The following is a 70,105-nucleotide window of genomic DNA, read 5'->3' as shown; positions in this document are numbered from 1 at the left end:
ATCACAGCACCACTCCCATAGCTTAGGGGAGGAATGAGAGAACACAGGGACACTCAGCTAGCCTCCATGCACACACACCCACACACACCCACACACAGTCTCAGCCAAGAGGGGAGGTTCTGAAAGCTGTTAACACCTGAGTGAGCCAAAGACCGTCCCAGCAGTCAGCAGACACATGTTGATCAAGCCAAACCAAGGCCCTTAGTTAGTTCCTGTACTACAACAGCCCCTCTCCACCACTGTTTACGTCTGGAGTCAGGACTTCCAGGGTGGCCGGTCAGTTGAAAACAAGCTTTCCAGTAGACAGTAGACAGTAACCAAGGCCCCTTATTTCTCCTGCTATTACAGCCATTCACCACTCTTTGTTTATGTCTGTCTTCAGACATCCATGGTGGCCAGTCTGTTCAAAACAAGTTTTTGACTAGACGAGGTTGAAAACAGGGCCAAGCTGGGGATACTAAGCTTAGGAGTAGATTTATATTACAGTAGCTCTTACAGCCACTCTCCATCGCTGTGTTTATGTCTGGGCTAAGGCCTCAAACCTTCCACGGTGGCCAGTCTGTTCAGAACAAGTTTTCGACTAGACGAGGTTGAAATAGTCTGGGGTAGGCCTACATGTGCCAAGCTGAAGATGAGTTCGGAAGTTGACTTCTATTCCAGTCATTTTCTGAGGGGAACTAGCTAACCTGAATGGTGTTGTTTTAGACACTGGGTGAGAGGAGCGTACAGGGGAGGATGTAGAGTTACAGTCTGAGGGTGTTTGACATTGGCACTGACTGGAGAGATGCCACTTTTGGGGTATACAGTTCCATAATAGGCTTACAGTATCATCACTACACAGTATATCAACAACTTGTAACCAGAAGTGTGAAAGCCTATACCATAGCATTAGAACTTAAGAATTATATTATAGGGTATGACATACGTCTCTATGAATAGCAACTATTGTAATGAGTGGTCGTTGGTGGGGAGAAGAAAGACACTATAGACACAAATGGAACTGAGCTGTCAATTCTGCTAACAGCTGAGAAGCTGTGCTGTGGGAGAGAGACACAGAAAAAGACTCGGCACTGCTGTAAGGGGTTGAGAGGTGAAAGGCTAATGGGGTGAACTCCGAGTCCTTACCCCGCTTCCTCCCCCACTCCTTGTCCCATCAGGGCTGAGTGACGGGATGGGGGGTGACAGTAGCGACTGTCTCCTATCTCCTCTCCCTGCCCCCATCCCCCTCCGCCCCCAACAGCAACCCTCGTAGGGATGTAGGGTGACCTCCCATTGGGGCATGAAGGCGGCAAGCAGCCCGCAGCCTCCCTGGCTGTCAAAAGCACATCCAGCATCAAGCAGCATGTCACCTGTCACCCTCCGGAGAAGACTATTAGGTTACATCCCAAATGGCAGCCTATTCCCTACATAGTGCACTACTTTTGACAAGAACCCTATGGGCCCTGGTCAAAAGTAGTGCACTATATAGGGAATAGGGTGTCATTTGGGAAGTAATCTTAGTCTGGTGAATTAATGTTGGCAGCTTGACAGCTGGTGCGTTTTGTGGCACTTAAATCTCTATAGGTTACTGGAGGAAACATGGGAGTTAGAACTACTCTCTCGTGACAGGTCTTGATTACGGGTGCCGAGATTACAACTACTGTCTACGGAGATTGGAGAACAATTCCCTTCCTGTGACTAGACTAGACTTGACGATACATTTCTAGAAAAAAGTATAGTCAAAGCCAACATATCTGCTGCATCACTTACATTTAGAGCCAATTAGTTAGAGCCAATTAGTTAGAGTTATCTACCCAATATCTAGTCCCCATAATTCAGTAACAGTAACTTCATAGATAGGCTACATGTTAAAGATTCTCATAAACGCATTCCAACATTTTATTAATAAAACAGTCCTACAAATTGCACTGTATTGCGCCCAGGGTGGAAGTACCAGGATATGTCAATCAAATTCTTTAAAGAATGGATGGAAGGGTGTGGCATTGTTCATTACAACACAGTCTGTACACACACACACACACACACACACACACACACACACACACACACACACACACACACACACACACACACACACACACACACACACACACACACACACACACACACACACACACACACACCTTCCTTCACAGTGATATTGCTCAATAAACAGGTCCCCAGTGTGGGTGGGTGTATGAACCTGCTGAACTAAATATAATGACAGTAATTAGCATGGCTGTTGCACACTTTGGTTCATCTGGAACAATACACTCACTCACTCACTCACTCACTTACTCCCTCACTCACTCACTCACTCACTCATTCACTCACTCAGACACTCACACACACACACATTCACTCACTCAGACATTCAGACACTCAGACACTCACTCACACACACACTCTCTCTCTCACTCACATATGCAAACACACACTCTGGTATGCACATACACTCACTCACTCAGACGCTCACTCACTCAGACGCTCACTCACACACTCACTCAGACACTCACTCAGACACTCACTCACTCACACACACACACACACACACACACACACACACACACACACACACACACACACACACACACACACACACACACACACACACACACACACACACACACACAGAAACACTCATTCAAACATTAACCCCCCAAAACATAAATCCACACACACACACTCACGTACGCACACACATAAACATGCTTGCAAGCACATGCACCGTATGCACTTTCATAAACATACACCCTTATGAACATATGCACCCCCTTATCTTTTTCATAAACACACTCTACCCAGCTCTCATAATGGCATAATGAACACACACACATGTCTGTTTTACTGTCCTTGTGGGGACAAAACAATTGATTCCCAATCAAAATGCTATTTTCCCTAACCCCTAACCATAACCCTTAACCCTTAACCTAACCCTAACCTAACCCCTAAACCTAACACTGACCCTAATTCTAAACCTAACCCTTAGCCTAACCCCTAAACCCTAACCCCAACACTGACCCTAATTCTAAACCTAACCCTAAGCCTAACCCCAAGCCTAACCCCTAAACCCTAACCCCAACACTGACCCTAATCCTAACCCTAACTCCTAAGCCTAACATCCTTTTGAAGGAGACTGACAAAATGCCCCACATGTCTGAATTCTTCTTGTGTTATTATCCTTCTGAAGACTTCTGGTCCCCACAAGGATAGTAAAACCAAACAGACACTCAGTCAACTACAGGAGTGTAACGCCCAGTCAACTACAGGAGGGTAACACCCAGTCAACTACAGGAGTGTAACACACAGTCAACTACAGGAGAGTAACACACAGTCAACTACAGGAGTGTAACACCCAGTCAACTACAGGAGTGTAACACACAGTCAACTACAGGAGTGTAACACCCAGTCAACTACAGGAGAGTAACACACAGTCAACTACAGGAGTGTAACACACAGTCAACTACAGTAGAGTAACACACAGTCAACTAGAGTAGAGTAACATCCAGTCAACTACAGGAGAGTAACACCCAGTCAACTACAGTAGAGTAACACACAGTCAACTACAGGAGAGTAACACACAGTCAACTACAGGAGTGTAACACCCAGTCAACTACAGGAGAGTAACACCCAGTCAACTACAGGAGAGTAACACACAGTCAACTACAGGAGTGTAACACACAGTCAACTACAGGAGAGTAACACCCAGTCAACTACAGTAGAGTAACACCCAGTCAACTACAGGAGAGTAACACCCAGTCAACTACAGTAGAGTAACACCCAGTCAACTACAGTAGAGTAACACCCAGTCAACTACAGTAGAGTAACACCCAGTCAACTACAGGAGAGTAACACCCAGTCAACTACAGTAGAGTAACACCCAGTCAACTACAGTAGAGTAACACCCAGTCAACTACAGGAGAGTAACACCCAGTCAACTACAGTAGAGTAACACCCAGTCAACTACAGTAGAGTAACACCCAGTCAACTACAGTAGAGTAACACCCAGTCAACTACAGGAGTGTAACACCCAGTCAACTACAGGAGAGTAACACCCAGTCAACTACAGGAGTGTAACACCCAGTCAACTACAGTAGAGTAACACCCAGTCAACTACAGGAGTGTAACACCCAGTCAACTACAGGAGAGTAACACACAGTCAACTACAGGAGTGTAACACCCAGTCAACTACAGGAGAGTAACACCCAGTCAACTACAGGAGAGTAACACACAGTCAACTACAGGAGAGTAACACACAGTCAACTACAGGAGTGTAACACCCAGTCAACTACAGGAGAGTAACACCCAGTCAACTACAGGAGAGTAACACACAGTCAACTACAGGAGAGTAACACACAGTCAACTACAGTAGAGTAACACCCAGTCAACTACAGTAGAGTAACACCCAGTCAACTACAGGAGAGTAACACCCAGTCAACTACAGGAGTGTAACACCCAGTCAACTACAGGAGTGTAACACACAGTCAACTACAGGAGAGTAACACCCAGTCAACTACAGGAGTGTAACACACAGTCAACTACAGTAGAGTAACACCCAGTCATGTAAGTAACAGAGCCCGTCATATAAATCAACAGCCATGATGACCTCATTCCAACCCCCCTTACTGAGGTCCAGATGCAAGAGGGCTTCACTCTTCACTCCCCCTGTAACAAAACACATGAATGCGTACATGCACACACATTCACTTACGGAGTCAAATACACACAGACCCACGCACACATACACACACACTTAAACAATGGCCTGCTGTGAGCAGCTGTTGTTGTCTGAGACAGAGAGGCCATGCAGGTGGTGTATACCTGTATGCCAAGCCCCACTAGCAACACACCTGGCAAGACATCACACCGCAGACCACCACATGACAATTTCTCTCTCTCTCTCTCTCTCTCTCTCTCTCTCTCTCTCTCTCTCTCTCTCTCTCAATAGCAGACAACCACAGCTCATAATTACCTATCCCATTCCTACTCGCAGAACCCTAAAACACAGAGTCATGCATGCACGTACGCATCAACAAAATCCCATCCACAAGAACTGAAGCCAAACATATCATGACCTCACAGTCACACACACAGTCAGATGGAAATCCATTGGATTAGGATCTAGGTAGAGCTAGAGATCTATGTGGTCCTTGTGTTCCCACATACAGTCAACAAACCTTAACACAGAACAAGCTGGTTTGTGTGTGTGTGTGTGTGTGTGTGTGTGTGTGTGTGTGTGTGTGTGTGTGTGTGTGTGTGTGTGTGTGTGTGTGTGTGTGTGTGTGTGTGTGTGTGTGTGTGTGTGTGTGTGTGTACTGCATACGTGCCTGCGTGTGACTAACTACAGCCTATAGTTTTGGTCTGTGGTACGCCTTATAACAGACAGTACAGCTATAAGACATGTTCCACTAACCAACCCTTTCCACTGTTCTAGTCTAGGCCATTGTTCTAGCCAATGACTGTCCCAACCCCAGAGTGTTTGGACCGGTTCCTGCCAGGTTCCTTGCCCCAGGTCAGGCTGGCAGTCTAGTTCTGGGGTGGTTGGATGGGAACATGCCTTATTTTTCCATGCCTATTTTATTTTTCCACAGGTTCACCCCATGTTGGTTCTTGTCTTGTCTTGCTGCTAGCTGTTGTTTTCGGGCTGGATCTGCTGCTGTGTGTGTGTGTGTGTGTGTGTGTGTGTGTGTGTGTGTGTGTGTGTGTGTGTGTGTGTGTCCTCAGGAGGAGCTAAGAGGTGATCTCATCTGAATCACCCCTCTCCACAACATTGTATTTATCTGACCAAAATAACCACCTCGTGTTGGAAAAACCCCACTCAAGACTACAGCCAAGAGTTTCCAAAGCAGGAAGCTAGCAACTGTCTGTCTGTCTGTCTGACTGTCTGTCTGTCTGTCTGTCTGACTGACCGACTGTCTGGGTGTGTTGAGGTGGTAGTAAAGCTAGCTGGTTGAGTCGGAGTTATGAGACAACAGCTACAGGGCACTAGAACTTTATTTATTGATAAGGTTCCAAACTCTTGACAAAGGCTTCATCATATCCTTCATGCTTGGATTGATTAGTAATGCGCCAATGGTGAGTACTGACAATCTAGTTCAGGAATTCTCCTGAATTGAAATCTGCTCGAGCCTCAGTTCAATATTGTCAACTAAATGTATCATCATCATCATCATCATCAATACGCTTCTATCACCCAGAGCCAGGTCTTCCTTCAATACCACCACCCTCATCAACATTGAGCTTCATGTTTTGGCTATGGACAGGAGGGAAACAGTGCTTTCTTACATTGCTGTCTGACTTTGCTTTGCCAACTCTCAGTCGACTTGAGGCGATAATTACGCCTATGCACCCTGAGGGAGTCAACACACACTCACACAAACATTAACCCTCCCCATCTCCTCTACAACTCTACCGTGGAGGAGAAAAAAATAAACGAGCTAAAAAAACACATTCCATTTCCCGTAAAACCGGGAAAGGGGGCCGTGAGTCACCGTGCAGCAGTCTTAAACGGCCCTGTTCTCATCAGGCAGCCGCTTTGAATGTCTCTGCGCGGTGCTTTTAACTTCAGACGCTCTACTGACTCCAGTCAAGTGTAGTCGCTGGCCCTCTCTCGCCATCCGTCCGCTTCCCATCCCGCGAATTGTACAACTCCCACTATGTCTCCGACTATAGCGCTGCACTGTGGAGTTTTGAATTTTCTGTCGTTTTTGTCAACGATCCAATGAAATCCCTTGTTTTGTTGGCCCGCTCTGAAGTGCGCTCCCAAGATAAGTGTCAACTTCACTAGGCAACATCATATATCATTTACAAAGGAGACGTACGTTTGAAGCGCCCATCGTGTAAGGATATGCAAACAAAGTGTACCACTACATGCCATGGAACATGAGGGATTACCACTTGCAATAGGCAAGTTCAGCAATTGATCAGAAAATATCAATAGAGCAATGCACTCTCACAAACATCATTGCCAGCATAATCTGATCCTAGTAGGCAACTCACACAGACGACAGTAAACACATCAACCAGCCCACACTGAGCTCCAGCAGATTTGCTATTGTCTGTCACTTAGAGTTCCAGACCTTGACCCTTTCTTTTCTTACTCTGTTTCCCCACAGTTTAATGGTGCCAGGAAAAGCATTACGGTAAACGGAACCTGAAAGGAACTGCCAAAGAAAGACACTCTTATGAGAATACGCTTCAGTAGGCTAACACACACACACACACACACACACACACACACACACACACACACACACACACACACACACACACACACACACACACACACACACACACACACAGTCTTTCTCTCTCTCCTGGAAGTGCCCATGACTAGTATAACTGGAACCCCAAAACAGATCCAAACCCCCAAACAATCATGTATTATTTTTTTTCCATCCAACTCGCACGCACTTCCCTGAATCACTGATTAGTCAAGTCCCGCTGATATACCCACTTCATACATTCACAACATAGGGAACCCGTTAAGGAACCCAGTCAGGGTTCTGGCGAGGTGTCAACGGAACCTGGGTTCTATTAGACAACTGCAGCTGCATATGACTGATTCAGCAGAGGGTCTGTCTGTCTGTCTGTCTGTCTGTCTGTCTGTCTGTCTGTCTGTCTGTCTGTCTGTCTGTCTGTCTGTCTGTCTGTCTGTCTGTCTGTCTGTCTGTCTGTGTGCATGTGTTCCTGCCTGTCTAAAATACAATTTATGACTTGCCAAAGGAAATATGTACCCCTCCTTCCATCCATCTGTAGCTCCCCTGCTCAATGTTTCCCCATGATCATCCCCCTCTATATCTTTTTCCACTCTCTCATTCCTTTTCAGAGGATTTTATAGGCAGATTTATGTTCTTCCCCCATGTCTCGCCCATTGGGTTTTAATGATCACATGTCAAGCTCCCTCATCTGGCCAATGTCCTCCAGCTGATACCTTTAGGTTCACTTGGGGCCAGATTCTCACACACAGATTACGTTTAATCCTGGACTGGAGTAAAAAAACACACTCAATGGAGAATCTCAATTAAAAGTGTTTTTTAGTCCAGGAACAACTTTGATCTGGGTCAGGAAAACTTACAAACATACAGTAGGTCCTTAGAGTTCATAGTTACATACAGTAGATCCTTAGAGTTCATAGTTACATACAGTAGGTTATTAGAGTTCATAGTTACATACAGTCGATCCTTAGAGTTCATAGTTACATACAGTAGGTTATTAGAGTTCATAGTTACATACAGTCGATCCTTAGAGTTCATAGTTACATACAGTAGGTCCTTAGAGTTCATAGTTACATACAGTAGATCCTTAGAGTTCATAGTTACATACAGTAGGTTATTAGAGTTCATAGTTACATACAGTAGGTTATTAGAGTTCATAGTTACATACAGTAGGTTATTAGAGTTCATAGTTACATACAGTAGATCCTTAGAGTTCATAGTTACATACAGTAGGTCCTTAGAGTTCATAGTTACATACAGTAGGTCCTTAGAGTTCATAGTTACATACAGTAGGTCTATTAGAGTTCATAGTTACATACAGTAGGTTATTAGAGTTCATAGTTACATACAGTAGGTCCTTAGAGTTCATAGTTACATACAGTAGGTCCTTAGAGTTCATAGTTACATACAGTAGGTTATTAGAGTTCATAGTTACATACAGTAGGTTATTAGAGTTCGTAGTTACATACAGTAGGTTATTAGAGTTCATAGTTACATACAGTAGGTCATTAGAGTTCATAGTTACTTACAGTAGATCCTTAGAGTTCATAGTTACATACAGTAGGTCCTTAGAGTTCATAGTTACATACAGTAGATCCTTAGAGTTCATAGTTACATACAGTAGGTTATTAGAGTTCATAGTTACATACAGTAGGTTATTAGAGTTCATAGTTACATACAGTAGGTCCTTAGAGTTCATAGTTACATACAGTAGGTCCTTAGAGTTCATAGTTACATACAGTAGGTCCTTAGAGTTCATAGTTACATACAGTAGATCCTTAGAGTTCATAGTTACATACAGTAGGTCCTTAGAGTTCATAGTTACATACAGTAGGTCCTTAGAGTTCATAGTTACATACAGTAGGTCCTTAGAGTTCATAGTTACATACAGTAGGTTATTAGAGTTCATAGTTACATACAGTCGATCCTTAGAGTTCATAGTTACATACAGTAGGTTATTAGAGTTCATAGTTACATACAGTAGGTCCTTAGAGTTCATAGTTACATACAGTAGATCCTTAGAGTTCATAGTTACATACAGTAGATCCTTAGAGTTCATAGTTACATACAGTAGGTTATTAGAGTTCATAGTTACATACAGTAGGTTATTAGAGTTCATAGTTACATACAGTAGGTTATTAGAGTTCATAGTTACATACAGTAGATCCTTAGAGTTCATAGTTACATACAGTAGGTTATTAGAGTTCATAGTTACATACAGTAGGTTATTAGAGTTCATAGTTACATACAGTAGATCCTTAGAGTTCATAGTTACATACAGTAGGTTATTAGAGTTCATAGTTACATACAGTAGGTCCTTAGAGTTCATAGTTACATACAGTAGGTTATTAGAGTTCATAGTTACATACAGTAGGTTATTAGAGTTCATAGTTACATACAGTAGGTTATTAGAGTTCATAGTTACATACAGTAGGTTATTAGAGTTCATAGTTACATACAGTAGATCCTTAGAGTTCATAGTTACATACAGTAGGTCCTTAGAGTTCATAGTTACATACAGTAGATCCTTAGAGTTCATAGTTACATACAGTAGGTTATTAGAGTTCATAGTTACATACAGTAGGTTATTAGAGTTCATAGTTACATACAGTAGATCCTTAGAGTTCATAGTTACATACAGTAGGTCCTTAGAGTTCATAGTTACATACAGTAGGTTATTAGAGTTCATAGTTACATACAGTCGATCCTTAGAGTTCATAGTTACATACAGTAGGTTATTAGAGTTCATAGTTACATACAGTAGGTCCTTAGAGTTCATAGTTACATACAGTAGATCCTTAGAGTTCATAGTTACATACAGTAGATCCTTAGAGTTCATAGTTACATACAGTAGGTTATTAGAGTTCATAGTTACATACAGTAGGTTATTAGAGTTCATAGTTACATACAGTAGGTTATTAGAGTTCATAGTTACATACAGTCGGTCCTTAGAGTTCATAGTTACATACAGTAGGTTATTAGAGTTCATAGTTACATACAGTAGGTTATTAGAGTTCATAGTTACATACAGTAGATCCTTAGAGTTCATAGTTACATACAGTAGGTTATTAGAGTTCATAGTTACATACAGTAGATCCTTAGAGTTCATAGTTACATACAGTAGGTTATTAGAGTTCATAGTTACATACAGTAGGTTATTAGAGTTCATAGTTACATACAGTAGGTTATTAGAGTTCATAGTTACATACAGTAGGTTATTAGAGTTCATAGTTACATACAGTAGATCCTTAGAGTTCATAGTTACATACAGTAGGTCCTTAGAGTTCATAGTTACATACAGTAGATCCTTAGAGTTCATAGTTACATACAGTAGGTTATTAGAGTTCATAGTTACATACAGTAGGTTATTAGAGTTCATAGTTACATACAGTAGATCCTTAGAGTTCATAGTTACATACAGTAGGTCCTTAGAGTTCATAGTTACATACAGTAGGTTATTAGAGTTCATAGTTACATACAGTCGATCCTTAGAGTTCATAGTTACATACAGTAGGTTATTAGAGTTCATAGTTACATACAGTAGGTCCTTAGAGTTAATAGTTACATACAGTAGATCCTTAGAGTTCATAGTTACATACAGTAGGTCCTTAGAGTTCATAGTTACATACAGTAGGTCCTTAGAGTTCATAGTTACATACAGTAGGTTATTAGAGTTCATAGTTACATACAGTAGGTTATTAGAGTTCATAGTTACATACAGTAGATCCTTAGAGTTCATAGTTACATACAGTAGGTCCTTAGAGTTCATAGTTACATACAGTAGATCCTTAGAGTTCATAGTTACATACAGTAGGTTATTAGAGTTCATAGTTACATACAGTCGATCTTTAGAGTTCATAGTTACATACAGTAGGTTATTAGAGTTCATAGTTACATACAGTAGATCCTTAGAGTTCATAGTTACATACAGTACATCCTTATAGTTCATAGCTACATACAGTAGGTTATTAGACTTCATAGTTACATACAGTGGGTCTTAGAGTTCGTAGTTACATACAGTAGATCTTTAGAGTTCATAGTTACATACAGTAGGTTATTAGAGTTCATAGTTACTTACAGTAGATCCTTAGAGTTCATAGTTACATACAGTAGGTCCTTAGAGTTCATAGTTACATACAGTAGATCCTTAGAGTTCATAGTTACATACAGTAGGTTATTAGAGTTCATAGTTACATACAGTAGGTTATTAGAGTTCATAGTTACATACAGTAGGTTATTATAGTTCATGGTTACATACAGTAGATCCTTAGAGTTCATAGTTACATACAGTAGGTCCTTAGAGTTCATAGTTACATACAGTAGATCCTTAGAGTTCATAGTTACATACAGTAGATCCTTAGAGTTCATAGTTACATACAGTAGATCCTTAGAGTTCATAGTTACATACAGTCGATCCTTAGAGTTCATAGTTACATACAGTAGGTTATTAGAGTTCATAGTTACATACAGTCGATCCTTAGAGTTCATAGTTACATACAGTAGGTTATTAGAGTTCATAGTTACATACAGTAGGTCCTTAGAGTTAATAGTTACATACAGTAGATCCTTAGAGTTCATAGTTACATACAGTAGATCCTTAGAGTTCATAGTTACATACAGTAGGTTATTAGAGTTCATAGTTACATACAGTAGGTTATTAGAGTTCATAGTTACATACAGTAGGTTATTAGAGTTCATTGTTACATACAGTCGATCCTTAGAGTTCATAGTTACATACAGTAGGTTATTAGAGTTCATAGTTACATACAGTAGGTTATTAGAGTTCATAGTTACATACAGTCGATCCTTAGAGTTCATAGTTACATACAGTAGGTTATTAGAGTTCATAGTTACATACAGTAGATCCTTAGAGTTCATAGTTACATACAGTAGGTTATTAGAGTTCATAGTTACATACAGTAGGTTATTAGAGTTCATAGTTACATACAGTAGGTTATTAGAGTTCATAGTTACATACAGTAGATCCTTAGAGTTCATAGTTACATACAGTAGCTCCTTAGAGTTCATAGTTACATACAGTAGATCCTTAGAGTTCATAGTTACATACAGTAGGTTATTAGAGTTCATAGTTACATACAGTAGGTTATTAGAGTTCATAGTTACATACAGTAGATCCTTAGAGTTCATAGTTACATACAGTAGGTCCTTAGAGTTCATAGTTACATACAGTAGATCCTTAGAGTTCATAGTTACATACAGTAGGTTATTAGAGTTCATAGTTACATACAGTAGGTTATTAGAGTTCATAGTTACATGCAGTAGGTTATTAGAGTTCATAGTTACATACAGTAGATCCTTAGAGTTCATAGTTACATACAGTAGATCCTTATAGTTCATAGCTACATACAGTAGTTTATTAGACTTCATAGTTACATACAGTGGGTCTTAGAGTTCATAGTTACATACAGTAGATCTTTAGAGTTCATAGTTAAATACAGTAGGTTATTTAGAGTTCATAGTTACATACAGTAGGTCCTTAGAGTTCATAGTTACATACAGTAGATCCTTAGAGTTCATAGCTACATACAGTAGGTTATTAGAGTTCATAGTTACATACAGTAGGTTATTATAGTTCATGGTTACATACAGTAGGTCCTTAGAGTTCATAGTTACATACAGTAGATCCTTAGAGTTCATAGTTACATACAGTAGATCCTTAGAGTTCATAGTTACATACAGTAGGTCCTTAGAGTTCATAGTTACATACAGTAGGTCCTTAGAGTTAATAGTTACATACAGTAGGTTAGTAGAGTTCATAGTTACATACAGTAGATCCTTAGAGTTCATAGTTACATACAGTAGATCCTTAGAGTTCATAGTTACATACAGTCGGTTATTAGAGTTCATAGTTACATACAGTAGGTTATTAGAGTTCATAGTTACATACAGTCGATCCTTAGAGTTCATAGTTACATACAGTAGGTTATTAGAGTTCATAGTTACATACAGTAGGTCCTTAGAGTTCATAGTTACATACAGTAGGTCCTTAGAGTTCATAGTTACATACAGTAGGTCATTAGAGTTCATAGTTACATACAGTAGGTCCTTAGAGTTCATAGTTACATACAGTAGGTTATTAGAGTTCATAGTTACATACAGTAGGTTATTAGAGTTCATAGTTACATACAGTAGGTCCTTAGAGTTCATAGTTACATACAGTAGGTTATTAGAGGTCATAGTTACATACAGTAGGTCCTTAGAGTTCATAGTTACATACAGTAGGTCCTTAGAGTTCATAGTTACATACAGTCGATCCTTAGAGTTCATAGTTACATACAGTAGGTTATAAGAGTTCATAGTTACATACAGTCGATCCTTAGAGTTCATAGTTACATACAGTAGGTTATTAGAGGTCATAGTTACATACAGTAGGTCCTTAGAGTTCATAGTTACATACAGTAGGTCCTTAGAGTTCATAGTTACATACAGTAGGTCCTTAGAGTTCATAGTTACATACAGTAGGTTATTAGAGTTCATAGTTACATACAGTAGGTTATTAGAGTTCATAGTTACATACAGTAGGTCCTTAGAGTTCATAGTTACATACAGTAGATCCTTAGAGTTCATAGTTACATACAGTAGATCCTTAGAGTTCATAGTTACATACAGTAGGTCATTAGAGTTCATAGTTACATACAGTAGGTTATTAGAGTTCATAGTTACATACAGTAGGTTATTAGAGTTCATAGTTACATACAGTAGATCCTTAGAGTTCATAGTTACATACAGTAGGTCCTTAGAGTTCATAGTTACATACAGTAGATCCTTAGAGTTCATAGTTACATACAGTAGGTTATTAGAGTTCATAGTTACATACAGTAGGTTATTAGAGTTCATAGTTACATGCAGTAGGTTATTAGAGTTCATAGTTACATACAGTAGATCCTTAGAGTTCATAGTTACATACAGTAGATCCTTATAGTTCATAGCTACATACAGTAGGTTATTAGACTTCATAGTTACATACAGTGGGTCTTAGAGTTCATAGTTACATACAGTAGATCTTTAGAGTTCATAGTTAAATACAGTAGGTTATTAGAGTTCATAGTTACATACAGTAGGTCCTTAGAGTTCATAGTTACATACAGTAGATCCTTAGAGTTCATAGTTACATACAGTAGGTTATTAGAGTTCATAGTTACATACAGTAGGTTATTATAGTTCATGGTTACATACAGTAGGTCCTTAGAGTTCATAGTTACATACAGTAGATCCTTAGAGTTCATAGTTACATACAGTAGATCCTTAGAGTTCATAGTTACATACAGTAGGTCCTTAGAGTTCATAGTTACATACAGTAGGTCCTTAGAGTTCATAGTTACATACAGTAGGTTAGTAGAGTTCATAGTTACATACAGTAGATCCTTAGAGTTCATAGTTACATACAGTAGATCCTTAGAGTTCATAGTTACATACAGTCGATCCTTAGAGTTCATAGTTACATACAGTAGGTTATTAGAGTTCATAGTTACATACAGTCGATCCTTAGAGTTCATAGTTACATACAGTAGGTTATTAGAGTTCATAGTTACATACAGTAGGTCCTTAGAGTTCATAGTTACATACAGTAGATCCTTAGAGTTCATAGTTACATACAGTAGATCCTTAGAGTTCATAGTTACATACAGTAGATCCTTAGAGTTCATAGTTACATACAGTAGGCTATTAGAGTTCATAGTTACATACAGTAGGTTATTAGAGTTCATAGTTACATACAGTCGATCCTTAGAGTTCATAGTTACATACAGTAGGTTATTAGAGGTCATAGTTACATACAGTAGGTCCTTAGAGTTCATAGTTACATACAGTAGATCCTTAGAGTTCATAGTTACATACAGTCGATCCTTAGAGTTCATAGTTACATACAGTAGGTTATAAGAGTTCATAGTTACATACAGTCGATCCTTAGAGTTCATAGTTACATACAGTAGGTTATTAGAGGTCATAGTTACATACAGTAGGTCCTTAGAGTTCATAGTTACATACAGTAGGTCCTTAGAGTTCATAGTTACATACAGTAGATCCTTAGAGTTCATAGTTACATACAGTAGGTTATTAGAGTTCATAGTTACATACAGTAGGTTATTAGAGTTCATAGTTACATACAGTAGGTCCTTAGAGTTCATAGTTACATACAGTAGATCCTTAGAGTTCATAGTTACATACAGTAGATCCTTAGAGTTCATAGTTACATACAGTAGGTTATTAGAGTTCATAGTTACATACAGTAGGTTATTAGAGTTCATAGTTACATACAGTAGATCCTTAGAGTTCATAGTTACATACAGTAGGTCCTTAGAGTTCATAGTTACATACAGTAGATCCTTAGAGTTCATAGTTACATACAGTAGGTTATTAGAGTTCATAGTTACATACAGTAGGTTATTAGAGTTCATAGTTACATACAGTAGATCCTTAGAGTTCATAGTTACATACAGTACATCCTTATAGTTCATAGCTACATACAGTAGGTTATTAGACTTCATAGTTACATACAGTGGGTCTTAGAGTTCATAGTTACATACAGTAGATCTTTAGAGTTCATAGTTACATACAGTAGGTTATTAGAGTTCATAGTTACTTACAGTAGATCCTTAGAGTTCATAGTTACATACAGTAGGTCCTTAGAGTTCATAGTTACATACAGTAGATCCTTAGAGTTCATAGCTACATACAGTAGGTTATTAGACTTCATAGTTACATACAGTGGGTCTTAGAGTTCATAGTTACATACAGTAGATCTTTAGAGTTCATAGTTAAATACAGTAGGTTATTAGAGTTCATAGTTACATACAGTAGGTCCTTAGAGTTCATAGTTACATACAGTAGATCCTTAGAGTTCATAGTTACATACAGTAGGTTATTAGAGTTCATAGTTACATACAGTAGGTTATTATAGTTCATGGTTACATACAGTAGGTCCTTAGAGTTCATAGTTACATACAGTAGGTCCTTAGAGTTCATAGTTACATACAGTAGATCCTTAGAGTTCATAGTTACATACAGTAGGTCCTTAGAGTTCATAGTTACATACAGTAGGTCCTTAGAGTTCATAGTTACATACAGTAGGTCCTTAGAGTTCATAGTTACATACAGTAGGTTAGTAGAGTTCATAGTTACATACAGTCGATCCTTAGAGTTCATAGTTACATACAGTAGGTTATTAGAGTTCATAGTTACATACAGTCGATCCTTAGAGTTCATAGTTACATACATTAGGTTATTAGAGTTCATAGTTACATACAGTAGGTCCTTAGAGTTCATAGTTACATACAGTAGATCCTTAGAGTTCATAGTTACATACAGTAGGTCCTTAGAGTTCATAGTTACATACAGTAGGTTATTAGAGTTCATAGTTACATACAGTAGGTTATTAGAGTTCATAGTTACATACAGTAGGTTATTAGAGTTCATAGTTACATACAGTAGATCCTTAGACTTCATAGTTACATACAGTAATATCCTTAGAGTTCATAGTTACATACAGTAGGTTATTAGAGTTCATAGTTACATACAGTAGGTTATTAGAGTTCATAGTTACATACAGTAGGTTATTAGAGTTCATAGTTACATACAGTAGGTCATTAGAGTTCATAGTTACATACAGTAGGTCCTTAGAGTTCATAGTTACATACAGTAGGTCCTTAGAGTTCATAGTTACATACAGTAGGTTATTAGACTTCATAGTTACATACAGTAGGTTATTAGACTTCATAGCAACATACAGTAGGTTATTAGACTTCATAGCAACATACAGTAGGTTGTGTCTCTATCCAGACAGAGATGCTGTTCTAAACCCAGACAGACCCAGACTGAGACACATTCCCCTCCTATGATGGAGATATCCCACAGGTCTGTACAACTCCCTGCCTGGACCTTAGTGCCTGCCTGCACACCCACACACACCCACACACAGCACTTCCAGACCCCGTACCATGCACCCAAAGGGGACAATTGTGACTCAGTGCAACTCACGCATAGGTCTAGTAAGAGGTGCAAACAAACACACACACACACACTCATACACAGCTATGTCTTACTATACTTGTGAGGACTTTTTGGGGACCAGCAATTGATTCCCATTCAAAATCCTATTTTCCCTAAGCGCTAACCCTAACCTTAACGTTAACCCTAACCTTAACTTTAACACTAATCTGAACTTTAACCCTAACTCCTAACTCTTAACCTAACCCTAATTCTAACCCTAAACCTAAAATAGCCCTTTTACAAGTGAGGACCGAAAAAATGCCCTCACTTCTCTGAATTTTCATTGGTTTGCTATTCTTGTGAGGACTTCTGGTACTTGCAAGTATAGTAAAACGTGTACACACACACACACACACACACACACACACACACACACACACACACACACACACACACACACACACACACACACACACACACACACACACACACACACACACACACACACACACACACACTGCTTCCAAAATGCCAAACAGCCAGCCTCTTACAGAAAACAAGCTGTATTATTAGTTGCAGCCCTCCATCCCCCTCCCTGAAGTTATCACATTGTTATGATGGTGACCACTTGGGAATTTGAGGGGCTTTGCATTAGATACCCTCCTACGCTTTCTGAGCAGAGGAGGGGGAGGCGAGGGGGGTCAAAGAGAGGAGATGAGGGGGAAAAACTGATTTTGGCTGGAAGTTCCACTCCAGGTGCCAGAGAAGACACCCCTCCCCCTTACTCACCCCACCTTCCCCTTTCTTCATGTGGTGGAATGCTGCGTAACTATTAATCGTTTAACTATTAAACAACACAGTGATGTCATTGCCCCCACATCTTATTTTGTAGCCTTAGAAAGAAAAAAAACTCACGTGGACCATTAAAGTGGCGTTGCTACCAGTAATAACACAAACAAACGTTCTAACTATGGATGTCTAGAGTGAGCTCTTGGGGCAAGTAAAACTTATGAATCACAATGATGTTGTTTCCTATAGAAGACCCATAATGTAATTAACAGCAACGCTTTCGCCATTCGTCCTTCATATTATGAAAGCACCTATTTTCCAAATCTGTATCATGAAGCCAGTGATGATAATAGTGATCATTTTGTAGTATGTAGATGAGGTATTGAATATTGAACAGTAGTTACAAAGAGGGGGGGGGGGTGAATTGACTCATGTTCACATTTTCCAAGCAATAGAAGGAGAGAATGTTCTCTGGGCCCATATGCACAAGGCAAGCTGAGGCAAGGAGAACGAGTGGAGAGATAGAAAAAGAGAAGAGAGAGAAGGTGAGTTGAGAGAGAGAGAGATTTAAAGCGATTTAAAGACAAGGAAGGCTAGAAAGAGAGAGAAAGATAAATAGAGATAGATAGAGGAAATATATTGAGAAGAAGAACGAGAGAGAGAGATGGTGAGAGAGGGAGAGAGGACAGATTGATGTCGTAACACAGAGAGGGTGAAGTGAGAGAGAGAGGGAGCTACAGTGCGATAGTGTTTCAGCTGGTCTGTGTGTGTGTATGGCGAACATCCACGCGTCAGAATGAAGCTATTCCCAGACTCACACACACTCACAAAAGCATTTACATATGAGTGTCTGTAGCCCTCCATTTCTACTCGCACAATGTCATTCCAGGAGAGAAACTGCATGTCGTGATCTTTCTTTTTTTTTGGTCTTCGCTCTTTTGATGTATTCGTTGCCATTTCTCCACACACCGCTTTGATTGGCTTTTGGTTGTTTCCTTGACAACAGATCTATATTGGTCGTATCCCCGTTGGCGTAGGGGGGTACACAGTCTAGGGATGCATCACTACTACAAGCAGACCCATGAAGGCTCATGGCTGTAGAGATACACACCTTACACGGCATGGGTGTGGCAAATCCCAGAACATCAGGACACTTGCATTGTTTTTATATCACTATAATGAGTTGAACTTAATCCATATAGTAATATCATCACTTTCTTTTTCTCATTTGACATGAAGAGGCTTAAGAGTGCTAGCCGCCACTCTGCAACACCATAGCCAAGGTGAGCTGTGGTACCAGAAAGTGAGAGGGGTGTGAGTGTGGCCCTTGAGGCCCCAAATACTGGTAACAAGGTTCCAATATCCATAATAGCCACTTATTTAGTTAGAATCCATGGCCATTACATTGCTTCATTCTAAGTAGTACGCTAGTATAGACACTGGAAAGAAGCCACAGCGTATAAGAGGCCCCTAGGAAGTGAGCGTGGCCCCTGAGGACCCCAGACACTGGGAACAGGAGACATCAGACTGGGTTTATCTACAGTACAAGGTGATAATCACGCAGAGAATTCTGAAGGCGCCGGTGTTGAGTGAATGTGTCAATTTGATTTTCGGATTGCTTAACACATTGTGTTGTCTTGACGTCATTTCGAGGATCTGGCAAGACACACACCCTAATGACTAACCACCTTGCTGCTGTGTCCGTTGACATTATGGAAACAGACACGATATTCAAATAATTCTATCAAATGGTTTCCTACCTCTCTTGCAACATTTGTGACTTGAACTCCCTTTTGACTTTCTACTGTTTATTAACACGCATGCTTGGCCCTCTAATGCTTCATTCATTTTAAGGGGTAATGATTTAAAATAGTTCATGATTAATGAGCTTAGAAGCATTGTCCTTACTGTTATTGTATGACATGTGTCCATGTTAATGTTACACGTACATAGCTGAACACACACACACAAAGACATGTACGTACGCATACGCATACGCACACCGACACACACACACACACACACACACACACACACACACACACACACACACACACATACACACACACACACACACACACACACACACACACACACACACACACACACACACACTCACACACCAACCCCCCACGTCACTAACATGCTCACTCTACTACAGGAAATAAAGCATTTCCTGCTGCATTTCACACAGGAAGTGAGGTTTGTGGCGAACTGTGTTTTTGGTGAATTATGAATGAGAGGCGTAGTGTCATTCAGCCCTGATGAAGGAACTGTTCTAGGGATTTTTATTGATAATAAACCGGAAATCAAATCCATCTGGGTTGTGTGTCTATGAGGCTGAGTGTGACCAATGTCTTACCTATTCAACTTGATGTTAAGTTGTTTATACACGTGTAATATCATTCTGCTCATCCAACCAACCCCAAATCCTTCCCTCTGTATCCCCATTCTGGACACACAACCCTGGAGTCAAAGCATTTGCCCCCCTCCCACTGGCTCCCAGTATAAAAACAGAAAGTGTGCTGCTCCCTCTCTGGCCTGTGGAGAGAAAGGAGAAGGTGAGGGGAGGAGGCGGTGTGTGTGTGTGTAGAGGAGGGGGGGATCTCCGCTTAGAGCCACGCCATTAGACTGATTATAATTGGTGAATTACACAGGTGCTCGTTAGGCCTCGTTAGAGCTTGGCGCTCTGATGTGGCTTGTCGACACAGGCACTTACAGATACAGAACAAAGAGGGATGGAGGAGGGGGAGTCTGTTGTCTTTTCTCTTTATGGCAGGGGTGTGTGTGTGTGTGTGTGTGTGTGTGTGTGTGTGTGTGTGTGTGTGTGTGTGTGTGTGTGTGTGTGTGTGTGTGTGTGTGTGGACAACTATGGGTATGTTTATATGGACACAGTAATACAATTACTGAAATCAGGCTACTGGTGGGATTTGATAAATGCAGAAAAATCGGCAATCAAAATAAACATTTTATCAAAGTGACCATGTTATTTTTGGGAAGCCAATTTAATTCTGAGTTTGGGCATCTAAAGTTTGTATGTGAAAACTATTTCTAACATGCATAATTTTCGATTCGCTGAACCCACTTCACTGGCGCGAAAGAGGGAGGCTCTCGGCTGGTGCTAGCACATGCGCAGATCAAACACACCGCTGGAACGCCGATTAAGGTGTTTACACGTCCTAACAATTAGTATAGAAGGTGTTTTAATCAGCGTATGCTTACTTCGATTATGACCTTACATCAATTAAGATAATCAGTTCAATATCAAATGATGAATGTGCATGTAAATGTAGTCATTGATGTAGCAAGGTGGAGTGGGGCGAGGAAAACAAGTATTTCATTAGTGTTGTACACCTGTGTCTATTCTCATTGGTCTGTTTTTTTTTCTTCATCCAGGTCAGTTCCTACCCCTGGTCATAGAAGCTAGTGGAGGCTACTGAGGGGAGGACGACTCATAATAATGGCTGGAATGGAGTCAATGGAAAGTTATCAAACAGATCAAAGACGAGGTTTCCATGTGGTTGATGCCGCTCCACTGACTTCGTTCCAGCCATTATTATGAGCTGTCCTCCCCTCAGCAGCCTTCACTGGTAGAAGCACCTTTCTTTAATGGAGATACAGTCAAAACAGTGTTAGGATCATCACCTTTCTTTAATGGAGATACAGTCAAAACAGTGTTAGGATCATCACCTTTCTTTAATGGAGATACAGTCAAAATAAAGTTAGGATCGTCACCTTTCTTTAATGGAGATACAGTCAAAACAGTGTTAGGATCATCACCTTTCTTTAATGGAGATACAGTCAAAACAGTGTTAGGATCATCACCTTTCTTTAATGGAGATACAGTCAAAACAGTGTTAGGATCATCACCTTTCTTTAATGGAGATACAGTCAAAACAATGTTAGGATCGTCACCTTTCTTTAATGGAGATACAGTCAAAACAATGTTAGGATCGTCACCTTTCCACTTAATGGAGATACAGTCAAAACAGTGTTAGGATCATCACCTTTCCACTTAATGGAGATAATGTCAAGAACAATAATTAAAACATTTCCACCATAACAGGTGAAGACAAGCCTTAGGAAGCAAAGATATTTCACATACAACCACTCTCCTGATTGAATGATAAGACAACCTAATTTCTCGGCCTCAGCCACCAGGACTACCAAGTCAGCTGCACAGCTGGGGGAGATTTCAAAAAAGTATATAACTCAGTTTAACCGTTTTGCTGCCGGACAGAATTCAAGTTTAACCGTTTCACTGCCGAGCAGAATTGAGTCGTCTGTGGTCTAGGCTGAGCTCCCTGACTAAAAGCATGCAGCCTTTCCCTCTCTGTCTTACTGGCTGAGAAGTTTCAGTCACACCAGTAGTGGTGTTGTTGAGGTCCGTTGCTCGGCCTCTCCCAGTCTGCTGGTGGTTGGTAACTAGGCTACGCCTGTCTCGGCTACCACTACCTGACAATTAGCATTGTCACTACTGCTAGTTTGTGCTGATGACCCAGAAAACACCTAGAGTACAACAGACTGATAAAGTATAAATGTAATATCACGGCACGAACAATACTGTCAAATACAACAGTGAAAATATCCTTCAGAATTATTTGGCTTTTTTCTCTAAATTCATCACTGCTAGTCTAGTTCTGAGAATGAGTGTTTATGACTGTTCAGGTACATCATCGTGTGTGTTGCACAAAGTGTTGCTTAGAAAAAAACAAGTGTAAGTAAGCTTTCTCTTTCAGTGAAAAGTAAGGGGGTAAAAGAAGAGCGAGAAAGAGTGAGGGTGACAAATCTGCTGCCAATCTTCTGAAACAGGAAAGTCACACATGCTTCACCATGCCTAGCAGTGACTGTGTGTTTTCTCCCCTCTGTTCGTCAGGGGATTCAGGGGAAAGTAGGCCGAGCTCAGGGGTCTGCACAGCCAGGCACAGAGCATTTGATGCGTGACCGAAAAGTGTGTGTCATGTTTATTTGGGTGCGTGTGAATCGTTGAGTCACTGGGGTGCACAGAGGGCCTTTATGAGTGGAAGTGTCTGTGTGTATATGTACTACGGTCCCATGTTTCCATGGGACTGAAATGTTTACCATTGTGGGTTTTTTTAAAGTATGTTATCCATCCTGCATATAACAGTTGCAAGTGTGACTTTCTTTTCTGGCATTGCAGATTTCAACTGACTGGTAGTCCGCTCTCTATTTCTGATAGGTAGCAATCAATGCTTATGAACACAGACTATGTATATTGTGGGTACAAGCTAGTGAACCACTTCTGGTAAATAAACTGGAAGGAAGAGAAATCTGTGTTAGTTGGCATTAGTGTGGCATAGTGGTTAGAGTAGGTAGCCTAGTGGTTCGAGCATTGGACTTGTCACCGAAAGGTTGCAAGATTGAATCCCCGAGCTGACAAGGTAAAGATCTGTCGTTCTGCCCATGAACAAGACAGTTAACCCACTGTTCCTAGGCCGTCATTGAAAATAAGAATTTGTTCTTAACTGACTTGCCGAGTTAAATAAAGGTAAAAAAAATATATATATATCAACAGCAGTCGCTGATAGTAGAGGAAGAGAAAGTTGATTGTTTTTCATACTAGCACTGACTTTGCGGATAAGTACTTTGAGGGAAAATTGACTTGCTACAACTGTGATGTGGTTGTCTCACCCAGCTATCTTAAGATGAATGCACTAATTGTAAGTGTTTCTGGATAAGAATGTCTGCTAAAATGACTCAAATGTCAAATGTTAATCTGTTGGTGCTGATTTCGGGAAGTGTTTTCAATTGATGCAAAATATAATTGAATGGTAAAAACATGCTGAATGTAACCAGTCATTCAATGGACCAGGGAAGTGAATTCACTTAACTCTGCCCTGAGGAAACTTCATTAAATCTCCATCCCAAGAATGTGAATCAAGCTAGAGTGAAGTGAAGTGAATTTGATGTTTGTCTAGCAGCATATACCATATCATCATGTCAATCATCACACACACACACACTTCTCTTCATGGCTTTATTTCCTGGAAGCATCAGGGGCAGTTGCTGATTCTAAATGATCAGCCCTGCATCTGAATGCAGCATGCCACCCACACAGTTTCGGCTAAACTCACACCATCGCACACACAGACAGTGTGTCCTCTCTCTCTTTTTAAAAGCCCTCCCTCTTACTTTCTAAGATAAATGTTTGTGCATTTCCTATGCAATTATGTATGTTTTCAATGTCAAACAAATGACAAAGTCTCTTTATAAACACACTCTCATCGACACAGAGCATTTCTTTGAAATGGGACTGCCTGGGGATGTGGAGTTGTTTGGGTTGCCAGACTCGAGAGCGCTACTGGAAATGACTGCTTTCACTTTTTGATTCTGATCACTGGAGTATTCTAAGTAGTATTACTTGAAGAGTATATATAGCCTCTGTGAATGCACACAATGAGGTACATGTTTAACATTTCACCATCTATCATTCAAATCACTTGCTGGGAAATACTGTCTGTGTCTGTGTGTGACTGACCTCCAAACAAAAGTACAAGTCCTCGCATGCCAGACGTATGCTACCGTAAATATGCTAAGTAATTGTACTGCAATGGTTAACAGCATTTTTTTTTTAAACACTATTTCCAAATTGTCATTTTTTCGCATTTAAAAGTAATCCTTAAAGCTAGAATAATACACTTAAACAATAACAAATCGTTCTCCCTGGCCTTGTTTTGCTGATAGGCTAAGGGACAGGGCTGGAGAAATGTAACCAGTCGAAAATTCATAGGCAAAGCTATGGATGCAAGGACTGACCCTCCATGATATCAACATTATAGTTATAACCATGTTTTGAGGCTATACAGTGTTTGTTTACATTTAGGTTGTTTACAAACATTGGAGTAAAACACGCTTATATTTTGGGTTCTGATGGGGTATGACAGCTGAACTGAGCTCAAGAGGCATTTCTAAGTTATATACTTCAAGAATCAATGGGTATTATCATTAATGTAATTCTATTTATTTAAAGATGCAAGAATATGACAGTAGTAAAATAATATCAATACTTTTAATTAGGCCATAACTGTTTGTGAGAGTGAGTTTTGCCAGATTATTTTTGTATGCTGGTGTTGAGATGTTTTTCTGCCTTCTTGCCACACAGGTCAACTCCACCATTCTGGGAAATGAAGATGTGGTGTACTATAGCTCCATCCATCCAGCCTCACCCAGACCAGTACCGCCCACCTCACATTCACTTCTGCTATTTCTCTAAAAAGGAACCGTCTCTAGTACTAAGACCAAATACACAAGTAAACATGGAAAACATTTACATTGCCTTCAGAAAGTATTTATACCCCTTGACTTATTTCACATTTTGTGTTACAGCCTGATTTCAAATTGGATGAAATAGATGTTTTTCACACCCATCTACACACAATATCCCATAATGACAAAGTGAAAACATGTTTTATTTTATTTTTGCACAGAAATATCTCATTTACTTAAGTATTCACACCCCTTTGCTATGACACTCCAAATTGAGCTCATGTGCATCCAATATCCAAACAAGTCTCTCACCGTTCTGCCCCCAGTGTCACGTCCTGACCATAGTAAGATGTGCTTTTCTAGAGTAGGTAGAGTAGGTCGGGGCGTGTTTTTCAGGGTGTATTGTGTTTTTCTATGTTTTCTATTTCTATGTTTAAGTTCTAATTTTTCTATTTCTATGTTGTTGTTTTTTGGGTTGATATCCAATTGGAGGCAGCTGGTCCTCGTTGCCTCTGATTGGAGATCATATTTAAGTAGGGTTTTTTTTCCACCTGTGTTTGTGGGTAGTTATTTTCTGTTTAGTCTTTGTACCTGACAGAACTGTATTTCTGATCGTTTGCCTTTTGTTATTTTGTCTTTAGTATTTTTGAGTTAATAAATATCATAATGAGCACTCAACACGCTGCGTTTTGGTCCCCTCTATACGACGCCAGTTACACCCAGCTGTGCCCTGGACACCATATGTGAATTGATTGCCCCCACCATCTATCTTCAGAGCTCATGCTCTTAGGTGACCTAAACTGGGACATGCTTAACACCCCAGCCATCCTACAATCTAAACTTGATGCCCTCAATCTCACCTACCAGGTACAACCCCAAATCCGTAAACACAGGCACCCTCATAGATATCATCCTAACCAACCTGCCCTCCAAATACACCTCTGCTGTCTTCAACCAGGATCTCAGCAATTACTGCCTCATTGCTTGCGTCCGTAATGGGTCTATGGTCAAACGACCACCCCTCATCACTGTCAAACGTTCCCTAAAACACTTCAGCGAGCAGGCCTTTCTAATCAACCTGGCCCGGGTATCCTGGAAGGATATTGACCTCATTCCGTCAGTAGAAGATGCCTGGTTATTCTTTAAAAGTGCTTTCCTCACAATCTTAAATAAGCATACCGCATTCAAAAAATGTAGGACCAAGAACAAATATAGCCCGTGGTTCACTCCAGACCTGACTGCCCTTGACCAGCACAAAAACATCCTGTGTCGTACTGCATTAGCATCGAATAGCCCCCGCGATATGCAACTTTTCAGGGAAGTTAGGAACCAATATACACAGGCAGTTAGGAAAGCAAAGGCTCGTTTTTTCAAACAGAAATTTGCATCCTGCAGCACAAACTCCAAAAACTTCTGGGACACTGTGAAGTCCATGGAGAATAAGAGCACCTCCTCCCAGCTGCCCACTGCACTGAGGCTAGGAAACACTGTCACCACCGATAAATCCACGATAATTGAGAATTTCAATAAGCATTTTTCTACGGCTGGCCATGCTTTCCACCTGGCCACCCCTACCCTGGTCAACAGCCCTGCACCCACCACAGCAACTTGCCCAAGCCTCCCCATTTCTCCTTCACCCAAATCCAGATAGCTGATGTTCTGAAAGAGCTGCAAAATCTGGACCCATACAAATCAGCCGGGCTAGACAATCTGGACCCTCTCTTTCTAAAATGATCAGTCGAAATTGTTGCAACCCCTATTACTAGTCCGTTCAACCTCTCTTTCGTATCGTCTGAGGTCCCCAAAGATTGGAAAGCTGCCGCGGTCATCCCCCTCTTCAAAGGGGGAGACACTCTAGACCAAAACTGCTACAAACCTATATCTATCCTACCCTACCTTTCTAAGTTCTTCGAAAGCCAAGTCAACAAACAGATCACCGACCATTTCGAATCCGACCACACCTTCTCCGCTATGCAATCTGGTTTCCGAGCTGGTCATGGGTGCACCTCAGCCACGCTCAAGGTCCTAAACGATATCATAAACTCCATTGATAAGAGACAATACCGTGCAGCTGTTTTCATAGACCTGGCCAAGACTCTGTCAATCACCACATTCTTATCGGCAGACTCAACAGCCTTGGTTTCTCATATGACTGCCTCGCTTGGTTCACCAACTACTTCTCAGACAGAGTTCAGCGTGTCAAATCGGAGGGCCTGTTGTCCGGACCTCTGGCAGTCTCTATGGGGGTGCCACAGGGTTCAATTCTTGGGCTGACTCTTTTCTCTGTATACATCAAGGATGTCGCTCTTGCTGCTGGTGATTCTCTGATCCACCTCTACGCAGACGATACCATTCTGTATACTTCTGGCCCTTCTTTGGACACTGTGTTAACTAACCTCCAGACGAACTTCAACGCCATACAACTCTCCTTCCGTGGCCTCCAACTGCTCTTAAATGCAAGTAAAACTAAATGCATGCTCTTCAACCGATCGCTACCAACACCTGCCCGCCCATCCAGCATCACTACTCTAGACGGTTCTGACTTAGAATATGTGGACAACTACAAATACCTAGGTGTCTGGCTAGACTGTAAACTCTCCTTCCAGACTCACATTAAGCATCTCCTATCCAAAATTAAATCTAGAATCGGCTTCCTATTTTGCAATAAAGCATCCTTCACTCATGTTGCCAAACATACGCTCGTAAAACTGACTATCCTACCGATCCTTGACTTCGGCGATGTCATTTACAAAATTGCCTCCAACACCCTACTCAGCAAATTGGATGCAGTCTATCACAGTGCCATCCGTTTTGTCACCAAAGCCCCATATACTACCCACCACTGCGACCTGTATGCTCTCGTTGGCTGGCCCTCGCTTCATATTTGTTGCCAAACCCACTGGCTCAAGGTAATCTATAAGTCTTTGCTAGGTAAAGCCCCACCTTATCTCAGCTCACTGGTCACCATAGCAGCACCCACCCGTAGCACGCGCTCCAGCAGGTATATTTCACTGGTCACCCGCAAAGCCAATTCCTCCTTTGGCCGCCGTTCCTTCCAGTTCTCTGCTGCCAATGACTGGAACGAATCGCAAAAATCACTAAAGCTGGAGACTCATATCTCCCTCACTAACTTTCAGCACCAGCTGTCAGAGCAGCTCACAGATCACTGCACCTGTACATAGCCCATCTATAAATAGCCCATCCAACTACCTCATCCCCATACTGTTATTTTTTTGGTGATGCTCCTTTGCACCCCAGTATCTCGACTTGCACACTCATCTTCTGCACATCTACCACTCCAGTGTTTAATTGCTAAATTGTAATTATTTCGCCACTATGGCCTATTTATTGCCTTACCTCCCTTACCTTACCTCATTTGCACACACTGAATATAGACTTTTTTTCTATTGTGTTATTGACTGTATGTTTGTTTATTCCATGTGTAACTCTGTGTTGTTGTTTGTGTCGCACTGCTTTGCTTTATCTTGGTGTCACGTTCGTCCGAAGGATGAGACCAAGGTGCAGCGTGCATAGATTTCCACATTCTCTTTAATAGTGAAACTTACAACCAAAACAACAAAGAATATAAGAAACGTGCAGTAATGCAGTGCACAAGGCAACTATACAAAAACAAGATCCCACAAAAACCCAGTAGGAAAAGGCTGCCTAAATATGATCCCCAATCAGAGACAACGAAAGACAGCTGCCTCTGATTGGGAACCATATCAGGCCAACATAGAAATACAAACATAGATATACATCATCTAGAATGCCCACCCAAATCACACCCTGACCTATCCAAATAGAGAAATAAAAAGGCTCTCTACGGTCAGGGCGTGACAGTACCCCCCCCCCAAAGGTGCGGACTGACTCAATAGGGGAGGGTCCGGGTGGGCATCTAGACTCGGTGGCGGCTCCGGTGCGGGACTTAGACCCCGCTCTGCTCGCGGATCCGCCATCCTCGGTGGCGACTCTCTTTCCGGGGTCGTCGCTGAACGCTCCGGACCGTGGATCGTCGCTGGAGGACCCGGACCGCGGATCGCCGCCGGAAGCTCCGGACCGCGGACCGTCGCCGGAGGCTCCGGACCGGGGACCGTCGCCGGAGGTTCCGCGCCATGGATCGTCACTACAGGTTCCGCGCCATGGATCATCACTGGAGGCATCTTGCCATGGATCATCACTGGAAGCTCTGGCCATGGATCATCACTGGAGGCTTCGTGGCATGGATTATCACTGGAGACTCCGGGCCATGGATTATCACTGGAGGCTTCGTGCCATGGATCATCACTGGAGGCTTCGTACGTGGAGCCGGAACGGGTCTTACCGGACTGAGGAGATGTACTGGCAGCCTGGTGCGTGGAGCTGCCACAGGGCGTACCAGGCTGGAGAGACGCACTGGAGACTGGGTGCATGGAGCAGGCACAGGGCTTACCAGGCTGGAGAAACTCACTGGAGGCCGGGTGCGTGGAGCAGGCACAGGATATACTGGGCCGTGGAGGCGCACTGGAGGTCTCGAGCGTAGAGCTGGCACAACCCGTCCTGACTGGATGCTTACTTTCGCCCAGCAAATGCGTGGCGCTGGCACAGGACGCACTTGGCTGTGAAGGCACACCAGAGACACCATGCACAGAGCCGGCACAGGATAACCTGGACCGAGGAGGCGTACTGGAGACCAGGAGCGCTGAGCCGGCACCACCCTTCCTGGCTGAATGCCCAACCTAGCCCGGAAAATGCGGGGAGCCGGCAATGAGCGCACAGGGCTGTGAATGCGCACTGGAGACAGTGCACATCACCGCATAACACGGTGCCTGACCGGTCACACGCTCCCCACGGTAAGCACGGGGAGTTGGCTAAGGTCTAAACCCTGACTCTGCCGATCTCCCCGTGTGCCCCCCCAAATACAATTTTGGAGCTGCCTCTCGGGCTTCGTCGTTGCCATGACTCCCGATCTCGTTGCCGTTCCTCTCTCGCTGCCTCCACCTGCTTCCCCGGTAGGCTTTCATATCTCTACTATACTTCCTCCCTAGTCCAGTCTATTCTCTCCTCAACCTCCTCCAAAGACCAGGATGCCATCTCCTCCCGGGCACGCTGCTTGGTCCAGTTGAGGTGGGATCTTCTGTCAAGTTCGTCCGAAGGATGAGACCAAGGCGCAGCGTGTGTAGAGTCCCACATTCTCTTTAATAGTGAAACTTACAACCAAAACAACAAAGAATATAACAAACAAAGGCAACTATACAAAAACAAGATCCCACAAAAACCCAGTGGGAAAAGGCTGCCTAAATATGATCCCCAATCAGAGACAACAAAAGACATTTGCCTCTGATTGGGAACCATATCAGGCCAACATAGAAATACAAACATAGATATACATAATCTAGAATGCCCACCCAAATCACACCCTGACCTAACCAAATAGAGAAATAAAAAGGCTCTCTACGGTCAGGGCGTGACACTTGGCCAGGTCGCAGTTGTAAATGAGAACTTGTTTTCAACTAGCCTACCTGGTTAAATAATGGTGAAATTATATATACATTTTTTTATCCTTTGATCATCCTTGAAACATCACTACAACTTGATTGGAGTCCACCTGTGGCCAATTCAATTGTTTGGACATGATTTAGAAAGAAACACACCTGTCTATATAAGGTTCCAGTGTTGACAGTGCATGTAAGAGCAGAAACTATATCATGAAGTCCAAGGAACTATCTGTAGATCTCCAAGATAGAATTGTAATGAAGCACATATCTGAGGAAGGGTATAAAACTATTTCTAGAGTGTTGAAAGTTTTCGAGAGCACAATGGTCTCCGTCAGTGAGAAATGGAAAAAGTCTCTACAGCACTTCACCAATCTGGGCTTTATGGGAGAGAGGACAGACAGAAGCCACTCCTGACAAAAAGGAACATGAAAGCATTCCTGGAGTTTGCTAAAAGGCAAGTGAAAGACTGAGATCATAAGGAAAAAGATTCTGTGGTCTGATGAGACAAATATGGAACTCTTTGGCCTGAATGCAAAGTGCTGTCTGGAGTAAACCAGGCACAGGTCATCACCTGCCAAACACCATCCCTACCGTGAAGCATGGTGGTGGCAGCATCGTGCTATCAGGATGCTTTTCAGCAGTAGGGATTGGGAGACTGGTAAGGATAGAGGGAACAATGAATGGAGTCAAATACAAGCAAATCCTTGATGAGAACTTGCTTCAGAGTGCTAACGACAGACTGGGGCTAAGATTTGCATTCCAACAGGACAATGACAATGAGCATACAGCCAAAGCAACATTGGAATGGCTTCAGAACAAGAATGTGAAAGTCCTTGAGTGGCCCAGCTAAAGCTCAGACTTGAATCCCATTGAAAATCTGTGGAAAGACATGAAGATTGCTGTTCACCGCCAAGAGAATCTGCAAGGAAGAATAGGAGAAAATCCCCAAATACAGATGTGAAAAGATGATACAGACATACGCAAGATGACTCAAAGCTATAAATTGCTGCCAAAGGTGCTTCTACAAAGTATTGACTCGGGTGGGAATACTTCTAAACGACAGATTTCTGTATTTCATTTTCAATAAATTAGCGAAAATTTCTAAAAACATATTTTCACTTTGTCATTATGGGGTATTGTGTGTAGATGGGTGAGGAAAAAATATGTTTAATCCATTTTGAATTCAGGCAGTAACAACAAAATGTGTAATAAGTCAAGGGGTATGAATACTTTCTGAAAGCACACACTAGTGTAACACACTAGGGTACTACAACAACAAAAAAACGAACAAACTAAAAGCAGTTCCTAACTTCCTATACAACTTGAAACAAATGCATCCAGAATGATGTACCTGTAAATACAGTTGTAAGCCTACATGCATAAATTGATACTAGGCTACCATTACTCTATGACTGGCAGTTGGCCAAGAACATCATGTGGACCAACATTCCATGAGTCACTCTACAACACTTTAAAACAGTAGATGTTTAAGGTAGCATGACTGTGATGAGCATTGTTTTGGTGTGTTTGGAGTGGAGTGGGAGTTACCACTTACTCACATCTCTCCATCATTCACTCTCTCTGCTCTGAGTTAGGTATGACATCACCTCCCCTGACCCGGCCATGACCCCTTCATAATGTACCCCCCCTTATCCTTGAGGTCACGGACATCTCCATGGCAACCCGTGACCTCTATAACCCTCTGTAGATACCACCTTGACATTGTGCCCTAGCAGACCAATGATAAACCCTGTTTAACTGTTAGAATGGAAGAGTTGAGAAATTCATGGTGCTTTTCACCTTACAGCAGGGGTCTCAAACAAATGGTGCTCACAAACCAATTTAATGCAGGATGAGTTGTTTGAACTCTGGAATAACCTGTTTTAGACCTTTGTAAAGGTCAGGGTTAAAACATGTAATGAAAGGTAATTCTAAATGTGCGAGAAAAAAACATTCCAGTCTCCACTCTCCCTCGATATTCCTTACACAGCAATCGAAAACGCCTCATCTCTTTATGAAAAACACAATGGCAACTCAATTAAATGAAATTAGCATGAATTAAATCAAATGATAAATCCTGTACTTATACGAACATACTACCGTTCGCCTTTTTACAGACTGGCAGAGCGACAGTTAAGGAGATGGAAGAGGAAGGACAGCTCCATATGTATCGCGTCAGCCCCTGGGCCTGAGGGGACAGTTTGGGTAGACCGTCTTTTCCCTGCTGCGCTCTGCGCTGCTCATTTGGCCTCCTCCTGTCTTGTGCTAAAGGTCTCTCACTGCTACAAGGCTCCTTAGCACTTCTCTGGGAGCTATGGAACGAGGATATGCAGATTCAACCGCAACGCTGCATTCCCTTCATTAAAACGATTACATACACTAAATCTAATGTTCCCACGGGCGGACAGATAACGACGACAGATGGAAAAGGGGGATTGACAAAAGGAAGAGGGAGGGGTCGAATGGGGTGTGGTAAATAATACAAAATAAAAAAAGTATCTAATTATAGTTAGTGACCCCCACGCACAAGGCTGACTGAATAGCCCCTTGACTAACCACTGTCCTCTGCCTTCATTTGCTGGGTCAGGGAAGTGAGCGAGTTTTCCGCTGTTGTCCTCGCGGGGAAAGTGCCATACCTGACTCACCGTACCTTCCAGGCCGTTTCTGGTTCACTGCGCATGGAGCAGAGAAGACCTTGCCTGAGAAAAAGACATGTAGTGGGGAGTAGATGAGATTTGTTCTGGTTCATTTAACTGCGATGGCCAGTGTTAAGTGTTCGGTAAGGGCCTGACTCAGAGGGTGAACCGGGGGCAAAAGAGGAGGGAGGAAGAGAAAGAGGAAGTATAAATAGTCATTGTGAAGGGGGAAGTTCGGAACTAGGGGCATAGGAGGAAGGAGAGATGGAGGGATGGAGGAACTGGCGGCATAAGAGAAGGGAGGGATGGAGGGAAGTAAAAAAAAAACAGTCATCGTTGTGAAGGCCAAATAGACATCATGTTCCTTCGGGCAGCTTTATTGTTTTGTCCTTTACTAACTGAGGACTCAACTTTGGAGTAAGCGAACTAATGACATACAACGGACAGAGAACACAAACACGTAGATTTGGTTTACAGTACATGATGGCAGAATGGAGACGATACTGTTAGTGATGGCACGCATAGGATACACCTCCGTGCAGAGCTCTTACTGAAAAAGAAAGGCCAAGCGGGATTTCAGATGAGTTTCTTTCACCCACAAATTCTGTGACTCACAATCAAATTGATCTTAACATACATGCCTCTTTCTATTGCCATGCCATTTACCGTGAGAGAATGATTAACACTTAACCATCAATCTCTCTGTCTTGTCATCAAGGTAGTGCTGAGTGATTAGTGTGCTTTGAGGTCGGTTCCGATAAAAAAAAAAAGAACATCAAATGCATTATTAAATTACTCAAAAATTATTTTAGAGCTTTTTAATGGACATTCCAAAGCCAAGAATGGTGAACATGCAATTGCCAAAACATGTAAAATATTCCATTGTCTCTGTCAGGTCCACATTGGGTAAGATATCAATAGTAAACAACTAAATGATTATTAAATAATACAATATTTCTGTTGTTTATTTACAATACTTCGTTTTTATTTGATGACTTTATTATTTGTCATTCCTTAAAAGTCATCACCTCATCTCTGCTCAGGCAATGGGCAGCCAAACAAACGTTATCTCTGCCCCCCATACTGTACTGTCTGTACTGTCTATAGTCATCCCATTTAGGGTGTGTTCGTAATTTAATTCTGGAGTGCCAGAGTGCGCTCTGGGCGTTCATAAATGTAGAGCGATGTCAGATACTCCGTTCGTAAATTCAGAGCGTTTCGCTCTCGGAGCGTACACTGGATGCTTTGGCCGAGGAGTAGGGTTGATCCGAGCGTTCTGACCTCACAACGGCAGTCAAGTACCCAAGCTGACTAACTACTTCCTGACACAATGAGAGAACACCTCACTCTGACCATTTTACTCACCCTAGCAGAGCTGGTTATGCTGTTTTCATCATGTTATCCAGAGCGTTGGTGACTGTAACTGTGCTGCTGGCAACAATTTAATTAAGCTTCTTTTTGCCGACATTTACTGACACCGGCCATATTAACGGGTGTTGAGCGTTCTTAAATTCGTCAGTTATTCTGCACTCTGGCACACTCAGACGACAGTGCTCTGAAATCGGAGTAGATAGCCAGAGCGAATTAACGAACACACCCTTAGCTAGGCTAGCCTGCCTAAGCATGCTGCATCCTTTCCTCATTCTGTTTCAAAGCCTTGCCTGACCTTACCACTCTCCTTCCATTCTCATACAATATCCTTCCCTCACTCCATCTCTCTCTCTCCCCTCTCCAGCCCTTCCGCCCAGCCCAGGGCAGAGCGCTTCAGTAACACCCATGGCAGGGCAGTGATGTTTGGGCCCTGTGATGTTTGGGCCCAGTGATGTTTGGGCCCAATAGTGAGTGACCAGGTTTAAGTGCCCCTCTTTTCCTACAGCTCTGCCACAGGCCTCATGCATGCTCACACACACGCCTGCATCATGCTCACCACCGTGAGTGATTAACACCACGGGGCTCTATGGTTTTACTGTCTTTTTCTCCCGCATTTTGCTTCCCATCTTTCACCTTCCTCAGAAAGCAAATGAAATCTGTCATCCTAAATTACCCTCACTCAACAAAAATGACGAAATTGCCTGTATGAGCTGTGAACTGTGTGTGTGTGTTTGGGCATGCATGTGATGTGTGTATGTCTGTGTGAGAGAGAGAGAGAGTATGGGCTCAAGTGAGCCTGTGTGCTTATGCATGTGATGAGTGTGAGAGAAAGAGAGAGAAAGGGGGAAAGAAGGGTATTCTATTTGTGTTCAGGAGAAATCTTGTCTCGAAATAAAGTGCTGAAAATACCTGTTTTCTGATGAAATATTGAATACATTTTTGAGTCAACGGAAGCAAAACAAGTATCCATGTCTATCTTAATAAACCGGAAACAGTGCACTTCTGTGATCACTCCACAACTCACTCTGTCATTATTAGGCCTATAACTAGAGTGAGTAATTACTTCGTAATAACCACTCACTAAGTAGGACCCCCCCAAAATGGCACACCATGTCACAGATCATAGGCCCACAATGAACAAGATCCCTATTGATTTTTGACAATCTTCTTGACCTTTTAATGAATGAGGTCAGACTGGTCAGTGACCTCTCTCAAGTCAAGTGTAGACCACTGCTGTGGTGACTGGCTCTTTCTCAATTCATATTTTCTTCATTCCTTACATTCTCGTCTCCTTCTCGATCCAAGTTCACTCCCCTCTAACCTTCTACCCCAATGCATATTGAGAAGGGGATGTGGAGAAAAGGACAAGAAGTCAAAGAAGGAGTCGCTATGCATCATGCTGTTCCTCTGAAGTTATTCACTGACAGGGGAGAAGAAGGGCAGATGTAAATAAGGTCGATGTTTCATGTGTAGGGGTAGGTGTGTAGGGGTGACCTCTAATTGACATGTCCTAGGGGCTGGACCCATGGGCTGACAACCACTAAGGCCGAGTATTAGTTCCCATAAAGAAAAACATTAAGAGTCAGCATTGGCTTGAGAAAGATAATCAATGGAGATATTTATGAAAACATTTCTCATGGTGAAAAGCTTTTTTCTTTCTTTCTAATTACTCATCACTTTATGGCCATAATAAATTCATAATATCTTAGAGGACGCACTGAACCAATCATAATACAAGTAAGTCATCGATTATGGGCTCTAAGTATTTTCTACTTAAGCTATATTATCTATACATTGCAAGGTCTGTGGTCAAATTGTTGTCAGGAAATTTGTCAGTGCGTAATTGACATATGTCATATTTCTTGGCATATGAGAAATTGTCATACCAAAACTGAGTACACAGAAAGAGGGAAATTATATTAAAACATTCGTACTGAGCACATTTGGTTGTTGCTGTCTGCCAAAAATCTGATTGTAAAAAAGAAATAAAATAATAAAAAACAGTATTTACGGCTTGAAGGAAATTACAATGGAAGTGTTTTAAGAGTTACTGCCAGAAAACGTTCTGTTCCCCTGATGGGCATACAGGTATAGACAACATGGTAGACTGCTACTCCACCTGAGGATATGGGTGGAAGGTTGGGACGAGTCGAACATGGAGATAGAACTTGGAGAACTAGGGGCGCGTGGGCGGATGCCAGCATCTTTCGATTCGACCGTTCTTCTATTCTGGATGAGAGAATGATTCAGACCTCATTACCATACTCAGGAGACAGAGACGTCTTTCTCCTCGAACCAAAAACAGGTGTTCGGATAGAGGGGTCTCCTGCTCTGTTATTTTGTTGCTACCATGGTTTCTCAAGGTAAAACTCTACCTGAGGCCAAATAATAGCTGTTTGTCAGCTAATATTATAATACATTTAAAAGTCTGGCGTGGCCTTTCCATGCGTAAAATACCAAAGGTATATGAATACAAAAAAAAAATGCCTAAACCACACAAAGTGTCATCGTGATACTTACAGCAATTAATACAAAATAAAATAAATCTGCTTGGCCTCTGTCTCTGTGTAAAAGGGAAAAATAAAGACTCAAAAAGGTTGATTGTAAGAATAAAAAGCATCCCAAACCACTTTTTTTTCAGGTTTCATCGTTATGGTGTCAGCAATTCTTCTGATTTGAATATTCTGGACATAACTACGTTTCCACTCCATAATAAATTCATAACCATTTGGCTGGCGTCACCATGCGTAAAATGAAAAGGAAAGACTCCAATACTTGAGAAATAATAGGCCTACTGGCCTATGTGGGCCACAACCAGTTTTTCACATGTGATCGTGATGGTGCCAGTCTTATTCTTGTTTTGAATAAACTATTCTGGACATATCGCACTACCTTGCCACTCTAGCCTCTGCTCTCCTCCACATCCCACCCTCCCTCTGCTCTACTCGGAGTATAGTACCGCTACTCCGCCTCTTCTCGCCCGGAGGCCTGCTCCTGGAAGCGGTCCAACCTGGGAGTGGCTTCCCGCTTTTCACACCGAGCAGGAACTGATGCGCCAGGACAACCAAATATGGACTTGCTATCAATTTCGTTGCCATGACTCAGCCTTGCGCCTTATCAATCGAACACTATTGAACACTGTGTGGATACAAGGCGATGGGAAGGGGAATTTGGCTACTGTTCAACAAGTTTTCAAGACCTATAGTTTTCTTAGGTAAATGACCCAAGCTGATGTAATTGTAAGGCAATCTTCAATCAGCTAAATGTGTCAGTGATATTTTCTGATATGGACCCTAATAGGCACAAAATACATGTAGCCTATCAATACATGGAGAGTACTCAAATGTATAAATATAATATTATATCCAACTGGCAATGTCCCCTTCATAACGGTGTTATAAAGATATCCACATCAATATATGAAGTCAAAATGAGTCCGAAAGTGGAGGTTCGACGCAAATAACACTACCATTTAACCCAGATAGATGTATAAAATCATTATCACTTTCCTCTCTCTCTCTCTCTCTCTCTCTCAAGTCTTGTTTATCTCAGCAGTTCCTGGCAACAACGTCATCGAGCATCTGACGTTTCAGGGCGTGGAACAAGGGCTGGCCAATCGGTGCCTTTCTTGCACTATAAAGTGTATAAATTGCCTGTATCGCATGAACACTGGTAGAACACGAGTTTAAACCAGCGAGAAAACAACTAACGTTCCAGTTCGCAAAGAAATATCAACGGGACGAAAGACTGTGTGGAATCCAATAATTAGTCACCGGACATCAGTTTGAATACAACTGTCAAGAAAAAAAACCCGACGACTATTGACTCGGTACAGTACAGTTCCACTATTTTGGAAGTTTTGCTCTGTTCTACATTGATAACTTTGGGCTTGATTATAATATACCTTCTGCGGAAACGTTTGGTTGCTGAAAAGACACTCGAGAGGGCTTGCCCTTTTTTGGACTTATAAATTCAGCTACTACACTGAAGAATTCCAGCAATATTTGAATAATGTCCACAATAATGGAACAGCCTTTCTATCATGACGACTCGTTTCTTTCTGCTTATGGTCATTCAGGCGCTGCCCTGCACGACTACAAGCTCCTCAAGCAGAACATGAACTTGAACTTCGCCGAGAACTATCGGAACCAAAGCCTCAAGGCTCAGCTGCGCAACGAGAGTGAATTCTATCCGACCGGGGGCGCATCAGAAGTCGGCTCGCTGAAGCTCGCCTCTCCTGAACTGGAGCGATTGATCATCCAGAACAGCAACGGTGTCATCACTACCACACCGACACCTGGGCAGTACTTCTACAGTAGGGGAATCACAGAGGAACAAGAGGGCTTCGCGGACGGGTTCGTTAAAGCTCTGGACGACCTCCACAAGATGAACCAGATGCCGCCACCGAACGTGTCCATCGGAACCGGTGGAGTCTCCACGTGCACTGTGGCCTCCACCGTGTTTGGTTCCTCCATGCAGCCGGAGCACCTGGAGTACACCACCCTGAACAGCTGTGGCCCTCACACTAACCTCACACCTGCAACCAGCAGCTACCCCTCCACCACCATCAGCTACCTGCCTCACCACCAGTACCAGCACCACCAACCCGCGGCGCACCCATCCCACCACTTCCAGCACTCGCTAGCAGGAGCAGGCCTACACGCACAGCGATATTCGGGGCTGAAAGAGGAGCCCCAGACCGTTCCAGACATGCAGAGCAGCGACGACGAGTCAGCTTGCGGCATGTCCCCAATCGACATGGAAAACCAGGAGCGCATCAAGGCCGAGCGCAAGAGGCTAAGGAACCGCCTGGCAGCCACCAAGTGCCGGAAGCGCAAACTGGAGCGCATCTCGCGCTTGGAGGACAAGGTGAAGATTCTGAAGACAGACAACGCCGGGCTCTCCAGCACAGCTTCCGTCCTGCGCGAGCAGGTAGCTCAACTCAAACAGAAAGTTATGACACACGTCAGTTCTGGCTGTCAACTCATGTTGACATCCAAGATCAAGTCGTTTTGAAAACAATAAAACGATGGACTATAAAATAAACACTGGACAATAATAGGGAATACATTTGTTTTCCTTTGTTAAAGCAATCAGAACTTACTGCACTGTTGGGACAGCAATTGAGTGAACTACCATTTATGTGTTTTCATGTTGAAAATATTCAAAAGTTGGTTGTTTTTTTGCATTGTTTATTGGTTTCCAGGCTATGATGAACATGGGAAACCGCGTGCACAATAATAAGACTAATAACACTCGGGGCATACTGAACAAGTTATATAAAGTGTCCCCTAGTTATGGCTTTGCCTGTTTACATTTGTTTTTTTTATTCATTTGAACTGTCATTTGTGAAATGCATTCCATTTATAAGTTATTGTTTTAAGTCAGGTTGATCCTCACTGTCTTTTTTTACTTGTACAGTATATATTTAAGTAAAATCTTAAAATTGACCCTCGTCTATTTTACATTGTATTCTTTCTACACAACTACATTGACATTTCTCAAACCAACGAACGCTGTAGGCCTATGAATTAGATATAGCCTAGGCCTATATATTACATGTCAGCTATAGTGTTCATGACAAGCTTTAGTGTTAACATTATATAAGTAGGTGTGTTGTTTACATGGATACATAATTACATACATTTCCCACGCTAACCAGTAAATTATCAGGAACGGTTTTTAATCAACCAACACAGAAACGGGGCTTGACGTACGAGACGTGCCCGCGTTGTGTTGTTTGCCCTCTCTGACGTACATACGTATTGCCAAATATGGTACTTTTTGGAATTACACGTCACAGCAGGGGGAAGATTTCCGTGAACCCCCACCTACATTGCCCGTCAGTAGAGCGGCGCGTTTTCGAGAGACCTTACTACTAAACCAAGATGATACGTTTGTCAATGGCATGCTTTTAAATATGGTGGGGTGGGGGGGGGGAGTTTCCCTAGTCAGCCACCGCAGCGTTCAAGTTCCCAAAACAACCCTATGCGAAACTAATGTCGAGATTAAAATACATGGGTCAATTTTCCAACAACGCAAACGATGTTCTTTGCTGATGTGCGAAGGGAAACTAAACATTGGTAGGCTACGTGGGAGTAATCTTGTACAGGTCTCTGAACATTCAAAGTGTAATGTAAACTAAGCAAATAGCCTTGAATAAGTTATAAACAGGAAACGTGTAGGACTATTGTAGACCAAATCATTGATATCAGCGGAGCTCGAACAAAGGTATCTTAATTCAACGCCATCCAAAGGAAGACATCCATATTACAGATCTAAACTAGCGCTAGGCCCCAGTACATATTCTCTGACCAGCTAACCAATGATCTAGGGAAGGCAGGGTAGACGTTGGATGAAGAGAGCGGTAGGTTCTCTGCATTTATTTGGAGACCAACTAGGACAGCCTTATTAACATCAACTTTATACAAAAGGTGTCATCTGATGACAGCGCTTTTATAACGTAGCCGGCTTCAAGGAATCCAATCTAGGGTGCAGGATATCCTACTGATTAAGACTGCGCTGGGAATTCTCCACATTACAATCTTTATTAGAGCACCACCTACCATTGTTGAAGCAGATCTGTTAACGGACTTAGAGAATCTGTCAAAGTGGCGATAGAGCTCCACCTAGTGGTCAAAACTAAATTTCATAGACAACAACCAACCTCCACTTAGTTTTATTTCAGACAAAACACTTCCAACATGTAAATCATTATTTTCCCCATTTGTTATTAATATCCCGTGAAAGTAGACTGAGTAGTTAACAACTGAGGTACAAAATATTCAATGCTTTTATTATTTATTTATTTTACTCTTGAGAAGAGAACAAACAAAACACTTTCAGTGCATGGGACTAGAATAAACTTTCCACCAGTAGCTTATTTGTCATACAGATACAAGATTTTGTAACAATGTCAAGAAAGAAGACTGGAAGTCTAACAAGTTCTTTAAAATTTAAGATGTATAAGTGTGGGTTGGACACCAAGAGTGCTGCTGAAGGGAGGACTTCCCATCTTAAGGTAAGTGCTAGGACATCTCAGGAGACTGAGCATGGGTCGGAAATGGCACCCTATTCACAATAAAGTGCACTACTTTCGACCGGGGTCCATATGCACTATATAGGGTGCCATTTTGGACACAGAATGAGGTTCTGTTGTCACTGTTTGGAGAAGAACTCCTTGCTCTTCTGGATGTCGGGGACGATGGTGTCACTGCCTGGCTTCCAGCCAGCGGGACACACTAACACAGGAAGAGAGGGACAAGCCCAGGATGAGTCACACTGACATGGAATATTCCAACAATTCTTAACCAATGGTAAAAACTCCATGTTTCCCAAACACATTCCACATGTTCTAAAGTGAGCTCCCATATAAAAAGAGACTAATGAAATGGTATTAAGTGTTGTAAAGAGAAAATGATGGCTTGCTCTGTTAACTGAATCACTTCATGCCAAAAAAAAAAATATGGTTTTGGAAGTGTCCTGTGTGCATAGCAATGAGACAAGATCCAGATGCTGCAGGGCTCTACACATACACATCTTTTTTTTTTTTAGAAGGAGCACGTGTCAAAATGTAGGGGGAAAAATTCCAGGTCGCACAGGTAAATATTTTACAGCATATGCAAGTAAAGTGGTCCCACTGTAGAGCCCTGTGCTGGTTCTTGAAGTAACAAGCAAAAACATGTAAAACCTGCTAATCGCTTACCCTCTCCGTATTTGTCTGTGTGCTGGAAGGCCTGCACCAGACGCAGGGTCTCGTCCACAGAGCGGCCCACTGGCAGGTCGTTGATGGTGATCTGCCTCAGGATGCCCTTGTCGTCAATCACAAACAGACCCCTGAGAGAGAGTGCGGGAGAGAGGAAGCAGACAGTGAGAGAGGGTCAGAAGGCCACATGGGGCATCTGAGACTACATGCTTAAATCAATATACAATACAAGAGTCAAATCAAAAAGTACCGAAGATGTAAGTGAATCAAATGCAAAATTAAGCACACATACATTTAACAACCTTGCAAGTGCACACTAAATGGATGGCTCACCTCTCACAGTTCTGGGTGACTTTAACCTCCCCACGTCTACCTTTGACTCATTCCTCTCTGCCTCCTCCTTTCCACTCCTCTCCTCTTTTGACCTCACCCTCTCACCGTCCCCCCCCTACTCACAAGGCAGGCAATACGCTTGACCTCATTTTTACTAGATGCTGTTCTTCTACTAATCTCACTGCAACTCCCCTCCAAGTCTCCGACCACTACCTTGTATCCTTTTCCCTCTCGCTCTCCTCCAACACTTCTCACTCTGCCCCTACTCGGATGGTATTGCGCCGTCGCAAACCGTCGCTCTCTCTCCCACTACTCTCTCCTCTTCCATCCTAGCATCTCTTCCCTCTGCTCAAATCTTCTCCAACCCATCTCCTGATTCTGCCTCCTCAACCCTCCTCTCTTTGACTCTTTATGTCCCCTATCCTCCAGGCCGGCTCAGTCCTCCCCTCCTGCTCCGTGACTCAACGACTCATTGCGAGCTCACAGAACAGGGCTCCGGGCAGCTGAGCGGAAATGGAGGAAACTCGCCTCCCTGCGGACCAGGCATCCTTTCACTCCCTCTCTACATTTTCCTCTTCTGTTTCTGCTGCTAAAGCCACTTTCTACCACTAAATTCCAAGCATCTGCCTCTAACCCTAGGAAGCTCTTTGCCACCTTCTCCTCCCTCCTGAATCCCCCTCCCCTCCCTCTCTGTGGATGACTTCGTCAACCATTTTGAAAAGGTTGACGACATCCGCTCCTCGTTTGTTAAGTCAAACGACACCGCTGGTCCACTTTCTACCACTGGTCCTGCTCACATTGCCCTACCCTATGCTCTGACCCCTTTCTCCCCTCTCTCTCCAGATGAAATCTTGCGACTTGTGACGGCCGGCCGCCCAACAACCTGCCCGCTTGACCCCATCCCCTCCTCTCCTCCAGACCATTTCCGGAGACCTTCTCCCTTATCTCACCTCATTCATCAACTCATCCTTGACCACTGGATACGTCCCTTCAGTCCTCAAGAGAGCGAGAGTTGCACCCCTTCTCAAAAAACCTACACTCGATCCCTCCGATGTCAACAACTACAGACCAGTTTCCCCTTTCTTTTCTCTCCAAAACTCTTGAACGTGCCGTCCTTGGCCAGCTCTCTTGCTCTCTCTCAGAATGACCTTCTTGATCCAAATCAGTCAGGTTTCAAGACTGGTCATTCAACTGAGACTGCTCTTCTCTGTGTCATGGAGGCACTCTGCACTGCTAAAGCTAACTCTCTCCTCTGCCCTCATCCTTTTAGACCCATCTGCTGCCTTTGATACTGTGAACCACCAGATCCTCCTCTCCACCCTCTCCGGCGCGGCCCACGCTTGGATTGCGTCCTACCTGACAGGTCGCTCCTACCAGGTGGCGTGGCGAGAATCTGTCTCCGCACCACGTGCTCTCACCACTGGTGTCCCCCAGGGCTCTTGTTCTAGGCCCTCCTATTCTCGCTATACACCAAGTCACTTGGCTCTGTCATATCCTCACATGGTCTCTCCTATCATTGCTATGCAGACGACACACACTTAATCTTCTCCTTTCCCCCTTCTGATAACCAGGTGGCGAATCGCATCTCTGCATGTCTGGCAGACATCAGTGTGGATGACGGATCACCACCTCAAGCTGAACCTCGGCAAGACGGAGCTGCTTTTCCTCCCGGGGAAGGACTGCCCGTTCCATGATCTCACCATCACAGTTGACAACTCCATTGTGTCCTCCTCCCAGAGTGCTAAGAACCTTGGCGTGATCCTGGACAACACCCTGTCGTTCTCCCCTAACATCAAGGCGGTGACCCGATCCTGTAGGTTCATGCTCTACAATATTCGCAGAGTACGACCCTGCCTCACACAGGAAGCGGTGCAGGTCCTAATCCAGGCACTTGTCATCTCCCGTCTGGATTACTGCAACTCGCTGTTGGCTGGGCTCCCTGCCTGTGCCATTAAACCCCTACAACTCATCCAGAACGCCGTAGCCCGTCTGGTGTTCCAGCTTCCCAAGTTCTCTCACGTCACCCCGCTCCTCCGCTCTCTCCACTGGCTTCCAGTTGAAGCTCGCATCCGCTACAAGACCATGGTGCTTGCCTACAGAGCCGTGAGGGGAACAGCACCTCCGTACCTTCAGGCTCTGATAGTCCCTACACCCAAACAAGGGCACTGCGTTCATCCACCTCTGGCCTGCTGGCCCCCCTACCTCTGAGGAAGCACAGTTCCCGCTCAGCCCAGTCAAAACTGTTCGCTGCTCTGGCACCCCAATGGTGGAACAAGCTCCCTCACGACACCAGGACAGCGGAGTCAATCACCACCTTCCGTAGACACCTGAAACCCCACCTCTTTAAGGAATACCTGGGATAGGATATAGTAATCCTTCTAACCCCCCCCCAAAAAAGATTTAGATGCACTATTGTAAAGTGGTTGTTCCACTGGATATCATAAGGTGAATGCACCAATTTGTAAGTCGCTCTGGATAAGAGCGTCTGCTAAATTACTTAAATGTAAATGTACATTTCAAATGGCACCTTGTATACAGAGGTTTCACATGCACTACTGACGGCAGTGTCGTAAATAACTGACCTGTAAGCGATGCCCTGGTCCTCCTTCAGCACTCCGTAGTCTCTGGAGATAGACTGGGTGAGGTCAGCCACAAGGGGGATGTTCATTGGTCCCAAACCACCCTGCTTCCTGGGGGTGTTGATCCTATAGGGAGGGAGAGGACACGATGATGTCATCAAACTCAAATACAGCCCGTGTTTACACTTCATTAAGGATGTAGTGAGCATCACATAGTAACAGAAAGTCAAATTAAGAGTTCTGAATGCTGACATTCACAGTAATAGTCAAAGTAAATTAACAATTCATGCAAATGTAAACTACAGAGGGAAGATTCTAAAACTATTGTTGGATTGAGTCCAGTGACCGTTACTTCTTCTAAGAGCTATGGCACTTATCACCACCAGGCAGTATAGCAGGCAGACACGAGATAGCCAGAGCATGGGAGTGTATTCAAACGGCTGTTTACATTTTTTACAATTGGCAGATGGACAACTGGAAAGCATTTTACACTGACAGAGAAATGCACAGAGATTTGTTATCAGTTGAAATAGGTCAGACTCTTGACCATTCTGATCGAGGTGCAGGAATATTCAACTCTACTGTATGTCTCCAAGCCTTTAAGTTCCCATCAACAGAAATTACTAAAACAACTCAATGCTCAAAAGTAAACCAGTTCTTACCAGGCCAGGTGGCTGAAGTGAGAGTCTGTGGAGGCGCCGATGACCTCACAGCCGATCTTGCGGAACTCCTCGGCCTGGTCACTGAAACCCACAATCTCAGTGGGGCAGACGAAAGTGAAGTCCAGCGGGTAGAAGAAGAACACCACGTACTTCCCTGGAGGGGACACACGCAGGAGAGGAGTCAGAAGTGTGTGTGTTTGGGTACATGTTGGCCTAGTCTCTTGGGAGAGCAATAACGCTGAGTAGCGGATTGGGCTCTGGGTGCCAGTCGGGTACATACTACTCTATAGCCTATTGTTTTGAAGATAAGTACTTGCATCCTGGAAGGTGACATAAGACAGTTACATTCTAGCCAGTCAGAATATTAACTATTCTGTACCCTGCACACACATGGCTGCTGGCGTCATGAGTAGTTCTGCATGGTTGTTAAAGACAATGAAGACCCTTAGCTTCGTAGTTAGTCTGATTAATCAGGCTGTAAACAAATTAACTGGTATATACAGCCTGTGACTTGTGTAAATGATCATTTCAAGCCAGAATGTTGAATAAAATTACATTTTAAACTTGCTCTACCTGTTGTCTGTGCGGTTTGTCATTCAGCAACTCAAGTTTAGACAAAATATCCAGAGTAGTGTTATTAACCCGACTTTCAGCACACTGGTCTGTATAACTGTTTTACCTCCAATTTTTTAATTTCAATACTGACGCAATTCGCACGTGACAAACACTTGCACAATATGGCCGAGTCTAACCAAACCAAACGGAAAACACTGCCAGCTGATTGCGAGGGAATGTGCTGTGGTCGACTACTTTCGGTTACATTTGGACCTACCGGCGCCGAAAGAAAGTCCTCCTCCTACTGCCAAAGGTACCAACAGCAAGTACAACCAGTAAAGTAACCTCAATTGTATACAACATTCTGGCTTGTAGAGACTACAGCCTCTTTTTACATCAGCTTCTTTCAGACTGATATCCATGGAGTAACCATGGTTACATTCTGATGTTTCGGCAACTTTATTGTTAGATGGTAACCTGTATACGACTGACCTTCCAATAAAATTGTCATTTAGAGAAAATCATAAAAGCCTTACCCATGTAGTCAGACAGCTGGATATCTTTGAACTGTCCGTCCACCACAGCAGTGGCTTTGAACTGTGGGGCCGGCTGGCCTATCTTAGCGTTTCCAGATGACATGGTGACAATGACAGCTCACTGGGAAAGACAAAAGACCCAGCAAAGTCAATCAACAGTTTATCAATACAGGGTGGAACTTCGTCTCAATATGGCAAAGCAAATAGGGTGGAGTCTAGTAGGCTATGGACCAGGAGCCTCTCACTTAGAAAAATGCTCAAAGCGCCATGTTTTTTTACACTGATCTTAATTCTACTGCAGTGCTGTACAACGCTGCAGGATCAACTTGCCAATACCAAGCCTAGTCACATGCAAGTCAGTTGTTCTCAAGGCTGTGCGTGAGAACAAAGGTTTTACAGTGTAGCCTTAAACCTTGCCCAATGAAGAAATGTTATACTCAGTTGACATTCAACGGTCCTTGTCAAATAATTGTTTGAGCCATTCAAATAGTAACTTTTCACTCAAGTGTCGGGATATTGATTACTACATTGTTGGGTTTGGAACTAACGTTAACAAGGCATTTCACTGTAATTTTGCACGTGACAAACTTGAAACTATAATGCCTATAAGATTGTTAAATACATGTTTAACAATGAAACAATTCAATAGTACTGTATGCATTCATTTACTAGCCATCTATGCAGCTAGTTACATTAGTTAGCTAATTGGCTAACAAGGTGCCAATCCCCCACACACACCGAACTGTTCAAAGGGACAAAGAACCAGCTAGTAAAACAGAGGCCACAAGTACAAGGAGGCTTGACCCACAATGCCTAACTAACGCTAGTTGTTAGCCGGTTTCTTTTGTCTGCAACTCTTTGCAACCACAGCAAAAGTAGAGACATGTTAGCAGCTGAAAAATACACTAAGCATAATATGCACGGAGTGATAGTCGAAGTAACTAATATATACTTACGTCTCTTGTGAAATGACTAAAGCGTTTGTGTTGCGGTTTACTGCAACGGCGTGAAAGCCACTAATCCGGAAGAAAGAACTTTCCCTTTACATTTTAAAAGATTTTGTTTTCAAAATAAAAGTCGCCAGAGAAGTCGTTAAAATAAATGTCAATCGAATTAGATAGCTTGTTGTGTGATTCATTTAAATTCAAAACACTTTGTGATATTACAATATGTATACACAAAAGTGTTGCTGTGGAATTACACCACATTATATTATACCTTTTTAATGTTCAATCGATGGATTTAAAACAAGGACTTTTAATTTGTATGAGGAAATATTTTGACCCGGAAACGATTGCTGTAAACTCTTCACAGGCGCTGATTGTGGAACATGGGTTAAATTGTCGAGTTAAATTATTAAAGAGGATAATATTGTATATTTTCAGTGAGTTCTGGTCTGTTTAACTAGTTAAGTTCTTAGCTACCTATCATGTCTTATTGTGAAGTGTCCTCTTCTCTGACAAATCCAGTTTTCAACAAACCTAGCTATCTAGCCAGCAAGCTAACGTTAGCTAGCAAAGTGCAGTCATTTAGTTAACTAACTACAATACCAGTTTACGTATTATTTTTTGCTAAATTGAGTCCGATAGCCAAGTTGTGGAGTTGTATTTTCAAATCGTTATGGCAGCTAGCTAGCTAGCTACCTTACAATCTGAGCAAGTTAACTCCTATCTCTGTTTACATCTATTGAAAGGGAACTCAGTTGCTGTTGCTAGTCTGAGTGTCATTTAAGAAGTTTGACAGCCCTCGAGTTGGAACTGACTGGTAACTTACATTATGACCAAATCAGAGTGGTCTGAATTGACTGGATGCGGCATGCTGTTTCAGTTACTTTCTAACCAATGAGCTGCTAAGACATACACCATATGTTTTCTATCCATTTCCCTTCTCTCAATTATCTTATGTACGGAAGAAGACAACATCCTAGGCTAGTTCCATCTTCATCCCTGGAATCAAAGTCATCCAGTCACCAGTACTCATGGAGAACACAAAAGAAGAGGGTAAGAACAAAGAGGAAAAGAGAAGGTGTGCATGAATTATAGTCTGAGCCAGTTGGAACCATTTTTGATTAGAAGAATAGTTTTGCCTCATCAGATTCAGAATGTCTCTGGATTTACACTCACAGTCTTACTATTTCCTCTGCACCACTTCCTCTCTTCGCTTCCTCCTCTCTCTCTTCTTCCCTTTCTCCTCTCCTCCCTCCTCTCTCTCTTGTCCCTCAGCCCCGGCCCCGGTTATGTGTGAGGTGTGCGGGACCTACTTCGAGACGCGGCGGGGTCTCTCCAGTCACGCCAGACTCCACCTCCGCCAGCTCGGCGTGGATGTCTCGGACAACAGCGGAGCTCCCATCGACTTACTCTACCAGCTGATTCAGGACAGGGACGGTTCCATGCACCCACCCAAACCCGTCTACTCTTCACCCAAAAAACCCAAGGGGTCAGGGACACTCATCTCCCAGAAGGAGACCCCTCTTGGGGGTAGGGTCAAAGTAGTGACAACCCCACAGAATAATATATCCAAGGTAGCTCGTAAAGGGACAGTTTTGGCCAAGCCTCGGCAGTCTTCCATGTCGTCGTTCCTAACAGCAGGCAAGACACCGTCACCCTCAGGGGGAGCGAGCCTGGCCTCGGCCAAGCCTGCCTGGGCACCGCAGGAGACGGATGCCCCTCTCACCCTGGGTAAGTCTCAGCCTGGGTGTTTTCGATTGGAGTGGATATTTTAAGTGTTCCGTTATTAGATGTTTGTCATCAGGAAGCCACATATTAGGCCTATTATATTTGTGGAATTGAACATTGTACCATTACATGTGTACAGATAGATATTTCTGTTCTTATGTAATGACATTATTAAGCTCAAGTATAACATGGCACATTCTAACACCAGTCTCTGGCTCCTCCCCTGCCTCTACAGCGATGGACACCAATGACGAGGTGCATGTGTGCCAATTGTGCGGCGCCTGGTACGAGTCCCGCAAAGGCCTGGCCAGTCACTGCCGGGCCCACTTGCGCCAGTTCGGCATCACCGAGAACACCGAGACTAAAGGAGGACCAATAGAATTCCTCTACCAGATCATGGAAGCGGAAGACCTCCAACCTATAGCAAGTGAAGGTCTCAACGTCTATAACCCTTCTATGTCTTCTAACTCTAACAAACGTCCCTCCGGCTCTGGTTCGTCCACATCGCCTGCTAGACATAAAGGATCCCCCTCCTCCTCCCTTCACCAGCCTCCCTCCAACAAACGGCCCAAGCCCTCCGCATCAGAAGGAACCGCTCCACAGGATCATAGGCTCAGCACAGGTGAGTTTCAAGTTATTTTTAAAGGGGCAATCTGCGATTGGTACATCCATTTAGTTTAAGTCATATTAGTCAAATTTTGTCATTTTAGTTTAAGTCATTTTAAAGGGATGTCACAATTCAAAGAACAGAACAAGAAAGGTAAATGATAAAACCTTAAGTGATTCATCAAAAACATATTATTTGAAATACAGGTGAGTTCACCTGTGTGTTGTGCGGTGAGGAGTTTGAGAACCGCAAAGGCCTAGCGAGCCACTCCCGCTCTCACCTGCGCCAGCTCGGCGTCACCGACCTCCTGGGCAAGGCGTCGGCCATCGACACGGTCCAGCAGCTGGTCAGCAGCGGCGTGCTTGCGGCCGCTGCATCAGTACGACCCAGTAACACCACCACCAAGACCCCTTCTCAGTCTCCTGCCCCAGCCAGGTCTCCAGCTAGATCCCCAGCTAACGCCCACCTCAGCCCCTTGGCCTCCAGCCACAATCCCAGGTCCAAGGCCAAGAAGGGCTCCACCCTGGTCTATCCCAAGCCGGAGCCCCTGGAGATGGAGCTGGATGTGGGGTTTTCCAGTCCGCTTGGGGGGTACAGCAGCAGTAATGGATCTCAGGGTTCTCAGAAGTTGGCCAAAAATGGCCAGTCCTTCAACTCCGGTAAGATGTGGGTCCTATCTTTTTGACCAAGTGGTATACATTCTGTGGTTTCTAATTTGTTTGATGTAAAAGTCCCTCTTTTTTGTTATTTTCTGTTTTACCATTGAATAACTGCACTCAGACCATTGACCATCCATTCAGTCAAAGCAACATAGCTAAATGCAGTGACATGTCATGGGACAAATCCCTCCCTCCCTTTCCCAGGTTCAGACCAGGAGCTCATGATCACCTGTGAATTCTGTGGCCAGTTCTTTGACAGCCGCAAGGCCCTGTCCTGCCACGCCCGCTCCCACCTGCGCCAGCTAGGAGTCATGTGGTCTGTCAACGAGTCGCCCATCGACCTGCTGAGAGTCATCCTGCTGAAGGAGGGCAGTGCCACTGCCACCCAGGTGAGTGCGTGTTTGTGTGCAGTCCAGTTGGCAATGGAGGGCAGGTCAATATCTCATCATGTTCTACCTACCTGCTGCTGTTGTGCCCTCGAGCAAGGCACTAAGGGGCGAATCATAACTTCTGCTTAAAGGGTAACTCTCAACCCCAATTTCAGACCAACCCCTTCAAATTTTCAAAAAATGCATTGAGGTGAGAAGTTGTGGGTGGTGGGAATTTGCTCATAAATATTCATTTTGAGGGTAGGTAAACATAGTTGTACCTGATCCAAACACTTTCTCACTAAAGCATACTTACCAGAAGTCCACTGGCACGCTCTGATAATAAAATGATGTGCAACGCAAGCAAATATAACTCTGGACAGTTAATATCCGCAAAACACCAGTCTCAATGTCAACAGTGAAGAGGCAACTCCGGGATGCTGGCCTTCAAGGCAGAGTTCTAAAGAAAAAGCCATATCTCAGACTGGCCAATAAAAATAAAAGATTAAGATGGGCAAAAGAACAGACACTGGACAGAGAGATGGCTTTTTCATTGCAACTCTGCCTTGAAGGCCAGCATCCCAGGGTCGCCTCTTCACTGTTGACGTTGAGACTGGTGTTTTGCGGGTACTGTTTAATGAAGCTGCCAGTTGAGGACTTGTGAGGCGTCTGTTTCTCAAACTAGACACTCTAATGTACTTGTCCTCTTGCTCAGTTGTGCACCAGGGCCTCCCTCTCCTCTTTCTATTCTGGTTAGAGTCAGTTTGCACTGTTCTGTGAACGGAGTAGTACACAGCATTGTACGAGATCTTCAGTTTCTTGGCAATTTCTCGCATGGAATTGCCTTCATTTCTCAGAACAAGAATAGACTGACGAGTTTCAGAAGAAAGTCCTTTGTTTATCGCCGTTTTGAGCCTGTAATCGAACCCACAAATACTGATCCTCCAGATACGTAACTAGTCTAAAGAAGGCCAGTTTTATTGCTTCTTTAATCAGTACAACAGTTTTCAGCTGTGCTAACATAATTGCAAAAGGGGTTTCTAATGATCAATTACTCTTTTAAAATTATAAACTTGGATTAGCTAACATAACATGCAATTGGAACACAGGAATGATGGTTGCTGATATAGGTGTACAAAGGCCCATTTTAGATATTCCATAAAAAAATCAGCTGTTTCCAGCTACAATAGTCATTTACAATATTAACAATGTCTACACTGTATTTCTGATCAATTTGATGTTATTTTAATGGACAACCTTTTTTCTAACGGTAGTGTGTGTGTGTATGTATGTATATATATATACACACATACATACATACAGTTGAAGTCGAAAGTTTACATACACCTTAGAGAAATACATTTAAACTCAGTTTTTCCCAATTTTCCCAATTCCATTTAATCCTAGTAAAATTCCCTGTCTTAGGTCAGTTAGGATCACCATTTTATTTCAAGAATGTGAAATGTCAGAATAATAGTAGAATGATTTATTTCAGCTTTTATTTCTTTCATCACATTCCCAGTGGGTCAGAAGTTTACATGCACTCAATTAGTATTTGGTAGTATTGCCTTTAAATTGTTTAACTTGGGTGAAACATTTCGGGTAGCCTTCCACAAGCTTCCCACAATAAGTTGGGTGAAGTTTGGCCCATTCCTCCTGACAGAGGTGGTGTAACGGAGTCAGATTTGTAGGCCTCCTTGCTCTCACACTCTTTTTCAGTTCTGCCCACATTTTCGATGGGATTGAGGTCAGGGCATTGTGATGGCCACTCCAATACCTTGACTTTGTTGTCCTTAAGCTATTTTGCCACAACTTTGGAAGTTTGCTTGGGGTCATTGTCCATTTGGAAGACCCATTTGCGACCAAGCTTTAACTTTCTGACTGATGTCTTGAGATGTTGCTTCAATATATCCACATAATTTTCCTACCTCATGATGCCATCTATTTTGTAAAGTGCACCAGTCCATCCTGCAGCAAAGAACCCCCACAACATGATGCTGCCACCCCCGTGCTTCACGGTTGGGATGTTGTTCTTCGGCTTGCAAGCCTCCCCCTTTTTCCTCCAAACATAACAATGGTCATTATGGCCAAACAGAACGTGGTACCCTCAGGCATTTGTAAATTGATCCCAAGGATGAACCAGGCTTGTGGAGGTCTACAATTTGTTTTCTTTGCTGATTTCTTTAGATTTTCCCATGATGTCAAGCAAAGAGGCACTGAGTTTGAAGGTAGGCCTTGAAATACATCCACAGGTACACCTCCAATTGACTCAAATGATGTCAATTAGCCTATCAGAAGCTTCTAAAGCCATGACATAATTTTCAGGAATTTTCCAAGCTGTTTAAAGGCACAGTCAACTTAGTGTATGTAAATGTCTGACCCACTGGAATTGTGATAAAGTGAATTATAAGTGAAATAATCTGTCTGTAAACAATTGTTGGAAAAATTACTTGTGTCATGCACAAAGTAGATATCCTAACCGACTTGCCAAAACTATAGTTTGTTAACAAGAAATTTGTGGAGTGGTTGAAAAACGAGTTTCAATGACTCCAACCTAAGTGTATGTAAACTTCCGACTTCAACTGTATGATACATGCCAAAGACTATTCTCATCATCTGTCAGTGTGACTTGTCTATAATACATTAAATAAATTGAGAACATGTGCACTTGGAACTACCTTGTGCAAGTAAGAATTTCGTTGGATGATATATACCATGCGTATCCTGTACATACGACTAATACAACTTGAACTACCTTGTGTTCATGGCTGTATTTAGACAGGCAGCCCAAATCTGATCAGATTTGAGCCATGAGTCAACTGTTTTAGTTTTTGACATGACCACCATTGTCATCTTCTTGTTACAATGGATGTAGCTATGAATTTAAACGTAGAATCCTCATAGCTACATGTATTTTTCTTCGTAAAAGCACAGATGTGTATGAAACAGTAAGCAAAAACATTGAATTTGGTCATATGCGGAAATGTGCCTCACTGCCCTTTGAATTTTTGTTTAACGTCAGTAACGACACAAAAACGACACAAAAAAAGAACAACGAGGCTATATACAAGGGGTACTGGTATCGCGTCAATGTGCGGGGGTGAAGGTTAGTTGAGCTAATAGAGGTAATATGTTCATGTAGGTAGGGGTAAAGTGATTATGCATAGATAATAAACAGAGTAACAGCAGCGTGTTTGTGGCGTCAATATGCATGTGTGTGTATGTCTCTGTGTGTGGCATGAATATGCATGTGTGTGTGTGTGTGTGTATGTCCGTGTGTGTGGCGTCAATATACATGGGTGTGCATGTCCGTGTGTGTGGCGTCAATATGCATGTCCGTGTGTGTGGCGTCAATATGCATGTGTGTGTATGTCCGTGTGTGGTTAGAGTCCAGTGAGTGTACATCAAGCCTGTACAAGAGAGTCCGTGCAAAAATGGATTATTAATAACATAAGAGGGTCAATGTAAATAGTCCAGCTAGCCATTTGATGAACTGTTCAGCGGTCTTATGGCTTGGGGGTAGAAGCTGTTAAGGAGCCTTTTAGTCCTAGACTTGGCACTCCGGTACCACTTGCAGAGAGAACAGTCTATGACTTGGGTGGCTGAAGTCTTTGACAGTTTTTTAGGTCCTTCCTCTGATTGGGGGCTGTGATGGCAAAAAACCTGTTGAACTGGATCAATAAAGATGTTTTGTGTTGTAGGTCAAGAGGGAGCCAGCGTCCGCTCACTCCAGCGCCGGCCCGGCCTGGGCCAATCACAGGAGGTTCTCGGAGCCTTTGTGGGCTCCCCGGGGCTCTAAGAGGACGTTCACTCCTCCACTGGACTACTCCCTCAACGACAAGCCTTCCCCTGATAAGAATGGATCCTCCCAGTCTGGTAAACTAACAGTGCTCACGCCTGAGTAAAGACCAGCGGATCTCAGCCAGGTTATTTGTGGCAGGCAACTGTTTTCCATTGCAGCTGTGATGGCAATTGTATTTAAGATGCTCTTGCCAAAGGTGAATGATTCCATTATTAGTAAAAAATAAATTTAAAAAATCAACTAGGTAACCTGCCTAGTAATTAGTGCTGAAATAGAAACGTTTATCACGTGAAAAGCATCAACCTTCAAACGTCTGTTTTCAACCCCCCCCCGTCCTCTTCTCTCCTTCCAGCCGGGGATGCGTGCTGCGAGCTGTGCGGCTTTGACTTTGAGAACCGCACGGCGCTGGCGAGCCACGCCCGGGCCCACCTCCGCCAGCTGGGGGTTAAGGAGTGGAGGGCAGAGGGTGTGAAGGCCTCCCCCATCGAGTTGCTCAGCGCCTGGATCCAGAGGCAGCCCCGCAAGGCCGCGGAGATCCACCGCCAGTACCGCGACGGTGACCTCAACATCAGGTTTAAGGTGAGTGTTACATCTTCTATTACAAACTGGGTGGTTCAAGCCCTGAATGCTGATTGGCTGATAGTCATGGTATATCAGACCATATACCACAGGTATGACAAAACATTTATTTTGACTGTTCTAATTACATTTGTAACCAGTTTTATAATAGCAATAAGGCACCTTGGAGGTCTGTGGTATATGGCCAATATACCACAGCTAAGGGCTATGTCCAGGCACAGCATGTTGTGTCGTACTTAAGAACAGCCCTTAGCCGTGGTATATTGGCCATATACCACACCCCCTCTGGCCTTATTGGTTAAGTATAGCGCCCATTAGGTTTGGATCTAATTGCTCTGTGGCAGTGGGGCTGATCACTGAATCTTGGATTAAAAGCAAGTGACAATCACATCCCCTCAAGTGCATGACGTTTAGGTACTGTCCAGCTGCTTAGTTGGGTGGCAGGAGTGCTTCAACTCAGTCTCAGAGAGCGGCTGGGTTTCGTCCTTGCTTTTCTAAACAGTAGCTGAGGCTTGGGGAGACTAGATGAGTGGACGATCTCTAACCAGTTCTTGATTTAAATTGAGAGGAAAGCAGCAGGTTGACACCAATACAATAGCAGTGCTCTGTAGTTGCTAACATCAGTCTGTGTGTGCTGTATGCTATTTCTACAACCAATCCAGGTGAATGTAGATGATTCTGTCCAACTTAAGAGGGAAAACTATTTCACCAACACTTGATTTCTTTCCCCCTTTCAGAGGAACGCCCCGTCCCACTCTCCCTCCACAGACTCAGGCTCCTTCTCCTCGGGAGCCCAGAGGGCTGCGGGGCTGGGGCGCAGGGCGGGCCGAGAGGTGGCCAGGGTCGCCGGGGGTTCGTCCAGGACAGCTCAAGGTCAAAGGTCACAGGGAGAGACGGGACACTCGTCATATCACCATCATACCGTCACTCATACGCAGTCCCAGGGGGCTAGAGGAGACTTCAACCACATACGCTCTCCTAGAGGTGAGAGATGGAAACCGACTCAAACGTGCATGTACACACACACACACAAACACACCCTACAGAACTTTCTACCTGTAAACCCTCTGATAAAACCAACGTTGAGCTATGGTAGACTCTGATTTTAAACCCCCTTCCAACCGGTCTGCCAGGTTTTGAGCGGCGGGTCCCTAAACACACCGCCCATACAGAGGGAGCAGAGGGAGACGGCAGCTCTCAACAACCCCCCCGGTCAGGAAACATCCCTTCCCTGGTTCCCAGGCCTCCCTCCACTCCTCTCGTCAAACAAGTGGGCAAAGAGTACACCCTCAAGTGCCGGTGAGCTGATTGCCAAAACGCTGATAGTTCAATGTGCGCTGAACTCAGATTGCCTGATGATTTATTGTTGGCATCGTACGAGGGTCTGCACTACGGGTTCCACAATGTTTCACAGAATGTCTGTTTGTATATTAATATTAACCAACCTTCTCTCTCTTGCTTTCTGTTCTATTCCATCCCTCAGGTTCTGTGAGGCAGTGTTCCATGGATCTCAGTCAGTACAGGAGGACTGGATCAGACACCTGCAGAAACACATCCTGGACCTCCGCTTCAACAAGGCCTGTCCTCCCCCTGACCCAGAACGGCCCCTGGTCCCGGGCATCGAACCCTCAGCCACCACCACCACCCCGGTCCTTCTGGCACCACTGGTGGTTTAAATGGTCCACTACTATGGCTACACTCACTGCATTTTCTTTATTACCACTTAGTTGGATCGTCTTATCTGTTGTTCATGTGTTTGTTTTCCTCAAAGGACTGTTTAACTCAGTCTACACTGTGGTAAAAACACCTAATAAGGTGTGTGTGTGTGGGGGGGGGGTGATGCCTTCGTTTATTTATTCAGCGTTAAAGAAATGACTTGGTTTGAATGATAACTGCACAAAGTGGATGTACTGTAGCACTAGTCTTGTCCACCAGCTGTCTCTCTCTCTCGCTCTAGCTGTTAGCCTGGGGATAAGGTTAGTGTAGCACAGACATAGCTGTACCAGCCTCATATCAACTCTAGAGGGCCTACTTGGGCCAGTTGAAGAAGTCTACTTTCAGTAACTACTCTTGCTGGGGTAACTTAGACATGGGGTCAAACAAACTAACATTCATTCACCATGACACATTCATACCACTTAGTAGTCTAGCAATGGTTACATTCCATTTCTTTATTGGGATGTTTATTGCACATTATTTTCATAGAAACCTAAATTCATAGTAGTCATTGGATGGAATGGGTTTCCATAGGCTGTAGTCAGTCATGTCACTGAAGAAGTAAGACAAAGCCTGTTCGAGCATTAAATACATTCCCCTTGTTTCAACTGTTTCAAAGCAGTGTGGCATTATAGGTTGCATTGCAAAATAGCAGGGAAGGAAGCATGTTCACTTTTGAATTATGGTCTAAAATGTCCCTATTGTACAGGAATTTGTATTAGCTTTTTTATGAATTATGTTTTTAAATGTAGAACTGTTTTCTGAAGTAAAGAAATATAAGACAAGGTTTTATATTTGTCTTGTGAATTCTTCTGTAATTAGTGGTTTGAAGGCTGCAGAGCCAGACAGAATACCAGGACGTCTACTCAGAGCATGCGCTGACCAGCTGGCAAGTGTCTTCACTGACATTTTCAACCTACAGTGCCTTCAGAAAGTATTCACATCCCTTGAATTTTTCCACGTTTTCTTGTGTTTACAGCCCCATAATGTCAAAGTGGAATTATGTTTTTTGACATTTTTACAAATTCATTAAAAATGAAAAACTGAAATGTCTTCAGTCAAGTATTAAACCCCTTTGTTATGACAAGCCTAAGTAAGTTCAGGAGTAAAAACTGGCTTAACTCACATAAGTTGCATGGACTGTGTGCAATAATAGTGTTTAACATGATTTTTGTATGACTACCTCATCTCTGTACACCACACATACAATTGTCTGTAAGGTCTTTCATTCGAGCAGTGAATTATCAAACACAGATTGAGCGACAAAGACCAGGGAGGTTTTCCAATGCCACGCAAAGAAGGGCACCTATTGGTAGATGGGTAAAAATAAAAAGCAGACATTGAATATCTCTTTGAGCATGGTGAAGTTATTCATTACGCTTTGGATGGTGCATCAATACACCCAGTCGATACAAAGATACAGGCGTCCTTCCAAACTCAGTTGCAAGCGAGGAAGGAAACCGCTCAGGGATTTCACCATGAGGCCAATGGTGACTGAAATAGTTACATAATTTAATGGCTGTGATAGAAAACAGGATGGATCAATAACATTGTAGTTACTCCACAATACTAACCTAAATGACAGAGTGAAAAGAAGGAAGCTTGTACAGAATAAAAAATATTCCAAAATATGCCATCCTGTGTGCAATAAGGCACTAAAGTAAAACTGCCAAAATTGTTACAAAGAAATTAACTTTCTGTCCTGAATACAAAGTGTTATGTTTGGGGCAAATCCAACACAACAACACATCACTGAGAACCACTCTTCATATTTTCAAGCATGCACAATGTTATGGACATGCTTGTCATCGAGCAATGACTAGGTCATTTTTTAGGATAAAAATATATGGAACATAGCTAAGCACAAGCAAAGTCCTAATGCTACATCAGATGACCTGGCCTCCACAATCACCCAACCTCAACCCAATTAAGATGGTTTGAGATGAGTGAAGGAAAAGCAGCCAACAAGTATTCAGCATATGTGGGAACTCCTTCAAGACTGTTGGAAAAGCATTCCAGGTGAAGCTGGTTGAGAGAATGCCAAGAGTGTGCAAAGCTGTCATCAAGGCAAACATTGGCTACTTTGAAGAATCTCAAATATAAAATATATTTTGATTTGTTTAACACTTTTTTGGTTACTACATGATTCCATATGTGGTATTTCATAGTTTTGATCTCTTCACTATTCTGCAATGTAGAAAATAGTAAAAATAAAGAAAAACCCTTGAATGAGTAGGTGTGTCCTAACTTTTGACTGGTACTGTATATATATACACTACCGTTCAAAAGTTTAGGGTCACTTAGAAAAGTCCTTGCATCCTGGAGTTGCCTCTTCACTGTTGACATTGAGACTGGTGTTTTGCGGGTACTATTTAATGAAGCTGCCAGTTGAGGACTTGTGAGGCGTCTGTTTCTCAAACTAGACACTCTAATGTACTTGTCCTCTTGCTCAGTTGTGCACCGGGGCCTCCCACTCCTCTTTCTATTCTGGTTAAAGCCAGTTTGCGCTGTTCTGTGAAGGGAGTAGTACACAGCGTTGTACGATATCTTCAGTTTCTTGGCAATTTCTCGCATGGAATAGCCTTAATTTCTCAGAACAAGAATAGACTGACGAGTTTCAGAAGAAAGTCTTTGTTGCTGGCTATTTTGAGCCTGTAATCAAACCCACAAATGCTGATGCTCCAGATACTCAACTAGTCTAAAGAAGGACAGTTTTATTGCTTCTTTAATCAGTACAACAGTTTTCAGCTGTGCTAACATTTTTGCAAAAGAGTTTTCTAATGATCAATTAGTCTTTTAAAATGATAAACTTGGATTAGCTAACACAATGCGCCATTGGAACACAGGAGTGATGGTTGCTGATAATGGGCCTGTGTACACCTGTAAAGATATTCCATAAAAAATCAGCTGTTTCCAGCTACAATAGTTATTTACAACATTAACAATGTCTACACTGTTTCTGATCAATTTTATTTGATTTTAATGGACAAAAAATGTGCTTTTCTTTCAAAAACAAGGACATTTCTAAGTGTCCCCAAACTTTGAACAGTAGTGTATATATATACTGTATATCTACTTTTTTTAAATCTTTAACTCTGCATTGTTTGAAAAGGACAAGTAAGTAAGCGTTTCACTGTTAGTCTACACCTGTTGTTTACAAAGCATGTGACTAATACAATTTGATTTGACTGATATGAGGTCAAGACATCAGTAACAGTGGTTTTTCCAAGGTTCCTTGTCTAACGAAATTTGGCTGAGACTACAATGTAAAGAAATCCAACTGATGAATGAAAGTGACTGTCTGTAGCACCACAAGAAACAGACCCAAGACGTACACAATGAGCTACAAGAGGCTGGCTAGCAGGGTAAATCGAGAAATTACTGTCCACTTCTGTATATACTTTTTTATCCAAACTTCTACATACATAACTATATCCTCTAAAATACCAGGCCCATCCGTCCTTCATTGCTGACAATGCCGTTGGACTGGTCAATTGGTAGTCTTACAGTATGTCCAATTCGTCCATATAGTGTAGTTGACTTGGCCAAGAACAATGACCAATTCCTTAATGTCAAACCGAACCAAAATAAAACTTAAAACTTGAGTGTCATGTCATCGGGTTTGAATCCATCACACACACTTTCTTTCACAAAACCTTCTCTGAATCCAAACAATTGAAACAATTTATATACAAGTAAAATAGAACCCTATCATTTTCACTCTATTCCACATTTTCTCTCATCCAAACCTCATTAGACTGAGAACATCTGACAGCGACTTCATACCAATTCAGTCTGAAGCAGAGGAGGCTGGTGGGAGGAGCTATATGAGGATGGACTCATTGTAATGGCTGGAATGGAATAGAGTCAAACATGTAATGTCCATATGTTTCATATGTTTGATACCGTTCCATTAATTCCATTCCAGCCATTACAATGAGCCCGTCTTCCTATAGCTCCTTCCACCAGCCTCCACTGGTCTGAAGGAATGTTGAAATGGTTCAGTGCTGATGGACAGTTCAGTACAGTTTCCCCATAACTGTGAGTCTGAGACTGTGGCTATCTGGCCTGGGTTAAAATAATATTTGAAATATTTAAAATACGTTAATCGTTTCATTGAGCCTGCCTAGCGTCTGAGATTGACAGGGTTAGAATTTTTGGGACTATTCCATTGGTGACATTACTGCCAGTAAAGCTTATTATTCAAACTCAGATAAGCCCAGCTAAAATACTACATCAGAATTGTGTTGCCTGTGTAGATGAAGCCCAATACTATTTGAACCCAGGTCTGGTGGTGGTGGCCATGGTTCCCTTCACACAACACAAAGCTAGGACAGCTTCCCAGCATTGACAGTAGCAGGCCCGGGACATTCATTTTATTGCCTGTATAAATGATGTCTGGCCAGTGGCTACAGTTCTCCCTGATGCTGCAGCCTTCCACTCCCTACTGTTTCATCAGTCTGTTGTACTGTTAATCACTAACCTCCTGGACTGGACCCTGGAGAATGGTAGTCGTTAAATTAGTGTTAGGTCTGCACTCAACAATCTACTTTAGTTAAACCACACTTAAAATATTGATGCTAGTTGTATTTCAGCCACATAGAGTAAAATACTATCTACGTTAGATAAACTACACTCGATGGAGAAGAATGAAGATCGATGAGTTTTATTTGAGTTTTATTTCAGCCAAATAAAGTGAAAATCTATGTACCACAGATGAACTACTACTCTAGAGGTTTTAGAATAGAAGATCAATGATACTTCTATATCAGTCAAAAGGGTACGAAAATAACAAATATTCAGGCTTTTTTACTTTGCTAGTGGAATAGACTGGCTGGTAAAATAGGTTGTGTTGGTACAATATGAGTATCTCTAAGATGTTTGACACGTTTTTAGTTTTGAAATATTATCCTTATTCAAAATGGATCAATTCCCAATTAACTGCTGCACAAGTAAATGAGCATCTTTACCCACAACTGGACTATCCTAAAATAGGCTACATGACGTACCTCAAGTATGTTATATACGTAAATGCTGAATGGCCTCTTCGTGGTATAGTGAGTGTTGAGAAGAAACCACATCAATGAGTCAGAGGGCGTATAGGAGTAGAGAGAGAGAGGGTGTATAAGGGTAGAGAGAGCGAGGGAGAGAGAGGACATTATCCCTACCAGGCGTATAGAGCACGACACGGTGTCTGTGTGTCTGCCAATTCCAAACAGTGGGCCTCACTCTGGAATCGATCTATCACGCTTCTGTCTCAGGCTCCTCTCTGCTTCCATCCTCTCTTCTCCACCAGACATTACGGACATATTGATGGTCCCTGAGGAACCATTCAACCACCCTCGCTGATCCGCTTCCAGCCCCAAGTGCCTACTTTTAAAGCCTGCTAATAAAATATTCCTTTATCCCATTCTGTTAATTCCATATTGACCCTATGCGTTTATTACACTCCCTGAGCCGGGAGAGTGCCCTGTCTGTCTGTCTGTCTGTCTGTCTGTCTGTCTGTCTGTCTGTCTGTCTGTCTGTCTGTCTGTCTGTCTGTCTGTCTGTCTGTCTGTCTGTCTGAGGCAGCAGGTAGATTACTCATGTTCGTCCGTCTGTCTGTCTGGAGTGGACATAGTCATTACTGGACAGATCGGGTAGAGCAGTAGAGCCCATGTTTGGCCCAATTGATGCCTGATGACCCAATAATGAGAAGAGGAGCCCTTTTCAAAGGGACCTGCTCGTTTTAAGTGAGAATGCAGCCTCAATCCCTTCCTGAAAAGAGATGATTGGAACACAGCCTAATCTCCTCAAAAGAGATTATGGTTGAGACAGTTCGTAGATGTACTGTCTATATCCAGGGCCGGATGAGTTGGATGTTTCATAGAAGTCCTGCTTGTTTTAAGTGAGAACCCAGCCCTCACCTAACCTCCTCAAAATATAGTTTCTAGATGTATTCAAGGACTGGAGCAGTTGGATTATGACTTGAATGTCCTAATATGAGTTGGATGTTCTACTTCTAATATAATCCTGAGTTTATAGCTGTGTTTTATGTGTTTTACGCTGATGATGGTCCATCTTGGATACTGTAGTCTTTACCAATTAGTGAAAAGGCTCCGCATGTTAAGCCTACTATGATCAAACAGACTATAGGCCTGTTTAAAAGATAAATGATTGTGGTAGCTCTACTCCATTCATCGGCCACCTGTCTTTGATCCGGCAGAAGTGATGGCACAGTCCTTGATATAAATATCTAGAGGAGACATTATGTGATATGTGTCACTATTTTTAGCTTCCATATCAAGCGTGAGTTGAGCTGTACTGGATCGTGTTCAGAAGGGCACACCGTAGCAAAGCACTTTGCAACAGAAACAAAAATCTGTCATTTTTATTGGACAAGTTCAAGTAATACCTTCCGTTTCGCTCCATTTCAAAAGGTGTTCTCCTTATTGAACACAACCCTGGACTCTGTGAATTCACACAGTCAGTTGATCTTCTAGAACAAGGGTGTCAAAGTCATACCATGGAAGGCCTAAGGTTTGCAGGTTTTTGGTCTTTCCTTTCAATTAAGACCTAGACAAACAGGTGAGGGGAGTTCTTTACCAATTAGTGACCTTAATTCATCAATCAAGTACAAGGGGGAAGTGAAAACCTGCAGACACTGCATTCCCAGGTCTAAATCAGTCCCTGATTAGAGGAGAACAATGAACAAATGCAGTGGAACTGGCTTCGAGGTCCAGAGTTCAGTTTGAGGGCTTTAGAGTCATCTTTCCTTTCTCCTTTGTGAAAAGAAGGAAACCATGGAAAGAGTGTCGTGGGTGAACCAAGTTGACAGCACATGCTGAGTGACAGACAACATGTAATTTGTGTGGCAGTGCTGCTGTGGGATACATTTAGAAGGATCCATTATTTCCCTTTCCCCTCCTTATTTTGGCCATGACAGTACTTTAACTGAAACCCTAGATATGTCTTCAATAGATGATTCATATAAATACTCAGTGACTTGCTTCACAATCAGTGTTCCCAAAGGACCGATTTTCTCCGACTGTGGAACTGTGGACTGTGTGTGTGTGTGTGTGTGTGTGTGTGTGTGTTGTGTTTTTCCATATCGTCTTGTAAAGACCGAATGTCTCTTGTTACACAGGGGAAGATGTAAAACAGGGGGAATCTCATCATCTTAAACTCTTGAGGTTGAAATCACATTGTTAGTTTGTTTTGAGCTCGTTGGCTTTTCAGGCAGTGTTAAACATAATAGACCATGTCATTTGTCTACATGAAAGTGAATACAGTACAGATGCATTACAGAATACAATACTGTATCAGTCAGCGTGTACCTAGCAAGGCAGCAACGTATCCTGTAAGGCTATGTGCACTAGTCAAATCAAATCAAAGTTTAATGGTCGCGTACACAGATTAGCAGGTGCAGTGACATGCTTATGTTACTATCTCCAGCAGTGTAGTAGACTGTCTAGCAAATACAATACAGATACACAAAATCTAAACAAGAAATCAAGAAATGTCAGAACGAGTCCAATTAACAATCCAGAGTAGATATATTAGATTGAGCAGTAAGTAGTTCAGTCATCTCCACCATGTTTGTAAGACGGGGCAAGGTCCTTGTGTGATGGCTTCAGCATTTCACCAGCACAGTTGCGACCATAGAAATGGAAGCTCTAACCCTGGCAATCTGACTAGTAAACTCACAGGTACACTCGCAATGGCTGCCTGGAATGTTGATGTAATAATTTCCATGTCATTTTGGATTGCCATAGTAATGTAGAATGTATATTTGTTTATATCAGTTGAGTTGACTCAACAAATCACAGCACAGATTGAAGGGTACACATCCTGCTTTTACTTCATGGAATGGGTACACTCAAAATGGCTGCCAGTCCACCCATTATGCCATCACTGACTTGAATGGAGACACCCTTTCTATTCATTCTATTTCTATGGTTGTGACTGGGTCATCTCTGTATGTTCCTAGGCTGTATGTAGCCTGGTCCCAGATCTATTTGTACTGTCTGGTCAACTCCTATGGTCATTGGTGTGACATTACAAACAGATCTGGGATCAGGCTACATGTCGTAATGAGGTCATAATAGGGTCACCATGCAGAACACCTTCTGCCTCTCAGGTTACCTGAACTGATGGCTCTGTGCTGTTTCTGGAATCTACTGACACTGGACCCCTTAGGGGGGCAAGGGCTATACCCTACCCAGGAGGCCGTGCTGTGCTGCTGGGGTCATCAGTATCAGGTTCATCCATCATAATTAATGATGACCATGACACATTAATGTACATTAAGACATATCAGACCTCGTCGTTCATATGGTGAGAACACAGATGGCTTGTTCATGGGGTCAGTAGCAGCGTACTAGTCAGGTCATGTGATCTATGGGTCCTCTCCTATGACCTGTGACATCATCAAGGACTTTGAGTGAAACAGAGAACTAAACTTACCTTTGAGTCTGACTATAAACTGTGCATTCCTGTAATGATAACGTACAGCAGTGTTTCTCAACCTGTTTTATACCTGGAACTGGTACGATATGGCCCTTACATTCAAACTACCACTGACATTAAAACTACTACTTAAGAAAAGTGACTAAATCAGGGTCAAATAAATAACCATCTGAGGGACCGGTTAGCAGCACCCCAGGGGACCAGTTCCACCCAGAACCGGGAGTTGACTGACCTACACTGACCTACAGCATAGCATCGTATAAAGATGACTCATCATATCTCCATGTAAACAGAGACTTATGTTTACCATCTATATAACGTTTCCACTGTGACTGTCAATGATTGATGTGGTGGATCATCTGTTTGTGCCGGTATTTTTAGGGACAAATTTAGCTCCAGACAGACCATAAGATATGAATTCTGGAATACAACTCTGAAAAGAAATAGTGTTGTACATTTTGTTTTTCGAGATGCTTACTTCTCACTCCCTGGGCTGTGCTGTGCTGGAGCTCGCTGTCTGTGAATTGTCTGGTTAGTTAGTCACCCGTGTGTGTGTGTGTGTTTGTATGGGCGTGCCTGCAGATGGCAGGTCAGACATTGTTAAGCGTGTCCTGTCACAGAGTCATCGCGTGCTAGGACAGAATGAAGGAACACACACGATGACATGATGAAGGACAGAGCAGGGGTGGAGAGAAGGAAAGGAAGTGTGATATTAACAAACGTTCATCAGAATCCGCTATTGCAGTGTGAAAGTAAACACTAGTGTTACTGAACCTCGTATGATACACTCTTAGAAAAAAGGGTTCCAAAAGGGTTCTTCGTCTGTTCCCATAGGAGAACCCTTTTTGGTTCCAGGTAGAACCCTTTTTGGTTCCAGGTAGAACCCTTTTTGGGCCCATGTATAATTGTCTGTGAAAAGGGTTCTACATGGAACCCAAAGGGGTTTTACCTGGAACCAGAAGGGTTCTACCTGGAACCAAAAAGGGTTCTCCAAAGGGTTCTCCTATGGGGACAGCCGAATAATCCTTTTTGGTTCTAGAACACACCTTTATTTCTAAGAGTGTACCTGTCAATGTCACCTCCAATACTCCATAGTAGTCATTCACGGGACAGAAAGTGAGAGAGAGAGGCCATTATTCTTAGGCGGATAGACAGGGAGTCTGATGTAACCTGTTCTCACCAGGTAGAGGAGAGTCTCTCAGTCGTTCTTTATGACCTGGGATCCAAACTGAATCCATGCTTTGTGTCACTATCATGTCACTTCACAGGAGGGACCCCTATCACCTCTAACCCTGTCCGTATTTTCTCTATGCCCCCAAGTTTCAGATGTTGACATTTTGGGGAATTATCGTGTCATTGGATATTTAACATACCAGTAATATTTCCACAGGTATTAAGGTATTTGTGACATGTAATGATATTGGAACCAGAGAGTGATGCCAGTCCTAGCCTGGAAACGAGACTCCTTAGGGACACTAGGGGTTCTGTTTTAAGCATTGGGGCTGGGCAGTGAAGGGAGTTGACCATAAAGGGACAGAAAATAATGCATTCCTAACTTTAAAAGTCTGTTGTTCAGTCTTCAAAGGCCTGTCTGTTGGTTTTAGGGGGTTTTATCATTTTTCTTTTGTTTATGTTTACAAGATTCCATGTAATTACTGGCATAAGTCAAATGAACCGTGGCCTAATTACTCCTTGGAACCATGACATAAAGTTGTTATATGGTAGTTAGTTAAAATATACTACAGTGTATATATGTCTATCAGCAATTTGGGAAAACTCGTCAAACAGGAAATGGGAGAAATCTCCAGTGACATAATTTCCTCTCACTAAGGAGACTACTGAGTGATTTGAACGGACCAGGATTTCCCTCCACCTGTAAATGATCTGTTATATTTAGGTTCCTGATGCATTTGGGGAAAATCTCACATTAAATCTTACTCATAGTACAATCTTAGTAGCATCAAACCAAATGTATTCAACACATCCAATTACGATGTGAAAATATTGCTCCTCATGTCAAAGTTTTTGGTTCAATCAACAATGAATGTGGAAATAGTGAAATTCCTGTAAACAGTGATTCACAATGACTCTTTCAGACAAATAAGAACAAGTTAGGTTGTACATTTAGAGATTTCACCACATTATCATTTCGTCTACCTAGAGGATTAAAGTACTTTCCCCTCCATCCCTCTCTCAATGTTCTGCCAGGAAAATAAGTCAAATCTGTGACATTCTGGATTAGATGGAATGCGCTTCTTCCAGCCTCCTATACACAATGGTTCCATTCCAAATGGCTACTTATTTCCTATATAGTGCATTACTTTTGACCAGAGCCCTGATAAAATTTTGTGCACTTAATAGGGATAAGTAGAAATATACTATATAATATATGGTCTCTTATCTCGAATGGCACCATCTTTTGGCCAAGGCCCACTTGGATCTGGTTCAAAGTAGTGCACACCATAGTGGATAGGGTGCCATTTGGGACACACACTGTGCACACTACAGAGGGGCGTACTGTTTTACGAACCACTGTTCCGTTCCAACGCAAACCGAATATTTCAGTGTATGTAAACACCCACCCCCCCGTTTCACTTCGCTGGAATCACAACCACCATGAAATACGGCAGGATGAAATGTTTCATTTTCTAGGCAGGCCATTTATCATACATGACATATGATGTTGTTTGCATCCCAAATGGCAACCTATTCCCTAATAGGATCTCTACACACAAAAATATCTCTCCACTATCACATCAAAGATTCCCAAACATTGCCTCTGCACCCTAATATGGCTCTGATATCAAAACATACAAATATTTATAACCTAGATAGTATATCATTTTTGGACGAACCACACTAGCTGCATATAATAGTGACTGGATGCAGGGTCATAGGTCAAGAAAGAGCATCAGAATGTAGCGCTGTCTTTTGTACATGTAAGTCAGAAGAACAAGGCTCTTTTTCTAAGTGATTAGGTCAATCCAACTCAGCGGCTTTGTGGTTACAGTGTACGCCCTGAGATTGGAAGATTGGGGATTCATGCCAAAGACTTTAAAAATGGGATCCAATGCCTCGACGTGGAACTCAGCATTCATCTCGTATTAGGTCAATTATGTTTAGCTCCATGGAGGTGAATGTTAAACCAAGATGGAGATTGGCTATTAAACAAATGGTATTGATTGGCTACTTTAATGTGCCTGGAATAAAATATATTTACAAGGGGACTAGGTAATGTGGGGCATCAAACAGGAAGTGTGTGTGTGTGTGTGTGTGTGTGTGTGTGTGTGTGTGTGTGTGTGTGTGTGTGTGTGTGTGTGTGTGTGTGTGTGTGTGTGTGTGTGTGTGTGTGTGTGTGTGTGTGTGTGTGTGTGTGTGTGCATGCTTACACTATGTTTATTTTATCATGCTGTCGTCACCTAACAACTATAATTACTTAAATCAATACAATTAACAAACATGGACAGCTTCTGTTATGGCTCTGCTCTCTTCAACCTTCTGTAGCAGGGTTGTTCCACCAATTCGGTGCTTTCCAAGTAGTGTAACTCTGTTACATTCTGTCATAAAGAGCACATCTCATTTAAAAAAATGACTATAGTAAGTGCCTATTAAGTGCCAAATAAAGTAACGGGGTTGACCGTAACAGGGTTGACGATGTCTTCTTAAATCAGCCATAAATCCCCTTGTGACAGGGGGAATGGAAGCTTGTTGTGTGCAGCAGGGAGTGGCAATTGAATGCAAGCTTCACAAAAATGCAAGCTTTTTATTGTAAAAAAGATTCTAGCCTGTCTACAGTATCTATGGGTAACAGGTTAATGCTCGACCCGCTCAGTTTTACAACACAAAACACCAGAAAATTGTCAAGAAGGGAAGAACCAGCTCACCTGCTTTCATTATATGATTTGACTATTAGATGTTCAGTGTTTCTTTAGAATTAAAAAAAAAAAATTCACCATATTCAAAAGAGAGTTTAGTTCACGTGACAGGGTTGACCTTAAAATGAGGGACAGATGTAAATTAATCACTAATCACATTAAACACATTCTTTGTCAAAGCAACAAAACAACTAGGGCTTTATAATGATGGTGAAATTTGAGACATTTTGGGATTAAGTGGGTTAAAATCTTCATAGAATTTTGGCACTTTAGCAACCCTTTATTCATATTACAAATCACATTTCTTGAATTCTCCAAGTGGTCAAAATTAAAGGGCACTTCATTTAATATAACAGGCTTTT

At 42.6% G+C, this 70,105-nt stretch overlaps 3 protein-coding genes across 9 annotated transcripts; 2 read left to right on the top strand and 1 right to left on the bottom strand.

Annotated features, from left to right (window-relative positions):
* The first annotated feature begins 38,299 nt into the window (after positions 1-38,299).
* LOC106564566 (transcription factor jun-B) lies at positions 38,300-40,094 on the top strand. 2 transcript variants are annotated; one of them, XM_014130704.2, is made up of 2 exons: positions 38,300-38,473; positions 38,723-40,094. In XM_014130704.2, exon 2 carries the CDS (start codon positions 38,761-38,763, stop codon positions 39,658-39,660), a length of 900 nt encoding a protein of 299 aa, XP_013986179.2. In that variant the 5' UTR covers positions 38,300-38,473; positions 38,723-38,760; the 3' UTR covers positions 39,661-40,094. The 2 variants fall into 2 exon arrangements, with proteins under 2 accessions (XP_013986179.2, XP_013986178.2); XM_014130703.2 differs by having other exon boundaries at positions 38,303-40,094.
* A 1,213-nt stretch (positions 40,095-41,307) lies between these two features.
* On the bottom strand, positions 41,308-48,080 carry LOC106564567 (peroxiredoxin-1). Its single transcript, XM_014130705.2, has 6 exons — positions 47,971-48,080; positions 47,015-47,135; positions 45,924-46,077; positions 45,265-45,387; positions 42,350-42,480; positions 41,308-41,885 (listed from the first exon to the last, which is right to left on the bottom strand). The coding sequence occupies exons 2-6, from the start codon at positions 47,115-47,117 to the stop codon at positions 41,803-41,805; spliced, it is 594 nt and encodes a 197-aa protein (XP_013986180.1). The 5' UTR covers positions 47,118-47,135; positions 47,971-48,080; the 3' UTR covers positions 41,308-41,802.
* Positions 48,081-48,298: 218 nt separating this feature from the next.
* LOC106564568 (protein Wiz) lies at positions 48,299-58,209 on the top strand. Of its 6 annotated transcripts, XM_014130710.2 has the most exons (12): positions 48,311-48,398; positions 48,708-48,778; positions 48,927-49,014; positions 49,237-49,692; positions 49,925-50,311; positions 50,503-50,955; positions 51,160-51,344; positions 55,025-55,199; positions 55,478-55,704; positions 56,442-56,688; positions 56,838-57,003; positions 57,188-58,209. In XM_014130710.2, the coding sequence occupies exons 3-12, from the start codon at positions 48,993-48,995 to the stop codon at positions 57,378-57,380; spliced, it is 2,511 nt and encodes an 836-aa protein (XP_013986185.2). In that variant the 5' UTR covers positions 48,311-48,398; positions 48,708-48,778; positions 48,927-48,992; the 3' UTR covers positions 57,381-58,209. The 6 variants fall into 6 exon arrangements, with proteins under 6 accessions (XP_013986182.2, XP_013986187.2, XP_013986181.2 ...); XM_014130707.2 differs by lacking the exon at positions 48,708-48,778 and having other exon boundaries at positions 48,299-48,398; XM_014130712.2 differs by lacking the exon at positions 48,708-48,778 and having other exon boundaries at positions 48,299-48,421.
* The last annotated feature ends 11,896 nt before the right edge of the window (positions 58,210-70,105 follow it).

Source organism: Salmo salar, chromosome ssa12 (genome assembly GCF_905237065.1).
Source record: "Salmo salar chromosome ssa12, Ssal_v3.1, whole genome shotgun sequence".
Classification (NCBI taxonomy): Eukaryota; Metazoa; Chordata; class Actinopteri; order Salmoniformes; family Salmonidae; genus Salmo; species Salmo salar.
This window is presented reverse-complemented; position numbering and strand designations above follow the sequence as displayed.

Bases quoted from the DNA above. Each gene is read 5' to 3' on its own strand.
- LOC106564567 (XM_014130705.2), bottom strand. From the start codon at position 47,117: ATGTCATCTGGAAACGCTAAGATAGGCCAGCCGGCCCCACAGTTCAAA. The intron at 46,078-47,014 runs GTAAGGCTTTTA...TGTCCCCTCCAG, and splicing joins CCAGCTGTCTGACTACATGG to GGAAGTACGTGGTGTTCTTC. The intron at 41,886-42,349 runs GTAAGCGATTAG...TTCCTGTGTTAG, and splicing joins CACAGACAAATACGGAGAGG to TGTGTCCCGCTGGCTGGAAG.
- LOC106564568 (XM_014130707.2), top strand. From the start codon at position 48,993: ATGGAGAACACAAAAGAAGAGG. The intron at 50,312-50,502 runs GTGAGTTTCAAG...TTTGAAATACAG, and splicing joins GGATCATAGGCTCAGCACAG to GTGAGTTCACCTGTGTGTTG. The intron at 57,004-57,187 runs GTGAGCTGATTG...TCCATCCCTCAG, and splicing joins GAGTACACCCTCAAGTGCCG to GTTCTGTGAGGCAGTGTTCC.
- LOC106564566 (XM_014130703.2), top strand. From the start codon at position 38,656: ATGTCCACAATAATGGAACAGCCTTTCTATCATGACGACTCGTTTCTT.